At 37.3% G+C, this 72,089-nt stretch overlaps 3 protein-coding genes across 5 annotated transcripts; 2 read left to right on the forward strand and 1 right to left on the reverse strand.

Moving 5' to 3' along the window:
- The first annotated feature begins 10,039 nt into the window (after positions 1-10,039).
- On the forward strand, positions 10,040-41,907 carry LOC105033286 (probable histidine kinase 6). Of its 3 annotated transcripts, none has more exons than XM_019846605.3 (12): positions 10,040-10,990; positions 11,072-11,510; positions 12,051-12,284; positions 12,361-12,530; positions 18,152-18,370; positions 18,459-18,645; positions 18,730-18,781; positions 18,871-19,100; positions 19,307-19,405; positions 21,511-22,226; positions 22,606-23,088; positions 41,138-41,907. In XM_019846605.3, exons 2-12 carry the CDS (start codon positions 11,226-11,228, stop codon positions 41,394-41,396), a joined length of 2,934 nt encoding a protein of 977 aa, XP_019702164.1. In that variant the 5' UTR covers positions 10,040-10,990; positions 11,072-11,225; the 3' UTR covers positions 41,397-41,907. The 3 variants fall into 3 exon arrangements, with proteins under 3 accessions (XP_019702164.1, XP_019702163.1, XP_019702165.1); XM_019846604.3 differs by having other exon boundaries at positions 11,075-11,510; XM_019846606.3 differs by having other exon boundaries at positions 11,087-11,510.
- Positions 41,908-56,948: 15,041 nt separating this feature from the next.
- Positions 56,949-60,265, forward strand: LOC105033285 (probable xyloglucan endotransglucosylase/hydrolase protein 28). The gene is given in 5 exon segments (XM_010908020.4): positions 56,949-57,276; positions 57,385-57,485; positions 58,213-58,336; positions 58,339-58,420; positions 59,455-60,265. Coding segments are annotated over 5 exon segments (1,008 nt in total). The 5' UTR covers positions 56,949-57,074; the 3' UTR covers positions 59,954-60,265.
- Positions 60,266-63,055: 2,790 nt separating this feature from the next.
- On the reverse strand, positions 63,056-71,640 carry LOC105033284 (anthranilate synthase beta subunit 2, chloroplastic). Its single transcript, XM_010908019.3, is given in 9 exon segments — positions 63,056-63,310; positions 67,158-67,293; positions 68,732-68,831; positions 68,918-69,013; positions 69,016-69,027; positions 69,107-69,144; positions 69,287-69,357; positions 71,131-71,297; positions 71,382-71,640. Coding segments are annotated over 9 exon segments (852 nt in total). The 5' UTR covers positions 71,503-71,640; the 3' UTR covers positions 63,056-63,199.
- Between the last annotated feature and the right edge of the window lie 449 nt (positions 71,641-72,089).

A 72,089-nucleotide genomic window follows, 5' to 3' on the forward strand; every position in this document is an offset into this window, starting at 1 on the left:
AGTCCATATGTTAATAGTAATTTCTTATGATATTTCATGTATCAATCTCTTTTCATCTTAGGACAACCATACCACATAATGACTCTCATTATGTCAGGACAACCTTATATCAGGATAATCTAAGATTGATTTGTAAAATCTATGTTTGATCAAATTACTCTAATTTAAAAATATCCATATCATCACAAATCACATCAAGATGAATCTCTATCTATGAACATCATTTCATGCATGAACATATAATAAAGATAAATTTAGATCTAACAGAATTCATATCACATAAAAATTAGATACCAAATTTATGGATGCATGAACATAAAAAATCAGATTTTTAGATCTTAAAATAATTTTTAGATCTTGAAATCAATACATGAATATAAAACAATCTAAATTTCAGATGTAAAAATAAATTTTCAGATCATGAAATCTATCGCAAGAATTTCAATCATTCAAATTTTTAGATCTGAAAGTAATTTTTAGATCTTGAACTCCACCTCCTTTCCATAATTATTTATAATTTTAGATTTAAAAATAATTTTTAAATCTAAAATTTAATATTAATCTTGCAATATGAGATAGCTCTGATATCACTATTAGGAAATGCTATTACATGGCATTTCAACATGCATGTAGAGATTTCAAAAATTTTTAAATACGCAGTGGAAAGAAATTTCAAAAATTATTCAACATCATGATAGGACAATCATGCAACATAATGTACCAATATTATGCTAGGACAATCTTATATCAGAATGATGTTAAAATGAATCTTTAATTAGATCTAATCTAATCAAGCATGCATATAAAGATCATATCTCAACATAACCCAGACATCATCATATGTATAAGATTAAGATACAAGCAAAAATAAAAATCTAATTTTTTATCTTTGTGCGGACAGATCTTCACCATGATATGATAATCCATGGATATCTTTATGGTTCGTTGAATCCGTAATCTGATGATTTAAGGATGTCTTTGTTGGGGATGTCTGGCTAGGACACCACCACCATAAGATCTATTCGATACCACTCGATCAAAGTAGAAAGAAAGAAAAAAATAATATAGACACAATCAGGTACGTGGAATAGTCCAAGCACTATCTCCACGGTGCATGTAAGCTTCACTAGAAAAAAGAATACAAGTACAAGAGGAGAACACCCACTCTCAACTCTTTGTATACAACTTTCTCAACTAGAAGCTATCCTCATAAAAGCTCTCTCAAAATCTCTCAAGAAGATCCTCTCACAGGCCTGCCCATACCAGGATCCTTGACATCCCTGGACACTTCCTGTGAAGCAAGTCACTATATCGTGCCTCTTCGCAGCTGCTCTATCTGACGCTCTATTCTACCTTCGATCTTTTGTCAGTACTCTACAGGGTTTGCTCTACCTGTTGTGCACACTTAGAGCTCTATTGGACTCCTTCCAGCGACTGCACGAGCCTCACTCATACTGATGCCTTCGCTCATGGCTCTCTACCACTCTTTCTGTGTGTTTCTGATTTTGTTTGCCCATAGGACCTCTTAAAGGCCCTAAAATCCAAACTATATTGAAATCATACTCTTGATCGGACTCCTGTAGCTCCTCAGCCATCTGATCAAGTTCAGATCGAAAACTAGCTGTTGGATCGCACCCCATCGTGACCCTGCATGTCCTCTGATTATCTGAAATGGCTCACAGCCATTGGATCTTGGCCGCAAGCCCTACCGGCCATCCGATCGTGCCTTCATCCACGAGAGTCACTGTGAGCCATGAGAAACTAGTCCAAAATGCCCGTCAATCCACCATACACCATGTGAAACATAATGTGAAACACTGTCGGTCCATGCATGGGGCGTGGACTGCGTGAAGACGCTGGGCTGTGCCCGCGTATCCGTTGGGCTATGCCCTGCGCCCATGCTGGGCCGCGTGCTTGTGGCCGGCCCACGTGCACCGGTGTGCTTGGCCTAGGCTGAGCCCATGCACCTATGGGCCTGCCAACCCTGTGGGCCCATCTGTCGCCTGTGGGCCCTACCAGCCCACCTTCTTATCTTCTTTCATGCGTATCTTCTCCATCTGGACTCTGTTTGGACTGTTCTTGAGCTCGTTGGACTCTGTTCGTCATCTTGGATCTCATTTTGAGCTTCTTATGGATCGAATCTCGAGGTATATTTTCTAACAATCTCCACTTCGACTCGATATTCGATCTCCACTTGACTTTGAGAGCTTTGGATCTTCTCGCCCCCATATCCTGGGAAAATCACTTGCTACTCATGGATGGGCAAACATGGAAGTTGAGTCAAGCCGCTCGATCCTATTTCCATCATATGCTGTACGCACCTCACAGCATCTCCTAACCTGAGATCTGCTCAGGATAGCCTCTGCACGACGTCACTCATCCTCTCGAGTCTCTGGTCCCATGCCCGATCCATCTTCATTTGAAGCTCCACCTCACACTGAGCTTCCACTGGCATCCTCCATGTAAACTACTCCCCCTTGCACAAGAGGGTATCGATCAATCCTCTACAGTCGATCTCCACTTTGATTGCACCTATCTTTTCCATTTTCAATCTTACTCATTACTGCTGCAACCTCACACTGGTACTGCCTCGCTTAATACTAATTATTGGAGATGTCTGGCCAGGACACCACCACCATAAGATCTTTTCGATACCAATCAGTCACAGCAGAAAAAAAGAAGAAAATAATACAAATATAATCAAGTATATGAAATAGCCCAAGTGCTGCCTCCACGAGGCATGCAAGCTTCACAAGGAAAGAGAACACAAGTATAAGAGGAGAACACTCACTCTTAACTCTCCGTACACAACTCTCTCAACTAGAAGCTACCCTTACAAAAGCTCTCTCAAAATCTTCCAAGAAGATTCTCTCATGGGCCTGCTAGTACCAGGGTTCTCGATGCCCCTGGATGCTTCTTATGGAGTGAATCGCTACATTGTGCCTCTTCACAGCTACTCTGTCTGATGCTCTATTCTACCTTCGATCCCCTGTTGGTGCTCTATAGGGTTTGCTCTGCCCACTGCACACTCGGAGCTCTGCTGGACTCCTCCCAATGGCTGCATGAGCCTCCCTTGCACTGATGCCTCTGCTCACGGGTCTCTACCACACTCTCTGTGTATTCCCGATTCTATTCACCCACAGGACCTCTTAAAGGTCCTAAAATCCAAACTGTATCGAAATCAGACTCTTATAGCTTCTCGACCATTCGATCGAGCCTTAGATCGAAAACTGACCGTTGGATCATGTCCCATCGCGACCTTGCATGTCCTCTGATCAACTAGAATGGCTCACAGCCATTGCATCTTGACCGCAAGCCCTGCAGGCCGTCCAATTGCACCTTGGTCCATGAGAGCCATCATGAACCATGAGAAACCAACCCAAAATGCCCGTCGGTCAACCATACACTGCGTGAAATATCGTTTGAAATGCTGTCGGTTCACGCATGGGGCATGGATCGCGTGATGACGCTAGGCTGCACCCGCGCATCTGCTGGGCCAGGGTCGTGCATGCCCGCACTGGGCCGCACACTCACGGTCGCCCTGCGCATGCTCGTGCGCTGGGCCTGGGCCTGGCCCGCACGCCTATGGGCCCACCGGCCCTGTGGGCTCATCTACCTCTGTGAGCCTTACCAGCCCACCTTCTCACCTTCTTTCACGTGTATCTTCTCTATCTGAATTCTATTTGGGCTGTTCTTGAGCTCGTTGGACTTCATTCGTCATCCTGGATCTCATTTTGGATTTTTTGTGGATCAAATCTTAAGACATTTTTTAATAATCTTCAAGATCTTTTTAAAGTCGCACAAGTATCCGACCTTTATAGGTATCCACATGAGGCTAATCTGATCAGAAAATCTCGATCTCACTAGGGTGCTAGCTCTCTTGTAAAGATTGCTCCTTGGATTATCGAATCTTTGATCTCTTTTCATTCTCTTCTTAAGAGAATCAAAGAGATCTATAGAAGGATCAAAAAATCAGATCTAATCTAATTTCTTTTCTTTTTTTCTTCTCAAGAGAAAGAAGAAGATCTAAAGAAAAGAAGAATACGAGATCCCATCTCTTTTCTTTTCTTTTCTTTTCATCCAACTTTTGGACCGATCATGGAGGAGTAGACATGTCTAACTCTTAGACATCTATGGAGGAGAAGACATGTCCAACTCTTAGATAAAAAGAAAGAGAAAATCATATCCAACTCTTGAATAAGAGAGAGAGGATGAGACCTTAACAACCAATCTCCTTTGGTAGTAAGAGGGAAAGGATGAGCTCCAACCAACTTCATGCCTCCCCATGCTGCATGCCCCATTTTTTTTTCTCTTTCTTCATGCCAAAAGCTCTCCAAAATCCCCATGAGATCTGATGTGAGGCACCTCTTTAAACCATATCAGATAAGGTTTGTTAGGGTTTAGTTTGTTAGGAGTCTTATCTACAGAAGGACTCCTTATTGTCGCCTACACCTTTATTGGTGCCTCTCCTTTTTGCGCCCCATATTTCTCCATGCAAAAGCTGGTTGGGCGTCCTCTCTTGGGTATGGATAAGGTGAGAGAGTCCTAATCTGATGGGACTCTAATTTTCTAACAAAATTTCAATCCGATTTGAATCCAATTTGAGTCAAACTCAATTAGGCATTAAGTCCAAATCCTATTTAGACTAGAAAGCATAGATTAAACCAAATCCAATTAGATCCAATATGATTTAATTCAGTCCATATTTGATCAAATCAAATAATTAGCAATATCTGCAATTTGATAGAGCTTCAGTCCAGTGGGACTCTTTTCGATCCTCCTATAACTTACTAACTCTTAGCAAATCTTTCATGTAACTTTTACATGTAAGTTCAATCATCAATCAAATTAATAATTAGATCCTATTGTGATTCAAAATTGCTATTCAACGTCCAAATCAATCAGGATCCCTTTTGTATATGACTCTATAAGTTCTATTCTATCTGATAGTGAGATATATTTTGATCTCTATCAAAATATCATTGAAACTCCTTTCAATGAATTGGAATAATTCCAACTCTGCCCATTAAGAGATCGATTATTAAGACGATACTCGATGAGTCTCACGATCCATCAGTGACACTTAACAGTATATAGTGGTAACCTAGTAGAATGGAAGTAATAAATCTCTAGGTGTAGTTATCGTGTGATTCAGTTCTGCTATCGTGAGTTCCGACAAGATGAAGATATAAAAACTCATCAAATCCCATCATCTATTATATGCAAGATTGGCTCGACTCGAGTTCACTTATGAATTTTTATGAAAATTTCTTTCCAGTATTTACACTTGCTTTGGTCAAAAACTTTCTGAACTCAATTTCGCGAATCGCATAGAGCTTTTATTTTTCTACTAAGTCGATAGATCCCATCTAGATGCATACTCTATTCCTACAATAAATTTACTGCAGTCAACATACACCTCAAAGTTTCATATCGCTAGGAGACTGAGTTATGATGTAGTCAAACTACAACAATCTCATTGTGAACAGTCGAGACATCGCAAGTCAAAGAACTATTCATACTACTACAGCATCGAAAATATCACTGACGAGTGAGTAGGCATCCAAGTGACTTCTTGTATTGGTCACACTCAGCACCCTTATTCCCTAATAAGTACTTGCACTCTCGCTCAGTGTCTCCATATTATAGACTCGAGATTCATTTGTCCATAAGAAAGCGATCCATGCACCAACCTATCTGGATCGATCACCATCTCCGTGATGATCCTATGATTAGGAGTAGTTTATGAATTAACCACTAATGACATATGTCTCAAATTCTCAACTCTTGAAAATATATGTCATCATCTTGTTAATTCATTGGATGATTCATGGATACATACACTATATGAATGTAATTAACTATCCTAAATAATTAGGTCAAATACAAAATTATGTCGTAGAAAGTATTTATGTGTCAGTCTGATTGACTTTAGGGCATACATCTAATAATTTATGCCATATAGTAGATATGGCATGAGCACATGGTATATCCATAAGATTCCATTCATTATATACATAATTTCTATCAACCAAGCTCACTTCATATGACTGCCATTTATATGTAACTTCATATTTTCTATCACCATTATAAATTACCTCACACCATCTACTCTCGACCTTATTTCTCTTAATCTTCTCTTAGATTCATAGGCAATTTTTATGTCACTTCTCTACGTCTTCCCTTTTTTTTGCCATCCATACCATTAATGCCCTCCATATATCTTCAAGCATCTCAATCAGTGGTTTCTCTCTTGCTTGAAGTATGCAACCATTGAAGGTCTCAAATATGTTATTATCAATGACATCGCATTTTGGGAATGGATTGAAAAAGGCCTTGATGAATTTCCTTGGGTTTGCATTTGTGAAGTCTTTCCATGTTTCTTCAGATAGTCTTTTAGCTCATCCATGACATCTACATAGTCCCTCTCTATTGAATACTTAGCAGTTTTGAAGAAGGTTGATTAAAAATAACTTCATCCTTATGCTTTTTCTTCCAATTTTTATATACATGTCTTAAACAATGCCTGTACTCAATATGCGGTAGTAAATCACTGATTGATTGAATCAATCCCTACATAGAGCATGTACCAAAAGTTAACTGTAATGATAAAAAATAAGCAAAATTTTTGAATAAATGTTAATCTTTTGTTGATCAGTGATAACAATCCAACCGAGACCATCTCCAAGCCCTAGATCTTCAGCTAAGAGATTAATAAACCAACTTCAAGAATCCTTACATTCTAACTCAACTACAGTCCATACAATTGGAAACATTTGATTGTTGACATCTTTACCGATGGTAGCTAAAAGCTCACCCTTACAAACCCATTTCAAACAAGCCTAAATATGGGTCTGCAAGCTGCCAAAAAGTCTTTTTTAAGAGCTTCAAAACCAACATACAACCTCTAAAACTCTAACCCATCGGTAGACCTCTCAACCTTCATGATTATTGTTGTGCTCTTGTTGCTCCTTCGAATCTCTTTACAGTAATCAGGTAGTTTGCTATAATGTTTGTTATGAGACCCTCTAAAGGTCTCCAAAGCTATTTATCTTATCCTCCAATATTATCCTAATGTCATGCTTGATCTCCTTAAACTTATAACTAAGACATATCCAAAGTTTTTCTTGAAATTCTTTTGCAATCCACCTAGCTATCGTTTGTCTGTTCTTATGAGTTCTTACACATCTATGGTCAATAATATAAGTCTTATTTTAAAATTTATCAATACTTTTCTGATATGAACACCATATATTGAATAGACAGCTATTGAATGTATATTTTACCTCTACTCCATTAACCTCGTTCTTGATAAATCTCACATCATACCTCTGTACTACACTATACTTGATTATAACATCTTTAAACTATTTTATGGTATTAAATATTATACCTTTAGAAAAACTAGCATCTTGTATGTTAGTTTTAGGATTGAAAAAAATCCACCTCTTCCTCCTCATAGGCTCACCAATCTGATGGTCAGACTTGATTCAGGTGTTTCAAATTCAAATGAATAATAGCAGTCACAATTGTACCCAGCCTACTCTTCAACTTCATCCAATGGAGTACCAAAGCTTGGTCCTATAATTTGATTTTGAGATAGTGATTGCTTCCTCAGCATCTCATCATCCTTTCTTTTATTTTCTTTCCTTACTTCAATTTATCCCTCATAGCTATCAACTCCCCATCATTAGTTAATAGCTCATCAACTGTATCATAACTGTCATCACTTTTTTCCTCTTCACTGTTACTATATAGGGTGTACTCTTCATCCTTAGAAAATTTCTCAACAATCCTTTGATCCCTAAGTCTGTCGAGTACTTTTTATTTTTCTTTACTTATCACCATTTGCTGACTTTGCTCAGCAAGAACTTTCTTGCCTTTGTCCCTTACTACCTGCATGCTAATTCCTTTGCTTGTCGCTGGTTCTAAGCTTTTTGTCTCACCAATCTTTTTAGCAAAACTTCTAGTCCTTGGTCTCTTTATAACTACTTTATTGATTGATTCTTTGTGCAACATAAACCCCACAAAATAATCTTGCAATCTTATCTATATACAGCTTCTCTACCATATCTTGTAACTTCTCATGGCATAAGCTTTCTGTATCATGAATATCATAATAAGCCACATTTCCTCCAATATGTCCCGTGCATCCACTCTTGTTGATAAATTTGCCATCATAATACGTAACAATTGTTATACAATCTATTCTACATAATATGTAAAAAAGATTATAATTGAAATAGAATTATTATTAAGAAAAAAATCATGACAAAAATCTATAAAGTAGTTATATAGTTTTTTTTTTAAAATGGATTAGACATTAATAGAGGGTCTATTAACAGTAAAATTCTATATCTATGAAGTAAGATGATAGTTACATTGCTTATTTTGTTTCACTATGGCTCACTATCTTGCTGCAATAAGGTATCCTCTCTTTTTGTAGCAAGATATATGGTGGAAAATGATATGAATTCCTCCCTTATTTTCAGAAAGATAGATGCCTTAGCAAGACAAATAGAGAGACAATAATGATAACTATTAAATAACAAAATTTTATCAAAGATGTGTGACTACATGAAGACGACAAAGTGACACCATATTTTGCCAAATCCCAAAGCTTTAATAAAGCTTTTAGATAATATAGAGATAACTTGAGACCACATTATGCTTCATAAAAAAAATTAATAAAACTTTGAAACTAGAAAATATCTTGGAACCGCATTCCATATTAGATAACAAAACTCCAACAATACACTTTTTTGTGTTACTTTTTATTGAAAATCACTGGCAACATTTGATGTTAAGTCAATTTTTATGATTTTTTTCTAGGATAAAAGAATTATAGATTACAAAATAAATCTAAAACTAAACTTTAATAAGTGAAATCCTAATGTAAGATGAGAAATTATCTATTTTGCAGAAATAGAGGATTAGTCACCGTACAACGTTGCTTTTCACCAACTGACAGACCACTATTCTACAAGGGTCATCAGTATTCAGTCACAGAAAAGAGACATCCGAAACGAAGAAATGCATAAATAGGTTAAAAAACCCTTGTTCAGATAAGTCCTTTCTGCCACATAAGCCTATCATGTTACCTCATGTGAGTAGTGAGTAAATATTTGTTGCAATAGTGATATCACGTTAAATTTGTGATAAGCTAATCAAAAATCGAAAATAGATCAGATAATATGGGATATTATCGTGAGAATCAATGAAATATATGATAATCAATGAAATGCAAGTATTAGTTTGTTATAAATTTAACGTGGTATCGCTATTGTAACGGATATTTACTCGGTAAGGACCTAGATCATCGTGGGAATGGTAAGGTTCGCGATAACGAGGGTGACGAGCTTGCTGTCGGCACAGAGGCAGGTGAGGGCATAGCGGTGGCAATCCGGGTGCGAAGGGAGGTCGCATCATCACGAAAAGGGCCGTCTAGCCGCAAGACACCGACCCCCTCGATGGCGAGCGAGATTGGCACGGGAGGTCGCAGGCTTGGCGTGGCTGGAGAGGCGGTAGCCCGCCATGGATGGCAGTGATTGTAGGATCAGATCAAGAAGAGGATGACCGGTGGATGCGAGTCTCTTTTCTCCTTTAACACATGTGGCACGTCTGGCTACGTGGCCAGATCTCATTGGCACGGTGCTCGCTCATGAGCAGATGTTTATTACACTTGGAGCGATTTCCCAGCACGCTTTACCTTAATGACAGATCAGTCCCACTTTATTACTCGTCACCCCAACGCGACCTCGTAACCCGAACAGCGTCGGACCACGCTGGCGTCCGGCCCTAGGACCCCAACGCCCTTGTAATAATGTTCGAGGGCAATTTCGTTATTCTAACTTGCCCCCGGGACAACGCGCTCCACTCCCCCACTCCACCTAACTCAGCAGGGTGAACCCCTCATCTCCACATTGACCAAAATACCCTGCCTCAGCAGAGCCAAGACAAGTTGGAGTGGGAGAATTTTGGTAATTTCGACCTCCGGAGCTCACGTGACCGTCCCTTACCTTTCTTCCCCACTGTCAGGCGTCGCTGTCGTGGAGATCTCCAACCGATTCTTTTGGGCTCTTCTGGTCGCGGGCAAAAGAAGTGAAGAACCCTAACTCGATGTGTATAAAAACCCCTAAACCTAGCTCTGGCGCTCCCTCGATCCCTCCCGCCATTAAAGCTGGGCAGAGTACGGACCGAAGCATCTCCTCTTTTTGACCGTAGTGCAGCATCCGAGTTGGAGAGCAGAAGGGAGTACTCAAGCTCCAAACTCCGCCTTGTGATCTCTCCGTAGGAGAAAGAGAGCAGAGAAGGGGTCGGAAGAGCTGCAACAACGGGGGACAATGCGAAGAAAACGAGGCTCTGAAGACGGACTGGCTCGAAGTATCTCCCAACTTGACTCCGAGGCCTCGGCAACCAGCGGCATTTGAAAGCGGACCCGAGATTGCTTCAAAAAAACGTTGAAAGCCGGCGTCTTTGCAGTCCATCCGAGCTCGGAAGAGACGAGAACCCCAAAGAAGTGTGCTTTTCTTCTGTTCGGTCGGTGGGAGCGAGAAGAGCAAGAGGAAGCGAGAAGGGAAAGGAAAGTATGATATTAGAGCAAGAGGAAGCAATTTTTTCTTAATAATTGCAGCGTATCTGGAGATACTAATGAATTCTATTCAGCTGGTTGCCTGCTTCGGAAAGGCGCGATGTCTCGAATATTTGCTCCCCTCCATACGCTGCAATCCAATGAGGAGAGAGATTTCTATGCTATATTCTCTCTCTCGTCGCACCCCCTCGGCTTTGCTCCCTTGGTCTTTTTTTTAATCGGAGAGCTGGAGAGCGTGCTCTGGTTTTGTCCCCAATCCCCCACGGCAGCGCGGTTCCCAACCGGACATGCCCGAGCTCGGCCGAGTTTTTTAATCCAAGGGACAGAAGAGAAGAACGGGGGTCTCTCATTCCCTTCTCTTCTTTTGAGAAGGTCTCAGACCACGCCTTCGAGCCAGGAGTAAGAATCCCAGTCCACCATCTTTTCTTCTTTAATTTCCTTTATCGCAGAGCTCGCAGATCAATGACCGAATGATAGCAGTAGTTGTGGTAGCAGTAACAGGAGCATAGAATGCTACGAGTCTCCCTTCGGTGCAGTGGAAAGGAGTGAAGGCTCTTAAAAGGTCGGATTTCTCTGTCGGACGAGGTTGATTTGAGAGGAAGGAGGAAGAGGGTGAAGCTGGGACTGGGTTGAGATGGTTGCGGGAGCGGCGGCGGCTGGGGGGAGGAGGAGGTGGTGGCTGAACCGGACGGCGATGGTGGTGGTGTGGGTGGTGGTCTCGGTGGGGATCTGGGTGGGGCTCCATTGGTACATCCGGACGGTGAGCATGAGGAAGGCTGAGGAGGCGCTGGAGAGCATGTGTGAAGAGCGGGCAAGGATGCTGCAAGACCAGTTCGCCGTGAGCGTCAACCATGTCCATGCTCTCGCGATCCTTGTCTCCACCTTCCACTACCGGAAGCAGCCATCTGCAATTGATCAGGTTTACTTCATGTATTCTCTCTATATTTTCTATTATTATATAGGGTTGTTTGAGTTTGTTTTCTTCATTTTTGAATTAGTCAGGGATGATATAAAGATTTCTTCTGCTGCTGCTGTTCTTGTACTAGTACTTTCCTGGTCTGGTTTTTCCTTAGAAATTTATATATAGAAGTTAATAGCATTACTTATGGATATTTTTCATTGTGGAGGTCTCTTATTTTTGAGTTTGCATTCTTTCTTCACATTTTGAAATTGTCAGGGGGGTGGGAATATGAAGATTTTTTCTTCTTTTTTTTTTTTTCTTCTTTTTCTGGTTGTCTGGGTGCAATTTTCGTAGAGGTTTCTTTGATTTCCTGGGAAATCTAAAGGTTGATATTGATTGGACCTGCGAGTTTTATTGTTATCCATGTTAGTTGCTTATAGACTTCGAGGGAACTTATCTGATTTGGATTTTATTCATTTGCAGATAATCTAAAATGCATGCAGTTGGATTATTTTGTCTGTTGGGTTGATCTTTCTTAATTTTGAATTTTGATTTTAGGAGACATTTGCCTATTACACGGCCAAGACAGCGTTTGAGCGGCCGTTGTTGAATGGGGTGGCATATGCCCAGCGGGTTGTTCATGCTGAAAGAGGGAAGTTTGAGAGTCAGCAAGGGTGGACGATCAAGACAATGAAACAGGAGCCATCACCAGTGCAAGATGAGTATGCCCCTGTGATATTCTCTCAGAAGACTGTCTCCTATATTGAGGCCCTCGATATGATGTCTGGAGAGGTTTGTGTTACTTCTCAAGCTGCTCTTGTTGTTTTATTGGCTATCGACTGTCAATGTCCTTCTGTTTTCTGTATAGGAGGACCGAGAAAATATCCTACGGGCTAGGGCTACTGGCAAGGCTGTTCTTACGAACCCATTTAGGCTGCTTGGGTCCAACCATCTGGGTGTGGTTCTCACATTTCCTGTGTACCGTGCGGGTCTTCCTGCAGATGCAACTGTAGCACAACGTGTAGAAGCAACTGCAGGGTGGGATAAATTGCTGAAATTTGGTTTTTTATTGTTTACCTGCCCTTTTAATACCATTTATCTTCTTCAGGTGTTTTGACTAGATCTTCACTTCAGCAGTTAATAAGATGGTTCTAGGTGAGGGCAATATTTAGATAGCTAGCTGATTGTGGACTTGGGATATATATAATAAGATGGAATGTAAGTATGCTGATGTAGTAATGAACCATAAAGTTGTCAACAGTTGCTTCATTGCTCTTCTCAACTTTTACTTGGCTTTGTTTAATGTCCTTTCCATTTTATTGTAAGCTGCAGTTCCGCTGCAGTTCATCCATTTAGGATGAACAATTGTTCACCTATTATGGTACCAATTGTCAAAGGGGATAAATTCAGTTTGAATCAATGCCCCCAGAATATATTGGAATGAGAACAGATGAAAAACATCTCTTGTGCTTCTATAGTAGGAAGTTTTATGTATACACTAGTTTGCACTAGACCTGATATTGGATATGTGGTAGGAATGTTGGGTAGATATCAAAATAATCCAGATATGGACCATTGAAAAGCTATCAAAGGGTTATGAAGTACTTATAAGGAACTAAGGACTTCAAGCTTACATACAGGCATTCTGACCATCTGGAAGTAGTTGGATATTCGGACTCGGATTTTGCTAGATGAACAGATACAAGAAAGTCTACTTCAGGATACATCTTTCTACTTGCCGAAGGAGTTGTATCTTGGAGAAGCATAAAGTAAACTATTGTTGCATCATCCATTATGGAGAATTTATTGAATGATATGAAGCTACATCACAGGCATTATGGTTGAAAAATTTTATATCTGACCTAAAGGTTGTCAATTCTATTGCGAGGCCATTGAGGATTTTTGGTGATAATTCGGCTGCAGTTTTCTTCTCTAAAAATAACAAAGGTGGAAACCGAAGTAAGCATGTCGACGTAAAGTATTTGGTTGTTAGAGAAAATATTAAAAGGCAATAAGTGGCTATTCAGCAAATAAGTACTGAGTTAATGATAGCCGATCCTATGACTAAAGGTTTGCCACCTAAGTTATTCTGGGATCATGTATGCTATATGGGGCTTGTTGGCTTATTTTGAGCTATTGTTTTAATTCAAAGATTATGTTTATAAACATATTTGGTTATTTAATAGTATGATGTTTATTAATGCTCATAAAGTAATTTATCATATACAAAATTATAGTCCATTGGGATCAATAAGTTGGATCTTGAATAACTTATAAGAAGATCATTCATAAAGTATCATGAGGTACTCAATTAGAAAGGATCATACATTATAATACATGGAAGGAAGTACTCGGTTAAGGAGCGTGACCGTTATGATTTGTATATAGAGAATTTCTATTTGAGTAACAATTGCATAACTAGTTGATTAGTTGAGTGACAATAAAGCGATTAGGGCCATATTATTATGTTAACTATCACTTATAAGGATTAGCTGATAGCATTATGCGGGCCAAGTGGGAGAATATTAGATATATCTTTATATGTGGCCCACATAGATGATTTGATGGTTAGATAACTTTTGGTTGTACATAACTATCAATTATTGCTAGTTATGCTAAGGTAGTTTCTTTGATGGAAGGAAACCGTCGATTTTTCGGTTATTTGATAAGATTCCCTAGCCTAGTCTATTCAAGCTTGTAAGATCCATTGGTGAATGGCTAATACGGAGGCATAAGTTAGAAAACTTCTTCTCCTTCAAGTTTCTTTGTGGATAAACTCTATTCAAATAGTTAAACAATAATTGCTAAAGGTATGCATCACTAACACTTCTACTGCATAAAATTATTTTATTTTAGATATTTTCTCACATCATTTAGTCTTTTCCTAATACTTGCATCATAAAACCAGTGTTTGCTAAACTAGTACTGGGTCTCATACTAGCCAACGACCAGTTCAGTATAGGTCCATACCATGCCATTCCAGAATATACTAAAACAGGAAGAGGGATGTGGAGAAGTAGGAGAGAGAGGAAGAGAGAAAGGGAGGGAGGGAGCACAGGGGTGGGGGGTGAGCTTACTGGCAAAGGTTGGTAGGCGATGAGGATGGCAATGAAGATAGTGAGCCTTTCGATGATGGCGATCTCCATTCGAGAGGGAACCTTTCAAGAAGGGGGAGCCTTTCGTTGGCGACTTGGGGCAATAAGCACCACTAGAGGGAGCTGCTAGAGATGAGAGAGCGATGAGAAATTCTAGGACTTCGCTCTTATTCTCCTTAGCTTTGAGGTTAAGGAGAGGAAAAGATGGCAAGGGGAGAGAGAGAGGGGGGGGGAGGCTTACCAGTAAAATTCGGCATCAATAAGGGGGGAGTGAGTGCCATCTGGCAGCGAAGCAATGAAAGAGCCCTCGAAGGCTCTTGAGCCACCGAGTGTAGTAAGTGGGGGGATTTATAATCAAATAGATCCTGCTTGCTGAACCATTCTGACTTGGTGTTAGTTCAGTTCCATATAGGCCAAACTGCTGGGTTTGGGTTGGTTTGGCGATTGTTGTATAAAATATTTGTAGAATTTGTTTCCTTCAAGAAGAATGTGGTTTATGTAGAGTATATGCAGCTAAAACCCTCTTATACACAACTTTATGCACAGTTAGCTGGATTAATATGATCATTATGGATGGATGAAGGATCCTACCAATTTTTGGAAACATTATCATTTTTTCTTGGATTTTTAAGTGGCAGTAGAGAGCAATTTTACATCTATAACATCCTTGATAATATATACTACTCTCTAATACATCCAAAGAACATGTTTAATTATTACTTAAAAATTTTTGCAGTATAGCTACTTCATCAAATACAACAGATAGAATGAAAAGATTGAAAAGTCAACATGATGACGATACCAAAAGCACAAAAAGGCATTGCATATTTTGGAAATATTAGGGACCATAATTCTGAAATGAATGTTCATCACTTCATTAACTGCAGTTATTTGGGTTCAAAAATGCAATGGCCAAAGAAAAAGAAATTAAGACATTCGTAGGAATATACTGGACATGAGTTGATCTCTGCACTTTATGTTTTGTTAATATGACCCATTTTACTTTCTCTAAAATTCGACAAATGTCATATTTTGCAATTTTTTATAGCTTGCCTTTACATTTTTTGAGACTGCATATATGCAGAATGTCAGATTCCTAGGATATGCTGTTTCTTACATCCACTTTATTATTCAGGCTTCCTAATTGCACATTACTTGAGATTGTCTGCAATTTTTGTATTATTGATTAAGTGCTGTTATTATGGTGAAAAGTTTTAAGTTTCAATAGTTCTAGGTAAATAGTTCCTTTGTAAAGGTTGTTATATATGTTTCTCTGGTTTGATTTTTCTAATATCAGTTAGTGGATGTTACTTTTCAAGAATTGTTTCCTTATTTGTTATGTCCTGGTATAAATCATGGGTTCCCCTGTATGTTGTGGTACTAATTCTAATCCATATCTATCTTTGATCCAGATAAAGAAGTAATTGGACTCTAGGAAAGCTTCTTATTTTCAAGTTTTTGCCTGTGCTGGTGGAGTAGTATTTAATGAACAGGGTAGAATTTAATTAACACAAGTCAAAGAAAGAACTTTCTATCAGCCTCTTGCTATAATTCAATTATTGTTCCAAGAGAATCTGCTTGCATGTATGGCTGCAAGTTCATGTTCTATATGATGCTACAGATGATACATGATCTTTCCCTCTTCCACTTTTTGAATCATATTTCTTTTGTCTTCCCCTTGTATCTGCCATTTGTCACAAGAATCTGTAGGTTGCACTTTCTTGTCATTCCATCTCATCACTCTTTCTCTTGGCATTTTATGGCCTTTTGGGAGCACAGATGCTGTTCTGTTGTGTGAAGGTGATTGAAGAAAGCAGCTCATCGCACAAGATTTGGCAGATGCTTGTGAGCTAGAAAATTGTTGTTAAATAAAGGTGTTTTTTTGATATATTGAAAGAGGATATTAAGACAAAGCTTGTGATTCTGTAGTTTGATACGTGGGGCGGTGGTTGGTGGTCTGAGGTTGCTTCACATTGTCATTTAACACGTAGGTCATTAATTGGAAAAGGAATTGGAGGAAGGAAAAGGCAAGCATTAAGGGAGGAGGAAAAAAGAATAAAATATTATTGATGTTTATTTTTTGGCAGCTATAATATTTTCTTGGGTTATTGTAAGTATTGTTATTGATGTTTATTGAATAGCTATAACCAAGGATTGTTGCGCCACTACCATGGTCTATACTGGTTGCCTGATGGTATGATTCAGTATGCTCCTGTGCCTTTCATACTGGATCCGTACTGACACAGCAAAGAGGGTGGGGGAGAGAGGAAACGAGAGAGAGGGAGGAAGGGAGAGGGAAGGCTGGTGGAGGCCAGCAGAGCATGACTTGACATGATAGAGAGGGTGGGGGAGGGGGAGAACAGGAGAGAGGAAAAGATAGAGAGAGAGAGAGGGATAAGAAGAGAGACGGCGGGTGTGGACAACCGGTGGAGGGTTAGGGAGGGGTGCGAAGGGGTGGAGAAGGGGCTTTGCCCTCTAGTTCTCCTGTTTTGTTTGAAACAGGGTTCCTGGAGAGGGGTCCCTTTCTTATTTCAAAGAATTTAAGTGAAGTTGGCAGCTCTTTTTTATTTTCAAAAGCATTTAGTGAAGTCAGCAAGCGGGTTACTGCCTGCACTTAAAGTCTTTGAAATTAAAAAGGGTCCCACTCTGGGACCTTTATTTCGAATGAAATAGAGAAACTGAGGGTGGAGCCCTTCCTCCGCCCCTCTGTGCCCCTCTTTGGCCCTTCATTGGCCTTCCACCACTCTCTCTCTCTTTCTCTCTCCCTCCCTCCCTCCCCCTCTCTCTTTTTCCCTCTCTTTCCTTCTCCCTCTCCCCCTCCTTTGCTGGTTTCTCGATCTGAAGGCCACAATCTCTGCAGATACAACTCGATATGTCCCGAAAAAGGTGGTTTCGCGCAGTTCCACCAATGCTGCTTATAATATAGTTTTGGTTTTTAATTGTATTTAACTCAAAATATTCTCTTTGTTTGTAGAAGGTTTAATTAAAATTATTGACATGATTAATGAACATGTAATTTGATGTTGAAACACAGAAGATTGAGTAATGGATTGACATCATCCTTACATTATGGAATGACATAGTATATTTGTAAAGATGTTTTATATTGCTCCCCATGGAACTGATTTTTGTAAAAAGAATGAGTAAAAAAGAAAAGTCTTTAATTTATATTGTGACAATTAGAAATCTGCAGTAAAAAAGATCTGTTTGAAAGTTATGTGCAGGTGATACTAGTCTTCATCTATTAATTCTTTTGTTTCTTTTCTTTCCGTAGGTGCTTTACTAATTTCAATAAGGGAGAGGCTTTGTAGTTGTTTCTATTTTGAGAATGCTAAATTTTAGTAATTTAAATGTAAAATTCTATGTTGTTTAATTCACATTCTGCCAGGAGATGTACAAGAAACAAAAGGATCATTCCCTTGTACTCCCTTTAGTGTGCTCTTGGCTAAATGTGTACTGCAAAAAGAATTTTCTTACACTAATTCCTTTGTTGAGTATATCTGTATGTTCAGCTAGTATTTTCTTTTCCTTCTTTTATTAGCTTAATATATTGATGCTTAGCAGATATCTTGGTGGCGCCTTTGATGTTGAGTCACTTGTGGAAAATTTGCTGAGGCAACTTGCTGGTAATCAAGATATAATGGTGAATGTGTATGATGTCACTAACACATCAGAGCCCTTGATTATGTATGGGCCCCAAAATCCGGATGGATATATGCCACTTTCACATGTCAGCATGCTTGATTTTGGAGATCCATTCAGGAAGCATCAAATGATGTGCAGGTAAGCGGATGAAAATAATTAATTCTTTCTGTCTGCAACATTTTTATATGATTAATTTGCATTTTAACTACTTGATGGTCATGAACAGGTACAGTCAGAAGCCTCCCATTCCATTGTCAGCCATTACTACCCCATCTGGTGTCTTTGTAATCTGTATGCTAGCAGGGTATATATTATATGCTGCTTGGAATCGCTATGACAATGTCAAGGAGGATTGTCGAAAGATGGAAGAGCTAAAAGTCCAAGCAGAGGCTGCCGATGTGGCTAAATCTCAGGTCTGGAATCCCATCTAAGTGCACACTTACCAGGGCTGGTCTTATGTTTTTGACTTGAATGTTCTCTTGTTTCTTTCTTGGCAGTTTCTTGCTACTGTTTCACATGAGATAAGAACACCCATGAATGGCGTCCTTGGTATCCTTAACTCTCTGTTTATAATTATTTCACTGTCATTTATAATTGAGATCGGGTCTAAACAATACTTTGCCATTTGTCTATGCTAGGAATGCTGGACATGCTTTTAGACACAGACCTGAATTTAACTCAAAAGGATTATGCCCAAACTGCTCAAATATGTGGAAAGGCATTGATAGCATTGATTAATGAAGTGCTTGACCGAGCGAAAATTGAAGCTGGGAAGTTAGAGATTGAGGCAGTGCCATTTGAACTGCGGTCCATCCTAGATGATGTTCTCTCTTTATTTTCTTCAAAGTCAAGAGAGAAGGGTATTGAGGTGAGTTTCACTTTGCATTAGCACTTATCAAACTGTGAGTTGATCAGCCGAAAAGTTCTCCAATTTATTATACTTTACAGTTTTTGATTCTTTGCCTTACTGCTTTATGAGATACTGATGTACATCCTATACCTTAATGCTCTAGCTGACTATGCTTTCATGCACTTCAACCTTCTCATTGTGACTTCTGTGCTGGCAAATTACAGCTTGCTGTCTTTGTATCACATAAAGTTCCGGAAATTGTCACAGGTGATCCAGGGAGATTTAGACAGATAATTACCAATCTTGTTGGAAATTCAGTTAAAGTAAGTAGCCTCTTTGAAGTCTTGTTGGAAATTCAGTTAAATAGTACCTTTGGCTCAGTGACATTGTTTGCTGCTATTTTGCCACTTCCCTTCTAAAATCTTTTGTTGTATATCAAGATCTGTATTGTTGTGTTGGATGCTTTGGATATAGGAATTCAACTTGAAATAGATAAAAAACTGGAGTAGATGTGTTGGTGATGTAGTATTCAAGGGGTTAAAATAGTTTAAAGCTAATTTCAATGAAGATCTAATTTAATATCTTGCAGAAAATAAATATATAATGTCAACAATTTAGTGAAAAAGAAGAATAGCAGCAGAAATAAGAGAGAATAGTAGAAAGTAGAGAAGAAATAAAATGATAAAAGAAGAGGAAGAAGAAAGAAACAGAAAAGAGGAGGGGGGGGGGGAGAGAGAGAGAGAGGGGTCAAACCTCACCTAGAGAAATCCTTTCACTCATGCAAAACAAATCACATTCACTACTTTCTCATCGAACCTAATGGACCCTTTTATATACCAAACTAGAACTTTTGATAGGCAAGTAACCATCAGGGTATTGTAGGGCACAAGTCTTTGCCGCTATGGGGCCTAGGGAGGGTCAAATGTACATGGTCTTAGCCTTGCATGTGCAGAGACTGTTCCATGCTTTGAACTCATGACATCCGGGTCTCAAGGGGGCAATCTTACCATTGCACCAAGGCTCGCCCTCTTTTGATAGCAAACAAATAATCTGCAAAATATTTCCTAAAAACAAAAGTCGAATAGCACATCACCCCATGTAGAAAGATGCCTAAACCAACCAAATATCAAACCCTAATGATTTCATGACTTATCCAACCCAGCATGTACCTAATATAAGACATTTTTATGCCAATTTATCTTGAAATAAGACTCCAAATCAATTCTAAATGTAACCTGAATAAAAGCTTTGAAAAATAAAAACTTGAACTACACTTTTTTTATTCGTCATTTCCTTCCACTGCAGGATCATTACCTTGAAATCTTCAAGATGTCACTCATAAGCTCGATCCACCATTCATTGGCTGGTCTTGTGTCCATTTCTTGACAATTAACGAGCTTTGGATCATAGTTTTGATGGCGATCATCATTGAGTCCTACAAATCAGTAAGGAATGGATCTTCATATTGTTCTATCTCCATCATTGCCATTAGGATTGTGACTTGATCTCGTCATGAGTGCTCCTCATACAAATCTTCATCATTGTAATCTTCTACCTTCAAAATACCAAATAGATAATCATTTGGAGCATTTCTCAATTAAAGGATCCTCAATTGCATTATCTTTGTGTGATGGAAGTTTAGTCATATGCTTTTTACATTGAGAAGCATTGATTATAAGCTTTTTCATTCTCCTGACTCTTGATCTGTAGTTCATCCCGAGAGAGCTTTTCAACGCCAAAAGCTGTTGTAGTTTTTCATAGTAAAGCAGTCATTGACATCATATCATTATTGATATATGTCAATCTATTATCCATTCGGCAAAAGATCTTCTCATATTTGACATGCTTTTGAAGATCATCAATTTTGAAACTCAACTCCTCATTTTATAACACAATAAAAGGGAACAGAATAGAAGAAAATAGAAACAGTTCAAGAAAAAGGACTAGAAGAATGAAGTAGGACCCTTTAGCTCTAATACCAAATTGACACAGAACAACAAAGGGTTAAGATAATTTATTCTAGCATAGCATAGATCTGATTTAGTATCCCATGGAAAATCAATCTGCATTGCCAACAACTAGTGAAGAAGAAGAAGAGCAGAAAAAATAAAAGATAATAGTAGGAGGGAAAAAATAAAGTGAAGTAATAAGAAAAGAAGAATTATAAAGAAATAGAAAACAGAATATCGATAGAAAGAGAAAAATATAAGAAGGCCTAATCTACCCTAATGAAAAATCACGAATTTCACTTAAAATAGTATTCTAGATCCAATTCTAAAAATTGCCTAAATAAAAGTTTTGAAAAATAACAAATAACTGAACTATACCTTTTTACTTGGCATCAGTTAGCCATCAAGGAAAGAAATGTCATGTGATCAATTCTTTCAACCAATTGTACACTTATTCATTCATTGGTAACTTGTCACAGTTTACTGAACGTGGCCACATTTTTGTTCAAGTTCATTTGATTGAGAATGCAAATAAGGTGATGGATGCAAAAGTTGATACAGATTTGAATGGATGTTTAAGTGATATGATGGTTCCATCTGATGGCACATTCAACACTTTAAGTGGTCTAGAAGCTGCTGATAGAAGGAACAGTTGGGAAAATTTTAAGCTGCTAGTTTCCAATGAGATGCCCCAGTCAGACAAATGCAAAAATGGGATGCCCTGCGGTATGAATTCTGGTAATGTAACTCTGATGGTAAGTGTTGAGGATACTGGGATTGGCATCCCACTACAAGCCCAGGATCGGGTTTTCACACCTTTTATGCAGGCTGACAGTTCAACATCTAGGAATTATGGTGGAACAGGTATCGGCTTGAGTATCAGTAAATGTCTGGTTGAACTGATGGGTGGGCAGATAAACTTCATTAGCCGCCCTAATGTTGGAAGCACATTCACATTTACTGCCATATTCCAACGATGCAAGAAAAGTGCAGGAGGTGATCCAAAGAGAACTCTTTCTGAGTCCTTACCTACTGGTTTCAAAGGAATGAAAGCATTTCTAGTTGATGCTAGACCAGTCAGAAGCGCTGTAACAAAATACCATCTACAGAGGTTAGGAATAACTGTTGAAGTTGCAAGTACAATCAAGATGGCACTTAATGCATTATCTGGACAAAATGGCTGTTTAAGATCTGGGTAAGCATTCTGATATGTGTTTATGATCATTTGCTTTGCATCTCACAAGTTCTCTAAGATAATGTTGAGAATTGTCAGTTCCATTCTTTGCTATGGACTTTGTTTATATGCCACCATTTTTTAATAAAATTGTGACCTTGAAACAATTGAGCCAGTAGTTCTTGCATCTATATCAAGGATTACATGTTCATTTTTATTACTTAAACCAAAAAAGGCCTAATATTTCATAAATGATTTTTAACATGCACATATCGAACTGAGCAGCTCCCTGTTCTTTTATCCAATCCAACATTTCGAATATTCCTTAGGGCTGTTGGGAAATTTTTTAGTACCATTCTTATTTTACTGTGTATATATAATTTTGTAATTTCATGTACAGAAAGCGTCCATACATACTGTTAATTGAGAAAGACTCCTGGACTCCTGGAATGGACGTCTACTTACATGATCAGCTACTGGAGTGGAAACAGTGTGGTCAGATACCTGAAGTGCCCAAGGTCATCCTTTTGGTGACCTCTGAATCTGATAAGGCAAAGGCTGGGTCCTTTGTTGATACAGTGATCATGAAGCCCCTACGAGCAAGCACCGTGGCAGCATGCCTTCAACATGCACTGGGAATGGGGAAGCAACAGAGGAAAGAAATGCCCAATGGATCAGCTTTTCTTCACAGCCTACTAGCTGGGAAAAACATACTGGTGGTTGATGATAACAAAGTAAATCTTAGAGTTGCTGCAGGTGCTCTCAAAAAGTATGGGGCAAAGGTGGAATGTGCTGAAAGTGGGAAAGATGCTCTTTCCCTCCTCCAACTGCCACACAACTTTGATGCCTGCTTCATGGATGTTCAGATGCCAGAAATGGATGGGTATGTATGATAACGTTATTTTGCTATTGAGATGAATTATATTTTGCTGGTTTTTTATGTAGATTGTGCTGCAATGTACGTAAATCTGTTCAGCATGTTTAACGGATCAGGTTTCCTCAGCTTCAAAAAATTTTAGCTGCTCCTTTTGCTGTTTAAACAGCCGGTATACTAGTATTCAGAAAAGCATTTCTTAATGCAATTGTGTGAAGATTTAAACCATGTTAATGCTCTAGAGCATAATTATTGAGTTGATTTAAAATCAGAGTTGAAGTGAATAGGTTCAGGGATATTTTGTTAGGCTGATTGTACAGTTATTTGAGTAAACTTGTTAAAAAAAATACCTTCATTAGCTTTTCACTTTCCACCACGCACATTTTGGATTTCCTTCAGGAGTTCAATGATGAGGTGAACAGATACCACCTAATTGCTTGGGTCGGATGCCTGAAGCAATGACAAAGTGACCTGGATGTCAGAGAATCAGGGGCTATATAATGACAAACATAACAAAAACACTTAGGAATGCTGTATCTTCATACATTACTTGACTCATAAAACTTTATTAACAATATTGGTTCTTTGACTCTTTGTAGGTTCTTTAGTTTCATGGTAGACCTTTTAACATTAGTGCACAATCCTTGTGCTTCTTCAGTAAAGGCAGATATTTGGGTTTTGAACAACCAGTTCAAAGAATGTTCTTTTTCATGAAAACTTCATAACACAGGTAGAAGTTGACTTTATGTAGAGTTAAATTCTATAGGATGGTCTTGCAGAAGCTCAATGACATACAGGAAGAATGATTTTCTTTTACTATTCTTTTCTAGAAGATAAAGCAGCAAAAGACATACAGCAAAGCATGCAGCTAAAAGAACAGCACATGTTTTAACTACAATGGAACGACATTGTTAAACTCATAGGAAATCTTTATTTTCTTCATGGCATTCATTGTTTGGCGTGGGAGCGGAAGGTTCATGTGTGGGTGCATAAAAGTGGGTCTCTTAATCTTTTTTTTACAAAAAAAGAAATTAGGGAAGTGGGTGAGGGGACCAATTTTCAGGAAGGTTCCGAAGTGGGTGTTGCACCTTAAGTAGAAGGCTCCTGCTGAGCTTGAGCTTACCCTGAATAACATCAAGGCCCAAGACTGAATTGTGATCAAGACAGCAGATGATAGGGGCTTAAAAATAAGCATGATGCCAGTTTGGTGGTCCTAGGAGGATGACTGCAGTGAGACAAGGCCCAGGAGTGTTAGGCAAGGGTTCTACATAAAGGAGGATAAGGAAATATGGGTAAGGTTTGGTTGATTAGAAAGGGACTGACGAACATACTTGCAATTATGTAGATAAGCTTTCCTTGTTTTGTTTTCCCATCAATGTAAAAGGTTCTTTCTTAAGGCCGTAATGCAATCCATATGACCAATCCTATGATGTTTGGCAATGTAATGGTGGACAAAAGAGTGGTTAAGAGGAGCATATCATATGATTGCTATGCGTTTAAATAGTGTATAAGAATATGAGATAAACATAGCAAGTGGATTGTGTTTTTGAATGATGATTCTTCTCTATAAAGTCAGAGTCAAGCATTCTATTATTGCTTTACATTTTCCACATACTGACTCTCTGTTCGCTCACTTTTAGGATACAGTTGCCTAAATCTGGGATTTATTTACGTTTTCCACATATTGACTCTCTGCTAACTCACTTTTAGCGTATAGTTGCCTTGACATCTGTGATTTATGTCACTAGAGGAATTATTATTCCTTACAGTTTTATATTTGATTCTGGGAGGCTTATGATGGATGATTAAGGAGAGGAGGAACATGATGTCGGACAAAAATAGGATGCTTGGCCATATTGAACTTGAAGAGGTTGATGTTTTGTAAGATTAAAGTTCAAACGGGCTTGGTGCATGCATTTTGAGGGAAATACGAACGTACAAACAAAATTTCACATGCAAACTATAAGCATCATAAGTAACCATCAGTGCATATTAATAACCCCTGTTGGTCGAATTGCTGCTCATCATGTTTCTGCTGGTTATAGGCTCACATGGTATGTTGTGATAACCTTTGGTATAACTCCCGTAGCAGATGAGGATCATCTTACGTGGACTTGGGTGTTAATCCAAAAAATGAAAAAAAGATGCGGAAGCAAACAATGGAGACACGAGGAGATGCTAGGGCTTTGGTGTTAGAACCAGAGAGAAAGAGAGAGAGTTAGGGAGAAAAGATCAATTGGATTTTATTGTATTAAATCCTAATACAATCTATGTATATATATACATAGTAAATATGGTCTGACCAAAAAACTTTCTTGGCTAACTGATACATGAAAGCACTCATCGAACCTATGTACATCCATGTCTCACATGCTCTCATTCCATGGACTTAATCCCAATCCAAACCCTGAGTTAGCTTCCTTAAGATCTCTCAAACCAGGTCTTAAGATCCTTAGGATCAAACTCGATTCTAAATCCACATAAAAATCCCGTGCAACTCTGTCCGCGACACTGAGTCGATCCAGTCTCAAACTAATCGACTCAGACTGAGACTGAGTCGACTCACCTGCTTGCCATGTCAGAAATTTCGAGATGCTGTCTTCTGTCTGGCACTTCTTTTAAGACATGGCCGATCTAGTCTCAGTCTGAATCGACCCAGATCCTTGAAATTGCTTCTCTGCAGTTTTCAGTCTTGGCTCTGGTTTCTTGCTCCACTTTGTCCCCAAGTCTCTGGAGCACCAAGTTCCTCAAGGCCCTCAACATTTGGACCTCAAGCTTGTGGATGCCTCCACCCTAGGACCACTCATGTCCTATTTCTAGGATCACACTTGTCCTAGTTTCTTGGAGCCAACATCCCGACTCCTGTGGCCTCCCAAGACTTGGGAGCACCACATCAACTCCTACAATCTTCACCTTGATGCTCTCAAGCCTTGGCACACCTGATAATGTTCTCCTACACGATTCCACTATCTCTGCATGTCCTGAGAGTCCTTTGTGCAAACATCCTTGCCACCGTCAATCCTCTTTAGCTTCTGCGTGCCCTTGAGACCTCTGAGATGACCACCTCCACCGTTGAAGACCTTTGCTTGCTCTTCGATACCACTGTGGAATTTGTAGGCTTTCTTCTGCTTGGCAGCTGCACCATTTGCCTTGAACTTTTCTGGAGAAACCGCAACGTTCTTAAACTGGTACTCGTTGCAACTGATGCTCCATCTGATACGGTCTCCTCAGAGCCACATCTCTCCGCCTACACAATCCGCTCCACCTGGCTATGTGCAACTCTAGCATTGGTGCTAGGATGTAGGTCCTCCCTTTGCACCCCTTCGCTCTGAACTCGTGTCACATCTCCCTCCATCTTTGAAGCCATCTCTATCCGGTGCTCCACCTGAACATGAAGTCCTTCTGATGCCGCAGAAGTCAACTCTGTACCCAAGTCACCCGAGGCCAATCACTCAATGCTGTCTTGTTGAGCCGGCCACTGTACTTTGATCACCGTCGCTACTCCGGACCCTCCGTACTTCGCGAACCTCTTCGAAGCTGTCTCGGGCTCTTTGCTGATAGAAAACAAAACAGGATAGGCAGTATGTGTAGATTTTAAAATTTTGAAAACATACAGCGAAAAATAAATCGGGTTAAACCCTTTAACTCCACATGCAAGATACCAGATCTAAATCTATTCAAGTCTAGAAGAAAGCACATATAACTAATCTGGAATTTAAGAAAAATATGAGATCATATCTCATTACTTTTGCGCGGGTAGAAATTCACCACTTCAGATGATCTCGGATTCGTAGAAGATGGAGCCGCACATGTGTCCGATCTTTACGGGTATCCACCGGGATCAATCTTAAACTTTTCTCAAGAAGAATCTTGGCCTTGAGGACTCTGATTGACTCTTTTGATCTTAACTGAGAGATCAACTTCTTGATCTACAACCTTCTTCTTCTTCTCGATCCTTGATCTCTAATTCACCAGAACTCCTTCTAGGTGTGTGGAAGAGAGAACACCCAACCTTTGGGCATGGAAAGGAAGAATATGAGAGAGAGGAGGCGTGGAGATTTAGAGAGGGAAGGTTTTCTTGATGAAAAATCAATACTAAGAAATCTTAGAGATCTTCCTTTAAATAGACATAAGTCCTGACAAATATTAGAACCCTGTCATCTTAAAAAGGTAGATCCTTATCTCATAAGAATCTTTTACTTTTTAAATATGCTTTATGCCAAATAAAATCAGATATAAAAGGTAATTAATTAGCACTTTTAAGCATGTACAATAGCCATTCATGGAATACATGTCAGGTGGTTGGAACGCCAACTCTTGACGTCCCACAAAGGGATCTCCAACCATAAGAGATGGGGCATGGACCCCACCCTCTCTCCTTCACGCCATGACACATAAGAGAGGGTGGGCCCTTCTAGGATACGACGCTCAATAATTTTCAAAAAAAAAATTACACCACTCATTCTTCCATCTATTCCACATGCATACTTAGAGATAATTAGGAGATATGGAAGAGAGAATGTTAGGATAATTATGCCAACTAATTGACTTAATTAAATTCTCTTGGATTTATAATTAAGAGTCCAATTAAATCCAAATGAATTTAGGTTAGGTTCAAGGCTATGGACTTGATCAAATCAAAGTCTCGAGAAGAAATAGGTTTAACCATGTGCTAGCATGATTCTCATAAATCTAATAGAGTTTCAAATAAAACTTAACCCAATTGGAACTTCATAAGTCCAATTGGCAAATTTGAGATTAAATTTCTTAATGTGTGACCTCATAGGTTTCATTCTATCTGGTAGTGAGATATATTGTGATCTCTATCACAATATCATCGAAACTCTTTTCGATGGATTGGAATATTTTCAATTCTACCCTTCGAGGGCCATCGATCATCAAGACGACGTCCAATGAGTCTCACAATCCATTAGTGACATCTAGCAGTATGTAGTGGTGATCCAGTAGAATGAAAATATGAATCCCTAGGTGCAGTAATTGTATAGTTTAGTCCTTCTATCGTGAGTCCCGACTGGACGGAGATCATGAAGAACTCGTCAAACTCCATCGTCAGTCTTATGTAAGATTGACTCGACTTGAGTTCATTTGTGAATCTCATGAAATTTTTTTTCAGTATTCATACTTTGGCCAAAGACTTTCTGAACTCAATTTCGTAAATCACATAGGACTTCTCCTTGTCTATCAAGGTCGATAAATTCCATCTAGGTGCATCCTACTCCAAACAGCGAATTTGAACTTACTGAAGCTAACATACACAGCAAGGATCCGAATGGCTGGGGATCAAGGGAACGCGCAGTCAAACTCAGTAGTCTCGTTGCGAATAGTCAATATCATCGCAGGTCAAAGGACCACTCATACCACTGCAGCATCGAGAAAATCACTGACGAGTGAGTAGACATTCATGTGGTTCTCGTGTTGGTCACGCTCAGTGCAAGTTGTTCTCTAACAACTACCTGCACCTTCACCTTAGTGTTTCTACATTGCAGACTCAAGACTCATCTGTCCGCAAGAGGTGAACCGTGCATCGATCTCAAATGGATTAATCACTATCCTCCATGATGATCTCTTGATCGGAAGCATTTAGAAATTAACCACTAATTAATGTATGTCTCAAATTCTTAACTTTTTAAGAATATACAAAAATCATCTTTGTTAATTTTTTGGACAAATGGATACATAAGCATGATTGGAAAGAAAAAGTCCTTTATTTATAATGAAAGTATTACAAGTACAAATTTAGGCCTTGAAAATACATAATGTGTCAGCCAACAATTGGCTTCTAGGGCACAAATTCAATAAACTTCCACTTGACCTAAAGCCAATTGGTCATATACCTTAGATCCATCTTCTCAAGGTAAGCTTCGATCTTCTGTTGGCTGAGAGGCTTGGTTAGCAGGTCCGTTACATTTAGCGCGGAGTCAACTCTTTGCACATCGACGAACTTCTCGAGGTATTCACATATGATGTGAAATTATCGCTCTGTATTTGGACTTCTGATGAGATCTGGGCTCCTTAGCAAGGGCTATGGCATCGTTGTTGTCACAGTACAATGCAATGGCATCTGATGGCATCATATCCAACTCTGCAACGAACTTTTTAAACCAAAAGGCTTCCTTAACAGCTTCAGAGGCGGCAATGTACTCGACTTTCATGGTCAAATCTGCAATGATTGGTTGTTTAGAACTCTTTTAGCTAACTGCACCATCATTACACAACAAGATACATCCCGATGTAGACTTTCTATCATCGACATCAGCTATAAAGTTTGAATCAGTGTATCCATCAACTTTCAGCTTTGATCCTTCACCAAAGATCAACATTAAATCTTTAGTCCTTCTCAAGTACTTAAGGATATTTTTAACAGCAATCCAGTGTTCTTCATCTGGATTTGTCTGATATCTGCTCATGACACTCATGGTAAGTGCTATATCAGGATGTGTACATAACATGGTATACATGAGGCTTTCTATTGCCGAAGCATAGGGATCTTGCTCATGCGCTGGATCTCCTCAGGTGTGTCTGGACATATCTTTTTGGAGAGATGAATGTCATATCTAAGGGGCAAAAGATCTCTCTTAGAGTTTTTCATACTGAATCTCTTCAGCACCTCCTCTGTGTATATATGCTATGAGAGTCCTATCATTCTCTTAGATCTATCTCTATAGATTTTTATACCAAGAATGTAGGAAGCTTCTACTAGATCTTTCATGGCGAACTTTTTCGACAATCATACTTTGATCGATGTCAGCATGGAAATATCATTTCCAATCAGGAGGATGTCATCCACGTATAATACGAGGAATGTGACAGCACTCCCATTGATCTTTTTATACACACATGGCTCCTCATTTTTGATGAAATCAAACGTTTTGATCACATCATTGAAGCGAGTGTTTCAACTTCGAGATGCTTGCTTGAGTCCATATATGGACCTTTGCAGTTTGCAGACCTTGTGATCACTATCAATAGACATAAAACTCAGAGGCTACTCCATATAGATATCTTCCTCAAGATATTCATTTAGGAAAACAGTTTTCACATCCATCTTTCAAATTTCATAATCATGAAATGCTGCTATAGCAAGCAGAGTACGGATGGATTTCAGCATGGCTACGGGAGAAAAAGTTTCATGATAGTCGATGCCTTCGCATGGACTATAACCTTTCGCAACTAGTCTTGTCTTATAGGTCTCTACCTTACCATCCGATCCGATTTTCTTTTTGTAAATTCATTTACACTCAATAGGTACAATACCTTCAGGTGGATCTAAGGATCAAACCTGGTTGGAATACATGGAGTCAATTTCTAACTTCATTGCTTCCATCTATTTCTCGGAGTCTACATCTAATATTTTCTCATCGTAGGTTTTGGGATCATTCCTAATGTCCCTATCTCCCACAAAGAACGTTTCTTCTAAATTCTCTGAAAGAGTACCTATTTTTCAATAGGACGGGAGATCCTACTTGATCTACGAGGTGAAGGCATCATATCTACTGGCTCGTTATTGGGTTCAGGTTCTCGGACTCGATGCTCTTCAGAGATTCTCTTCGAGGTTAATCTTCCTCCTTCCTCCATTTTGGATAAACTCTTTTTTCAGAAATACGACATGACGGCTCACAATCACATTGTGATCCTCAGGATTGTAGAAATAGTATCTCATGGTTTTTTTAGGATATCCTATAAAATGAGCCCTAAAGAACCTAGCTTCTAACTTGTCCGCCTGCTGTCTCTTGATATGGGTCGGATATCCTCAAATCTTGAGGTACCCAAGAGTTAATTTCTTACCATGCCATAACTCATATGGTGTGGTAGGAATAAATTTAGAGGGAACTCGATTCAAGAGATGAATTGCAGACAGCAAAGCATATCCCCAAAGAAAGTCAGGAAGATCTGTGAAACTCATCATGGACCGAACCATATTCAATAGGATTCGATTCCTCCTCTCGGATATCCCATTGAGTTGAGGTGTCCCTAGAGGTGTCCATTGTGAGACTGCCATTTTTCTTGAAATAGGTTCGAAATTCTTCACTAAGATATTTTTCTCTTCGATCTGATCGAAGAACCTTTATGGATTTTTTGGTCTGTTTTCTACTTCATGTCTGAATTCTATGAACTTTTCAAAGGCTTCAGACTTTCGGTGCATCAGATACACAAAATCATATCATGAATAATCATCAGTAAATGTTATGAAGTAGATATAGCCACCTTTGGCTTCTATATCAAATGGACCATACACATCAGTGTGTACCAGGGCTAATATCTCGATGGTCCTTTTTCCTTGTCCCACAAAAGGCAGCTTGGCCATTTTTCCTTGAAGACATGATTCACAGACTGGATAAGATTCGAAAGTCAATGGTCCAAGAAGACCATCTTTCTCCAATTTGTTGAGTCTGTCCTCTCCAATATGGCCTAGCCTAAGGTGCCACAGATACTTTTGGCTGATCTTATCTCTAGATCTCTTAGACTCTATGGCATTCGCAATTTGCTCGTTAATGTTTACACTTGCATCGGTATGCAAATAGTAAAGACAGTCGATCAAGAAAGCACGTGTCATAAGTTTATTTTCAAAATAAATAGAACACATGTTTTTATTGAAATAGAAATTGTAATTATCCTGTGCCAGCACAGAGATAGAAATCAAATTTTTACTGACTACAGGTACAAAGTAACAGTCTTTAAAAAACAAACTAAATCTTAACGGTAGTCGCAAAGGATAGGTTTCAACGGCCACAGCAGCAACCCTTGCTCCATTGCCGACTCGGAGAGTGATCTCGCCTTCTCTCAGCCCCCTAACTTCTTCAAGATCCTGCATTGAAGTGCACAAATGAGCACTTGAACCAGAATCAAGAACCCAACTAGAAGAAGAGAAAATCGTTAGGTTAGTTTCTATAACAAGCAACTCAGATGTACTTTTAGAAGGTCCATCTTTCTTCCTGTTCTTGACAGTTGTCAGGTAGGCCGGACAGTTCCTTCTTCAGTGGCCTTCGACATTGTAATAGAAACATTTTCCTTTATCGTCGGCCTTCTTCAGAACCTGTTTCTTGGGCTTGGCCTCATTTTTTTGCTTCTTTGTGGATTTTTTCTTCTTGAAAGAAGACTTTCTTTTGGAAGAAGTCCGCTCCACAGCCAGAATGTGCCCTTTGAATTTTTCAAGGTGCCCTTTACAGTCACCAGCATATTCAATAATTTTGACAAAATAGCATCAATCTTATTCATATGGTAGTTCATAATGAACTTCCATATGAGTCAGAAAGAGACTGGAGGATCAGATCCACCTGTAATTCCTTGTCCATGTTCATATCGAGCTTCTGAAGCTCCTTTATGTCTTTGATTATTGTCAAACAATGATCACTGACGGCCTGCCCATCACGCATCTTTTCTCTGAAAAGTCTCTGGGAGACTTCAAAACGAGCTATGCGACTTTGTTCATCATACAACTCTTGCAGGTGAACTAGTATTTCTTTGGCAGTCCTCATGTCTTCGTGCTGTTGCTGAAGATCATTGAACATGGACGTTAAGATGTAGCATTTTGCTTTGTTATCTTCGTCCATCTACTTTTTAAGTATAGCTCGTTGATCAGCGGATGGGCGAGCAGGTAACTTAGGTGCTTCCTGGTCGAAGATATGGGTGAGCTTTTTGGAATTGAGAACGATTTTCAAATTCTGGAGCCAGTTTTTATAATTGGTGCCGATCAACCTATTTGTATCGAGGATTCGGACTAAAGGGTTTGAACTCGACATGGCTATCTGCAGAGAGAATAGTTTCTAATTAGATTTTGTACTTATAATATTGTTTGTTTTAGGGATTTTAAAAATAAATAAAAAAAAATTTCATTATTTTCTCGAATCTCTAACACTCAGATGGAGAAACGAAAATCTATACGCGATCGGTTTCAAGTGGGTACTGCGGTCTCATTAATCTATACATACTTCACCTAACAGTTATTGGTGAGTACAGATCGATGAGTGGATAACACTTTATCCATTGCTTCACTAAGCAAGATGCAGCGGACTAGATCTCTAAGTCTTGTGGCTTTACCTAACAGTTATTGGCACATTCCTTAGTTAAGTTAAACCTATCGTTCATCAGTTGGTGCAAAGCTGTCATTGGGATCCTCACCTAACAGTTATTGGACCCAATCCCATCTCTACCCCGAGACATCACATGTTAATAGAGTGGTTGTACCTTCCCGATGCAATCGAACCACTGTAACCAGTCGAGAACGATCAACATCAGGAAGGCATCCGCATCTCTACAACGATGGAAGACCGTAGACTTAATATTTAATGAGGAGATTTGGGTTTAGATTTCTTCTAAATCAGCAGATTTGACATCCGACTGATTAAATTAGATAGCACATCAATATGTCTAACCAGCCTAGCTGGCATGGGTGAACTCGAGTTAACAAGTAACTTAACATGAAACTAAATCTCTCAATATGGTCAGGTAAGTTAAGATGCGTGGGGGTCCTCCCATTGTTTTTCTTAGACACCAATCAAAATTGATCAGGTCAGACAACGGAACTAATTAAATAACCACCATCTAAATACTTGTCTTAAACACCAAATTGGTCGATTAGAATCGATTAGATTAATCTATTGAAACGGGTCCGAGCCATTGAGCCAAATTTTGATCTTGATCAATCAACTCACATCAAAATGTGAATCGATGCGACCAACTACAACTAAAATCGATTTTGAACCTCTTTGATCTAATTCTAATCATCCATCGATTAGGTTCAATCGACTGCTCAAAATCGAAAAATAGATTTTAGTTTGATCTAATCAATTAGATCCTAATTGTAGTTTGATCACTTAGATCTAATTTGTTCAACCCATACCCACATGCAACAATTTAATTTTAGATCTAAAAATAATTTTAGATTATATTTCATTGCATGCTATTAATGGCTTATGATCTCGAAATTGTTTCAGATCTAAACCTAGTTTCATATATCGAATATATATAGTTTCAGATCTAAATTAAATATGCATCACAAATACATTAATTTCAGATTTAAAACTAAATTTACACATATCAAATATGTATAAAATCAGATCTAAAATAATGATTAAAATATTTTGAAAGCATCTTTTCAAAAATTGATTCATATCAAACTAGGACAACCTTTACAATATAGAGGGTAAATCCTATATTAGGACAACTTTATACCAGTTTGATGTGAATTTTTAATCATTCTAATTTCAGATCTAAATAAAAAATAAACATATCATATATGTTTTCAGATCTAAAAGATTTGATTTAATTATTTTAAAAATAATTTTCAAAATCAATCAATCCCGTACTAGGACAACTTTTGCAGTATAGAGGGTAAATCTTATATCAGGATAACCTTATATCAGCACAAAATTAATTTTAAATCATTAAAACTTTCAGATCTAATCTAAAAATTAGATCATGTGTTTTCAAAAAATCTGGCTCTGATACCACTGATAGAGAATAGGGTAGGCAGCATGTGTAGATTTTAAAATTTTGAAAACATGCAGCGAAAAATAAATCGGGTTAAATCCTTTAACCCCACATGCAAGATACCAGATCTAAATCTATCCAAGCCCAGAAGAAAGCACATATAATTAATCTGAAATTTAAGAAAAATATGAGATCATATCTCATTACCTTTGCGCGGGTAGAAATTCACCGCTTTAGATGATCTCGGATTCGTAGAAGATGGAGCCGCATGCGTGTCCGACCTCTACGGATATCCACCGGGATCAATTCGAACTTTTCTTCTCGTAGAAGATTTTTCTCAAGAAAAATCTTGGTCTTGAGAACTCTGATCAACTCTTTTGATCTTAACTGAGAAATCAACTCATTGATCTGCAACCTTCTTCTTCTCCTCGATCTTTGATCTCTAAGTCACCAGAACTCTTTCTAGGCGTGTGGAAGAGAGAACACCCAATCTTTGGGCATGGAAAGGAAGAATATGAGAGAGAGGAGGCGTGAAGATTTAGAAAGGGAAGATTTTCTTGATGAAAAATCAATTAGAAATTTAGAAAGGGAAGATTAAGAAATCCTAGAGACCTCTTTTTAAATAGACATAAGTCCTGACACATATTAGGAGCCCTGTCATCTTAAAAAGGTAGATTCTTATTTCATAAGAATCCTCTACCTTTTAAATATGATTTATGCCAAATAAAATCAGATATAAAAGGTAATTAATCAGCTCTTTTAAGCATGTACAATAGCCATCTATGGAATACATGTCAGGTGGTTGGGACGCCAACTTTTAACACCCCACAAAGGGATCTCCAGTCATAAGAGATGGGGCATGGACCCTACCCTCTCTCCTTCACGCCATGACACATAAGAGTGGGTGGGCCCTTCTAGGATATGATGCTTAATAATTTTCAAAAAAGAAAAATTACACCACCCATTCTTTCATCTATTCCACATGCATACTTAGAGATAATTAGGAGATATGGAAAAGATAATGTTAGGATAATTATGCCAACTAATTGACTTAATTAAATCCTCTTGGACTTATAATTAAGAGTCCAATTAAATCCAAATGAATTTAGGTTAGGTTCAAGGCTATGGACTTGATCAAATCAAAGTTCCGAGAAGAATTAGGTTTAATCATGTGCTAGCATGATTCTTATAAATCTAATAGAGTTTCAAATAAACTTTAACCCAATTGAAACTTCATAAGCCCAATAGGCAAATTCGAAATTAAATCTCTTAATGTGTGATCCCATAGATTTCATTCTATCTGGTAGTGAGATATATTGTGATCTTTATCACAATATCATCGAAATTCTTTTCGATGGATTGGAACATTTTCAATTTTACCCTTCAAGGGCCATCGATCATCAAGATGACGTCCGATGAGTCTCACAATCCATCAGTGACACCTAGCAGTATATAGTGGCGATCCAGTAGAATAAAAATATGAACCCTTAGGTGCAGTGATCGTATGATTTAGTCCTTCTATCGTGAGTCCCGACTTGACGGAGGTCATGGAGAATTCGTCAAACTCCATCATCAATTTTATGTAAGATTGGCTAGACTCGAGTTCATTTGTGAATCTTATGGAAACTCTTTTCCAGTATTCATACTTGTTTTGACCAAAGATTTTCTGAACTCAATCTCGCAAATCACATAGGACTTCTTCTTTTCTACCAAGGTCAATAAATTCCATCTAGGTGCATCCTACTTCAAACCGCGAATCTGAACCTATTGAAGCCAACATACACAGCAAGGATCCGAATGGCTAGGGATCAAGAGAACGTACAGTCAAACTCAATAGCCAATATCACCGCAGGTCAAAGGATCACTTATATCACTGCAGCATCGAGAAGACCACTGATGAGTGAGTAGACATCCATGTGGTTCTCATGTTGGTCACGTTCAGTGCAAGTTGTTCTCTAACAACCACCTACACCTTCACTCCAGTGTCTCTACACTGCAGACCCAAGATTCATCTGTCCACAAAAGAGGTGAACCGTGCACCGATCTCAAATGGATTGATCACTCTCCTCCGTGATGATCCTTTGATTGGGAGCATTTAGAAATTAACCTCTAATTAATGTATGTCTCAAATTCTTAACTCTTTAAGAATATACAAAAAATCATGTTTATTAATTTTTAGGATAAATCATGGACATATAAGCATGATTGAAAAGAAAAAACTCTTTATTTATAATGAAAGTATTATAAGTATAAATTTAGGTCTTGGAAATATATAATGTGTCAGCCAAAAATTGGTTTCTAGGGCACAAATCCAACATCTGCACCCTGTAGGCTCCTCTAAAACCGCTAAAAGATCATCCAACTTAGCGATTGAATCAATGGAATTCGAGCTGTTTCTTTCTCCTTGCACTTCTTTCAAAGCGGATACTTCCGCTTAAAGTACCCTGCTTTACCACACTTGAAGCATTTTCTAGTCTCCTTGCTGTCCTTCTTGGACTGTCTTCACCCCACCTGCTCGCTGTTTTTCTTCCCTTTCCTGGACGTCTCTGAAAATGCAAGACCCTCCTAGAAGATCTCCCCCTTCGTCATCCTCTCCCACTGCTCATTGGACCTGAGCACTGATATGATTTCCTTGTACGACAGTGTCTCCTTATCATACAGCAACGTTGTCATCAACGGATTGAAGCTCCTGGATAGCGAACGTAGCAGCAATAGGCTCTTATCTTCCTCTTCGAGCTCCACCCCAATGTTGAGTAAGTCCATGCTCATCCAATCAAACCGCTGAATGTGTACCGCAACATCCTTGCCTTCCTACATCTGAAGGCTATACAGTTGCTTTTTCAGCATCAACTTGGTGTGCATGTTCTTTTCCATGTACAATTGGTGCCGCCTCGACCACAAAAAATTCTTGGGTGTTCTCTCCTTCGACATGCCATATAAAATCTTATTCACTAGACAAGTCCTAATCGTGGCATATGTCCTTTTCTCCAAGGTTATCCACTGCTTGTCATCCATCTCCTCTGACCTATCCTCCAAGGCTGAGTCCAGCCTTATCTGAACCAACAGATCCTCCACTCTAACCTTCCACATAGTGAAACTCCTCTTTCCGTCAAATTTCTCAAATTCCACTTTTACCCTGCTGCCATCCATGATCACACTGAATCAAAATAGCATAAGATATAAATCTGAAAAAAATACCTAGCTAAGGAGGGTGGACAGCAACCCCAGATCTCTTCCTTCCTCACAAAATCTGGAGAAACCTTTAGATATGAACTTCTACTGATCCTTTTGTTAAAAACCTGATCTTCTTCTTCCTCCATGCTCAAGCTGCTGCATTGCTCTGATACCAATTGTTGTGATAACCTCTGGTACAACTTCCGTACCAGATGAGGATCATTTGCATGGACCTGGGTGTTAATCCAAAAAATAAAGAAGAAATGCAGAAGCAAACGATGGAGACACAAGGAGGACACAAGGAGGCACTAGAGTTTTGATGTTGGAACTAGAGAGAAAGAGAGAGTTAAAGAGAGAAGATCAATTGGATTCCACTGTATTAAACCCTAATACAATCTATGTATATATATACATAGCCAATATGGTCTGACAAAAAAACTTCCTTGGCTAACCCATATATGAAAGCACTCATCGAGTCCATGTACACCTATGTCTGACATGCTCTCATTTTATGGACTTAATTTCAGTCCAAACTCTGGTTTAGCCTCCTTAAGACCTCTCAAATCAGGCCTTAAGATCCTTAGGATCAAACCCGATCCTAGATCCATGTAAAAATTCATGCAACTCTCCCCGCGACACTAAGTCAAGCCAGTCTGGAATTGAGTTGATTCAATCTTGGACTGAGTCGACTCACCTACGTACCATGCCAGAAATCTCAAGATCCTGTCTTCTGTCTGGCATTTTCTCTGAGACATGGTCGATCCAGTCTCAACCCAGACCTGTGAAACTGCTTTTTCTCTGCAGTTTTCAGCCTTGGTTTTGGTTCTTTGCTCCATCTTGTGTTCCCAAGTCTCCAGAGCATCAACTAAGTCCCTCAAGGCCCTCAACTCCTAGACCTCAAGCCCGTGGATGTCTCCACCCTAGACCACTCTTGTTCTAGCCCTGGGACCACACCTGTCCTAGTCTTCCGAAGCCAATATGTTGACTCCTCCTGCGGCCTCCCAAGGCTTGTGAGCACCACACCAACTCTTACATGGTATGCATATCATATCATGATGACACTTGCACACATTGCAATGGAAGTATATGAAAGGATTCATAACTTGTTAAACACTGATTGGTTATGATTGTTTGGTACTCTTATATGGACATTTTGAATAAATACAATTTAAACTAATTTATAGAAATCTAGGATCAGAAGTCACCATATGTGCTGATTGTTGCTTACCATACGCATTCTATAAATTCAAACATTTTCAATTAAAAGTAACTCTGTACAATTATTTTGCATGTGTGACAAATAGACTAAAAATTCATGATAAAAATTATAGGAGAACAAGTAACTACTTCGACATGTTAATAACTTAGGTATTTTAGACATGTTGGTGCTGTCAGGAAGCTCAAATTCTATTTACAATATGAATAACTTCTAAGCTATTGTCATTTCTAACCTTTACTTCAATTATCTATGACGACTCCTTATCATTATTATGTACGGTTGGTCATTATCATCTATGTGCTTGAATTATCATGTACGGTTGGCTTTCACATCTTTGTGAACAGAGAAAAGGAAAATCCAATAGGAAGAGCTTGTGACGACCTAGGATAGAAATGAAGTTGCCATGATGGTTAGGTGCATGTTTAAAATAAGAATCTAAGTACTGATATGTATCAGCTAATCTCAATTCTTATTAGAAGTGATAACCTAATTATTAGGGGCCATTTGGTTGCCTGCAGTATAACAGCATGCAGCTCAGGCTACAATTCCATCGCTTGCAATGGGAATTGTAGTTGTAGAAAGGCACCTTATTTGGTTGTCTGTAATTGAAAAATTGCAAATACTTGTACAACTGTTAGGTTGTTTGATGTGGAAAGAAATATGGTAACATTAACTTGTTGAATTTTCTATTAGAGTATAGTATTTATTATATTATTTGTAATTATAGAAAAAATAGTATTGCTGGTAGATTATCATTGGATCAATATAAGAATAATTACTATAAAATATTTTGATTTTATAATAGTTAGACATACTATTTACCATATGCGCTGTAATAACTTCTAATTATTATGTATTATATATTAGATGCAATTATGATTATTATTATATTATTATATAAAGATTGTAATATTATAATCTTATTATAATATTATATTAATATTATTACTTATAATAATATTGTAGTATTCTAATAATAATAGCATTTACATAATAATAACATAATATTCTAATAATATAAAATGTAATGTATTATACTGTTATTATAAGAATAATGTAATATTATTATAACAATATTTTGTTATAATAATTTCTTATTATCATAATATTATGATACATTATAATATGTTAATATTATTATTATTACTATAATATAGTATAATACAATATGACTATTATTATAATGCTATTATGACATTTATAATAATGGAATACTCATAATATAATATTCTAATTATATTTTAATATTATTATAAAGCTATAATATTCTTGTAACATTGCTATGTATAATAATATTATTATAATATTATAAAATTAATTTAGTTTACAAGGACATCATGGAGTAGAAGGGAATAGTTAGAGTAGCATATAGCCCCTTCGAAAGGGCTTTCTCTATTATAAGATTCCTTGTAGTTGAAACCGCAGCCAATTTTGGCTACAACTCGTACAAGTTTTGAGGCCTTTTTTATAATTGCACTGTAGCCTGAAGTTGCAATTGCAGGCATCCAAACACTTGATTTGGATGCCTGTAATTCAATTTCTGCCAACTGCAACTGCAACCTGCCAATTGCAGGCAACAAAACAGCCCCATTGTACATACATAGACTAGCACACAAGGTGCAATGCTGTGTACCCTGTACCTACAAGTAATCATTGATAATTTGTATTTAGGTGCGGATATTGGCCACTAGCCAAAACCAACGTGAAGCCAACATGTGTCGGTGACACCCTCACAGCAAGCTTTGCACATATTATAGAGGATGAGTTTCAATCAGGTGCCAAATAGCTAGCCTTTTTCATGGGAAACAGATGGTGAGATGAGTAATACTTGGTTATTTGACGACTTGTAGGCTTAGCCGATAAGGCTTCTAAATGAAAACTTAAATGATTGGACATATTGGCAGAACATTATGGTCTAAATTCTGATAGAGTTTTGCAAAACACCTTCTGGAATTTGCTTATAAGATTTTTCTTTAAGTGACTCTGTATGTCACCTTTTTTGTTAACCAGTCAACTAGTGTACTTTTTTCATCTGTTGCTGACAATTCCTTAAAGAGAAGACATTAATATTGATTGAGCTCACTGATTGACTGATTCTGTTCTTTTTAAGTTGCTAATGTTCGACAAAACATCAAAATATTTGGATAAAATACAAGCATGATATGCAGATTAGAAAGGAAGAGCAAAAATTACAAGATTTCTCCTTTGTCACAGATTTGAAGCAACTCGACAAATTCGCCTAATGGAGAGCAAAGCAAATGAGGAAGTTAAATGTGGAGAAACTTATGAAGGTTCTGAAAGGGCTGAGTGGCACCTGCCAATTCTGGCTATGACTGCTGATGTCATTCAGGCAACATATGAAGAATGCATGAAATGTGGAATGGATGGTTATGTCTCCAAGCCCTTTGAAGAACAGCAACTTTATCAGGCAGTTGCCAAGTTCTTGGTATCCAAACCCAATTCAGACTTATGAATATGTACCATTGTAAAGACAGGTGGAATATCCTGCATGTTGCAACTCAATATTACTGCTACCGAAGTGAAGGGTGATGGTCCAGCCCTGCTGATGCTTTCTGCTTATGGCTTCTATCTTAATGACTGGTGATTTATCTGAGCAAATTCAGTCAGACCTAACATGATGTTCTTCGGTTTGCATTTTGCACGCTTGCCTTTCTGCAGTAGCTGAGTCTCCTGAAGTTTCGGCAAAAGATGCTTGGGACCTTTGTACATTATTGACTTTGATGAAATACAAGGATCTGTAGCGTAAGAAGGGTCTGGAGATATATTGGTTAGGTGGAAAGCTTCTGTTGTCTGAAAGGATGGTGTATACTGTATATTTCTCTGATTTTATTCTTTAAAGTCTCTCTGAAGCATGTATCTTGTCCCTTTTTTTCTGTATCTTTTTGACTCTCCATAATTTTTGCGACATACTTGGAAAGTATGTTATGACAACTACACCGATAAAGGCTTCTGGCCTTCCCTTATTGTCTGATCTACTCTAGTTTACTAAAGCTGCAGTGAGCACTTTTGAAACTGTCAAATTTTCAGAAATTAGTTGTCTACTGATCTAGCAACTGATAAGTTACAAAGATAGTGGTCAGTTATGAGGTATCACAGATAAGATACCATATCTCTGATAAAGTTAATGTTGTTAGTTCTTTAAACACGCACAAGTGATGAACTATTTAACATAGTTTGCGACAAGTGATATTCAAATTAGAGAATTCTAGTTCTATTTATGAGTTCTTTTGTCCTGTGTTGATGACTTGGTGGAGTCTGCTCTGCAACCACAACAAACCTTGGAAGCTGCATGATGCCAGAGTCCTGCTGACCCTGCTCTCTGGTAAGACTTTGTATTCTCTTTCGAATCATGGGTTGGTTATTCAAAGTGATTCTGGGGTGAATTTAAAGTACATTGGTCACTCTGACTGGGCACCTGATTGAGGCTATCACCTGGACTTTTCAATTATGGATACATTGCTAACTTAGGAGTTTCCTCAGCAGAACTTCGGCCTGAAAGCCGATAGCGTTGCTGTGTTTTTCTCATTTGAGCTGATTATCCCTTGCTCATATGCGTTGGATTTTTGGATTCACATACATTGAAGCTGCTGTAAATCGACTTGGATCAAATTTTCTTCTGGCTGATGAGATGGCTAGCAATGCACTGTATAAAATCTTTTTTTTTTTTTTTTGGTTTTCTAGATTCAGATTGCTCAGATAACTGCCATCTTACCACCATATTATGATTGATCTTGGAGGCATCTGATGATTTCATGGAACAAGGCTTAACGCATGGGTTTGACAAACTGGTAGTCCTATTGGTCTCTCTCTCTCTCTCTCTCTCTTTTGAGGCCAGATGGTGATATGGTCCTTCGATTGCAATAATGCTTATTCCTTTGTTTGCTTTATGGCTGCCATTTACTGCTCGGTCCCCAACTTTATCAGTATGGTGGGGACTTGTATGATGATTTTGAGTTCATCGTTCTGTAAAAAGGTGTCGGAGAATAGATCATGTGGCGCAAAAATTGCAGTCTTTCACTATATCTTGTGGGGATCATATCTGCCATTGGTCCCAACAATTCATCAGGATCTGCTCATCCTGTGGCTTGCTCCGTGGATATGCAAATGGGTGGGGCCTGGGCTTTGGATATACTGAAATTTCCCTATGGCTGGTCCATTTGCTTCCATATTCTCCTAAGGTCTGAAACATTGAACAACAGAATCATGAATCTGAATGCTAGCCACTTGAATCAGTCTCAATAAATGGTTTTGAGAAATCTGCAAAAACCCTATCACAAGAGCTTCCTGGTTGCACTGCTAGTTTTGAAAAATTTAGGAGATGAGATCCTGGGAAGATAACTATCTGGCTTTTGATGCAGACAGACAGACATGAAATCCAGAACTTGTATACATGCGTCTTTGTTTACAGTACAATTGGAATATATTTTGCTGGTATCAATTGATCAATTTTTTTCTATTAACTGGGAATAAATACTCTGTGACTATGGTGAGAAGCTTGGAAATTATCAATATGGTGTATGGAAATTCCCCATGAAGTTGGAGATTCTCAGCAATGCTATCAGGTGCAGTAAATTAGAGAACTTAAGCTCTGCAACAGTGTCTTTAGCATTTCCACACCTAAACAAGTCTATGCTTTGATTGTTTAAAGCAAATTACTCTAGTCCTAACAAGCTAAAAGTAACATTTACACCTAATTCTATGACAGCGGTAGTTTGTCGGAACTGATGGACTTTCCGGTATGCAGTTAAACCATGATGTATAATTAACATATGCTAACAATTAAGTTCTTAGGTTAGGCTCAAAAGGAGAAAAAAAGGAGACATGTTAGCTCCAGTTTGCTTGGAGAACAACAATTGCATCATTCGAGGGCTATAAACTGTAGGCAGCAAAGGCCTAAAGGGAGGTGTATGGTGCTTTGTGTCAACGTATATTAATGGTTTACTTCTTGGCACCAGCTGCTAGGATCCTCCATGATGCATTAATTATACTTCAATATGAAAGCCAACCAGGGATCAATTTTTACAACATTTCAGCAGCATCACTATGTTCTCGTATTATCACTACTGGAAGGGCCCTGGTGCCAACCCATTCTCCCCTTTGCACAGTGCCGCCGAAGCTAGTGGTTAGCTGTGAGCTGGAGGCACATAGTCCACAGAGACAATTTTTATACCATATGTTGGGCCATTTGACAGGCTAGATGAGTGTCTTATTAATGCTCGCACCATGAGAGAGGTGGAATTCTTTCATAGAATATGGAATCATGAATCAAAGTCATACATGTAGAGGTTTTAAAAACACTAGCTACCAAGAAACTCGAGCATAATGACATTCTTTGATGCTTGTTAGTGCAATGCATTTTCATATAATGTGTCTAATGTCTATGTATATTGACTTGATTATGCTCGAGTTGATCTCCACTTGGATTTAATCAGATTTTGATTTGAAAATGAAGGTTTTACATTAATAATCTAAGCCATCAGATATGATCTATTATCTCTAAAATATTCGCATACTGTCCAGCTAAAAGTGAATGATAAACCCATGCCATCCACCTTGGAATAGAATTACCGCTAATATTTCTCTCCCTCTTTCTCCTTCTCTCTACTTGTATGTCGGTCATGTCCCATTTATAAGCAAAATATATGCATGCTTCCTTGGGCGTCACAGAATACCTAGAGAATACTATCGAAAAAATAATGCAAGTAATCATATTCTTTATGCTTTCTTCTTTGCTTTAGTGTAGGCTAAAAATGGAAGATGTCATCCATTGGTCACCCCTCTTAGCCACAACATCAATTTGGTCATTCACCTATCACGGCGTGATAAAGAAGTATCAGTGGACTTCTTAGCCTACACCAAGAAGGATGGAAACCAGCTTACAAGTCATCTATATTGAGTAGACCATAGTGTGGCGTGAACTAAATCTAAAGTCACCAGTAATTGATGGCACTTATAGAATCATCATTAATGATCATAATCACAAGTATGGGACGTCCAAGAACCAATCAATATCTCGATCTTCTCAACATGTATTAATCTACCTCCCTTTTTAAAGATAAAACCAATAAAATCTGATGATAACAAGGAACTTCAAAGGGACCACATCAAATTTGCAATACCTTTTAGTCTCTTTCACCCCAATGCTATTAGCACTCCCCACATTGTTCCCTCTCGCTTTCTCTCCACCTATACATCTATTTAAAGAGATGGAATAATTGCAAATATATATCAGAAAATGATAGGAGGAAAAAAAGAGAGAAATAAAGCAGTGGTGTCAGATGGGGACCGTCCTTGAGAGAAATAGTTGTAACCGTGTCATCATGGGATTAAGCAAAGGCCCAGGGTGGCACCCAAAACCTAATCATAACGTAGCAACGTGCATGGGTCCCACAAGGTGGAAGGCTCGACCCTGTCATCCAATATGAAAACGAGGCCAAATGGGGTCGACTCGTGATGCCGTTTTGCTACTTTCCCTTCGGAAACAACAACAATAACCGGCCGAACGAGCTCTCGAGCATCACAAGGTTTTGCTACTCTTCCTTCGCTTGCAGGGTTGTTCCAGTGCCAAGGATTTTCGTCTGTTGAAGCCATCAATTTTAAGGTGGCATAAGCTTCTGTAGGCTTTTCCACATGCATCACCCTTGGTAAGAAAGATTATGAAGAGAGAGTATTTACAAAAAATAATTTCTTAGCTTAAAAGCGTAATTACTTTTTGTGATTAACTTATAGAGGATGTTGCACATATAAGAGAGGGTTATCCATGAAGAAAACAAATTGATGGTCACTACAGCTCAGAGGAAATTATTACTTAAAACACCATGATAGACAAAGGCATTTAGAGGTCTCATCTTGTTTCTGTTCGTGAAGAATAAAGGGAACAGAGAATAGGTTCAAACACTTTTTTATCGCAGGAACCAAGTTGAATGAACAGGAAACCCATTAATGATACATCTACATTTTATTCAAAGATCGGATCGATTTCGATTGATGTCCATGACGATAGTTTAATAGTTTGATTAGACAATACAATACTTATAGGAGTCTTAGGTAGTAGTCAATGAATTAGATTTGTTATTAACATAATAAGCACATTAGTTTAGTCTGAAATAATAAAAACTGACCATGCAAAGAACTTGTCACAATTTTTTTCGAAGAATAATAATAAATACACCATCAATTAGTTCTATTATATCTGTAAAGTGATGTGAGAATTGCCGAGATGAACATCTTTGAGGAAGCATCTCTCAAGTTTTGAGACATTAGGAACTCTCTACAATAGACATTTCAACATTAATGTAAATAAATAACAAAGTGGGAGTAGCAGAACTGAGAAGCTATTGTTTCTCTTCAATTGAAGCTCTCCATATAGTATATCCATCTTACTAAAAAAAATGCTCTGCTTTAAAATGGAAGGTTGAGAAGCATGCATGGTATGCTAATTTACTTAGAATTATTTTTTTCTGCCTGCCTCAAAGTTCTACCTTCCATGCACAGGTTCAAGAGGGAAGAAGAAAGTTGAGCCCAGCTGCACTCATCATATACAATTGTATCCAAAGTACAAAATATCATAATCAAAAGCATATATTTATACACCCATGTGTCTCTCTGTCATGATGGTCACTCAATTGATACCTGTCATATGGTATTGTGGGCATCTGTATATCATCATGTGCACTCAATTCATGCATGTCCTCAATAAGATAGGGCCATCAATGGGAGATTGGATGTATGGGCAAGAGAAAAGGAATTCAAAAAGGGTGGTTGTTGCACTCCAAAATGGAAGCAAGAAAGCAAGCTTAGGTGAGCAAAGGCGCATGGAGATTATTATATGGATGGCCTCAAGTTCTTTGGTATTGTCAAGTGAACAAAAGTCATGGGCGTTCAATTAATTATGCGTACGACTAACTTGAATGTTCCCCTCTACATAATTTTTCGTGCGTTTATGTAATAATATGTCATAGATGGAACACGTGGATTGACTGTGACATTGAAATGTTTCATTACTAACATCATTAATCTTGGTAGAAAGGTCGGTCTTCTGTTGGCCAACTCATTTGATTCAAAGAGAAATCACAAACTCATTTAAGGAGATCCATTGTGTTGGAATTTTTTATTTGTTTCCGATTATAGTTAAATTTCGACTCAAGTTTATTACTTTTTGGTTTTAAATCTTTTTTGTTTTCTATATATTGAGCAAATATGTCCATTCAAAAAGTGGGCTATTGTTCTACTTTTTTTTTTTTTTTGAGAAAAAAAAAAAAGAAGTAAAGGATGGGTTACTCCCTACTTGTAATGTGGGAGGTACTTGGACTATTTTGGATATCTCATCAACCAAAATTGTTAGTTTTGTTGTTTTTTCGCATGAGAGTTCCAATTGTGCTCTGGCGCTAATAAGCGTTCTACTCTTTCTCCCCAAAATAATATGAAAACTTGCTGCAAGAGCCCATGCAAAGTCTTGGCGTTTGAGCTAAAATACACAAAGCCGTTTCCTTGAAAGCCTAGAGCCTCGATCACTTGGCCGGCTACTTCAGATTGGCCGATTAAAGATCTCGAATACTTCACAATTTTATTTTATAATTCAATATGATCTTTAAATTAAGATTCATCATTTCGGTATTAGACCTCATATTGGTATTATACTGACGTGTTATCAATACTCTCCCATGTTTGGGACTGATTCGATGTACTGAGATTTGGCACGTCTTTATATCAATTCAATACCAATATGATATGGTATATCAAGTATGGGATAGCATGCACAAATATGAAAAATCTTGCTTCACATTTATATCGATTCGGTTTACCAAGATTTGGTATGCTTTTGTATCGAGTCTTAGTTCACCATCAATATGGTATGGTCCATCCGGTAGAGGATGGTACGCACCAATATCAAAAATCCTGCTTCAAATTTATGAGCTTCTATATAGTATTTCGTCAATTGAATAAAATAGTGGGTACAAGTACTGGGTTGATCAAAACATGACCCAGTCCATTATTGGTATGTGAAATTGGGTCCAAATTTGAAGAATTTAGTCTCTGTGAGGACACCACTAAAATATTGGACTTTGATCCAGAATATGCTTGACCAAATTCAATGCGAATATAGGTTCAAGTCAAGTAAACTTTCCTCGTTTTAAATTGAACATAACTAATGAGACTTATTGTTGGAATTATTAGGTTGTAAGCCCAGCACCGGAGGTGATGGAACCATACAATCTGATTAGTTTAGTTTTCTAAGCTCTTCCTCATCACTTGCTGCAAGCCTGGCTGAAATATTAAGATCTACCTGGACTCATCATCCAATAATAAATAAATTAAGTAATTTACTTTCTAAACTAAAGAAAAAGCTTGTTTTAATGCTGAATGAAAGCTCTACAAAGCTTAGACTGAATCTAGCCAGTGGTTTCAGTGGATCCATATCAAGTCAGGGCAATATTCTAGACCTCATTCTAGATGGTCCCAGCAACTGGTGCAACTTACCCAAGACCCAAAACAATACTCTAAACCATATATATTGGACACTTTGGACGCATGACAAAGACTGCTCACTTTTCTTATTTTTCTTTGCTCATGCCATAATTTGCTCCTCTATTTCGTCCAAAAGAAGTCTGGACCTAAGACCAGGGGGAATTGCTGGTAAGGTTATCCCTATGGACAAAAGTCTGGGTTCCATATATTTTTGACTCCATGACCTTGGAACCAGATAATATGATGCCAAGGCTACTTTAAAGCAGACCTCAGCATTCCGTCAAAATAATCAATCAATAAATAAAAGGCTAAAAATTCAATAGAGCTTTACGTGCTAGAGACTGCTACATCATGAGATGGTATGCTATTCTGGCAATTTTATTTTCAGCATAAAGGCTAGCTGTTTTGTGGAAGGCACACACATTTGAAACTTCACTTGTCTCTACGGCTCAATGCTAGTTTAAAAAAAAAAAAACAATATCAGCTAAGGATCCATCTGGACATGTAGGGTGAATTTTGTTACATTATTTTATTGATCAATTGAATAAGTCTATTATTAGCAATTGTTTAGTAAAAGAATATGATGTAACATTTGTCTTAGATATTTAAATCGAGCACCAGATAAGCATTTTGTGTCTAGATTTGCTGTTTAAATTTTGATGGCTGAAGGGGTGGGTATGTCATCTCAAACCATTGGCTTGCCCTTCACAAGTCAAAGCATATATGCCATGGTTGAAGCCAATTGGATCTACTGTTTATATTAATCGATTATGACCATATTGGAGATTTATTAGAAGGAGGACCATTTAAAATATATAAGCTAATATGAAATATTAAATATAAAATTTCATTTGAAAGATAAAAGCTTAAATTAATAAAAAACAACATAGAGAAAATTGAAAATTTGAAAATGAACTAACTATTGAGAGTATAAGAATGAAGAATATAAGATATGAAACAAAAGAAGCCAACTAGAATGAAACAAGAAATACAAAATAAAATATGAAATGTTGTAGAAGCAAAATGGGATAAAATTTAAATATAGAAATAAAAATAAAAAATTAAACATTTTATATGAGCATGTGAATTGCAAAATCTAAGAATAGCTAGAACAATATAATTATAAATGAAATAAGAAAATAAATAAATTAAAAATAAAAAATTAAGAATATTACAACATATCATGTCATGAAGAAGACCTTTGCTCTCTCCAATTGTTATATACTTATTTAGTGCATTACTAAATTTTGGGTCCAATATACTAAGGAGGGAGATGTTTTATTAAAATTTTAACAAAGGAGATGAGGAGAGATTGAGTAGTTATGATATAATGAAATAATGGGGAGAGAAAATGGGAGGTTGGGTGATGCAAACTAGAGACCTTGAAAGTTCCAGAATTCTGCTGTGGGAGGTAAGTGTAAGTACACAAAAACAAAAGATTAATCTATCTGATAATATGGAAGTTTTAGGTTAAAGATATCAACGAGAAAGAAACAAACTAAAATACAGATAACTAAGATAACCTGGAAGCACTTGAAGAAGATCTCCCAACTCTGGAAAGGAACTGAGATTTTCTAGTAATTAAAATATAAAATAATAATTTTTTATTTTTTATTATTATGATATAAAGAAGAGAAAATTAATAAACTACTATGCAAGCAAGGAGATAAATTGAAGGTAACTGAGTTAAAAACACTAGTAAAATTATTATCATCTACTTTTTGTATCTTTATTGATATTACATCAATTTTACATAGGACTTTCCATGCTCATACCAAAAGGTCCTTTGAGTCACACAATTGTTACATAATTATACTACAGCCACTAGGCAAAGTCACACTACCAAGAACATTCACAAAAAGTATTTAAAAAAATTTAAGTGTTATTTATTATGTTATAGCTATTATTATTTTTGATAGTTTGTAATACTAATGTTGGAAAGACAAGTGAATAATTCTATATGAAAAGATTATAAGAAAGGAAAGTACTTTTTGTACATTTAAACGAGTCTTGTATTTGAAAATATGTCGTGAAAATTTTGAAGAAAAATTCAAATTTTTTTCTAAAACTCATTGAAATAGTATACACACACATACATAAGATTGTTAAATTGAATAAATATAACTTTTAATGTTAAAGGAGATGGGGAGAGATTGAGTAGTTATGATATAATGAAATAATGGGGAGGGAAAGTAGGAGGTTGGGTGATGCAAACTAGAGACCCTGAGAGTCCCGAAATTCTACCATGGGAGGTAAGTGTAAGTACACAAAAATAAAAGATTAATTCATCTGATATTACGGAAGTCTTAGGCTAAAGATATCAATGAGAAAGAAAAAAACTAGAATATAGATAATTAAGATAACCTGGAAGCACTTGAACAAGATCCCCCAACCCTAGAAAGGAACTAAGACTTTCTAATAATTAAAAAATAAAATAATAATTTTTTATTTTTTATTATTATGATATAAAATAAAGAAAACTAATAAATTACAAAGCAAGAAAGGAGATAAACTGAGTTAAGAACACTAGTAAAATTATCATTATCCACTTCCTGTATCTCTATTGACATTACATCAATTTCACATCGGACTTTCCATACTCATACCAAAAGAAGGTCCTTTGAGTCACACAATTGTTACGAAATTATACTACAGCCATTAGGCGGAGTCTACCAAGAACATTCACACAAAGTACTTAAAAAACTTTAAGTGTTATTCATTATGTTATAGCTATTATTATTTTTGGTAGTTTGTAATACTAATGTTGGAAAGATAAGTGAATAATTCTATACGAAAAGATTACAAGAAAAGAAGGTACTTTGTATACACTTAAACTAGTCTTGTATTTGAAAAGATGTGGTGGGAATTTTGAAGAAAAATTTAAATTTTTTCTTTCTAAAATTCATTGAAATATTATATATATATGATTGTTAAATTGAATAAATGTAATTTTTAAAGTTAATAGATACGATCTATTTTTATATATAGTGCCATTTATAGATGATAAAATATGAATTAAGTTTCTATTCTTTCTCTCAATTTATCTTTTATCAAATCACATAAATATAGAAAATTAAGAAGTTTTGAAAAGAAATCTTTAGAAGTTGCTCTCTGCAGATTTTTAGAATTTTGTTGTATCCTAAAAATGATTTGCCATCAATCTTGTAGTAATTATACTAGAAGCAAATATCACTTTAAGGACAGTGATAGTCTATGCCTCAAAGCCTTCAAATTCTTATTAAGACCCCCTTAATCATTAACACATTATGATGCAAAGAAGAATAATATATGGTGTTTTGAGACCCATATGCTTCCTAATCCATGAGTATAAATTAATCTAAGGAAAATAGTTTTTTGAGTCTCATAAGACTTTATGATCTCCGTAACAATTATTTCTAGAAGAAATGAATAAGAAAAATTGAGGGAAAATTTTAAAAGAATCTTCATTTTGATGGCCATAAAATGGTATTCTTGTAATGACGAGTCTTCTAAAACTTCTTTGTCCGATCAATTGACATGATTCAGATAGTCTTGGAAAGCTTGCTGGGCCAGTAGTTTCATTTTGAAATTCTGTTTGTGCTTTTTTGGTAAAATTTTGAAAGTTACTAGTATCTCGATACTGGCAAAACTTTAGCTCTCTGGTATTTTTGAATCAGATTCCATCACATGATCATACCTTTTTTTTTTTCTTTTTTATGAAGATCACATGATCATACTCGACCTTCGATTGAGGCACCCTACAGGCTTACCCATGGTGCTTCAAAATTTGCTCGATTGTCCCTGACAAGAATTCTGATGAAGCATTAGTCTTCGATCTTATTCTATCATATTTTCTACTGCAGCCACATTATCTTCTTTACTCTCGATGAATTGAACCATTGCCGGTGTTGAAGGAGTTCCGGCACATTCTATCAAGTCGAGTTGGAATTGAAGTCTTTCAATAGTTTTATTGGCCTCTATTGCTTCTTAATTTGAGCAAATCCACTGCAGCTCTACTATTAGCTCTGTATCAGGAAAAGCTCCTTACTTTGTTTCTTCCAAACTTAGTTTCTTCACATGCCTCCAATAACATCTGCTAAATGGACCATCGACAACTTACAAGCTCATTATTGGAACATCAAGCAATGACTGTTAATTTGGCTCCTGGGCGGCCTGCTGGAAGTTCCCTGACAGTAGTTGCCACTTTAAAGAGTTGAGAATGTTATGACGATGTAGTACTTTACACATTGGTCTGCCAAGTAGAGATTGAATTTGCTTCTGATCATCTGACCGGTGACTCATTGGCAACCCATTTCGGATCTGATGACTAAGAGATAACCAAGCTAGTTAGAGTGTCACCAGATAGGTATTGAGAAAAATTTAGATTAAAAAAATTATATCCTACATCATGCACCATATGTTGTGTATGCAATCAATTATAACTGTTTATTTTTATTATAATATATTTAGATAGATGCTCGGTGAATTAAATTTATAAAAAAATAATTATAATTGATGATATACACAATTATATCGTACACACCATGACCACCCTGATTAGCCATTTACAAAGGCATGACGTGTCATGTTTCCTCCGCCTGCTTCTTGTAACTTTGAAAGCATGCTACTTGCGAAGCCACATGGGAGGAGGTATCCAAATGTCATTTGCCAAACCATCTTAGAAACATGTTTCTCGATTCCCTCGCCATCGTACTCCCCCCCCTCCTCGTTCATCGTATCCGATTCTGGCAACCCCGTCGCTGGAGCAGGATAAAAGTCCGAGACGTCTGCATGCAGTTCATACGCTCGAACTAAAAAATTATATATAAAGCCATGTAGACATTTCCGGGAATCTCAGAAGGACCATCTAACGGAACGTGGTCGAAAGTAACGGAGCCACCGTTAGCTCGAGAACTGCTTGCCTCTCCTCCTACGTACCTCCCGTTAGCTCGCTGGATCGAGGTGTCGAGCGAGCCCGTGAACTTTGTCCCGTTTATACATGCAATGGAAAAGACTCACGGGTACACGATCCTCCACCTTCCGTAAAAGTAGTAAAAATGTATATATAATTATTCAGCTAAGTCTTACCGTCTGATGTAGATCAGACGGACGATGGTGATTTGGACCATCTTATCTCTTTATTCTGGGAACATCTGACCTTTGATGAGTATACGGCCATTTAATTGCCCCCGTCGTGGCCTGGGCTGGTTTTGTCCTGTCCGTGGATCCGCTACTGCTCTCTGAACAGCAAAGACTCTCTTCTGCCTATCACAGCGGTCAATCCCATTTCGTCGGAGGCACGGGCTGTATCTTTCTTGCGGAAGAAGGTGAAGCGAATCTACCGTTGGATCTCTTCGACAACCGTGCAGCCGCAGGACTAAGGATTTCTGGGTGCTTTCATAGTTGTGCAAGGCGAGATCTAACGGTCGACGGTCCGAAATGGATCGATCATGCTTCCGTGACCCACGACTTAATTGTTGTTCAGAGCTTAACAGCGGATCCATGGATTTTGGAGTGCAACGGCTAGTTCTGACGTGTATTTAAAAGGTCCACGTCAGCTTTCCGGGGCCCGTGGCGGCCTGTGGTCCGTGATCTTTTTTAAAAAACAATTTAACGAACTTGGTCTCCTGGGTTTAAGAGGAGGGCGGATCGGCGCTTAATTGGCGATCTTTTCGCGGGGGCCGGCAGCTCGGCTGGATACGCGTGGGGCTGCCCGCGCGCCGATTAAATCTTCGGCTCCGTTGATCGCGGTTGGCGTGAGCATGCTGGTCTTCCGATTAACTGCCCCTGGATCCTTCATTAATTACGAGGAGAAGACTGTCCTCCGGTTGAATTGTAAAATGACTAAGATAACCACATGAGCCATTTAAAAATATTTTATTAAAAAAATCTAATTTTAATATTAACCTTGCCGTTTAAACAATTGAACTGGCATAATTAAGTGAGCCATAGAACAAACTACCACTCATCTAAGATATTACATCCTCTCTTAAATATAGTACTAAATATATTATTTGTAACACTTTGCTGGAAGTATCTTCTTATAATATTCAGAAGTTTTGCTTGTGAAAAAGTTGAGATGGACCAACTCACATACTGCACCTTGTTGAATCCTAAAATTAAAAAATATTTTTTGTATTTCATATTTATATTGTAAATATCAAAAAAAATTATAAAAGTTATAAATATTTAAGATTCATTTTTTGACAGATAAATATTATAAAAAAATTTCTTAATTTTTTTATTAATCAACTTATCCATATTCTTGTGCTTTTCAAGATGTATAAGTTACCTTCATATAGACAGCATTAATCTATAAAATAAAAAAAATCTTATATAAAAAAAAATTTATTTATTTGAGAATCTATATTTATCTAGATAAATATTTTTTAAATAATATTTATATAGAAAAATAATTTATCTATATTCTTTTATATATAAGAAAGTGGCTTCAAAAATTGTTACCTTGCATTAATATTTTATGGATAAGTTGCTAAAATTTATCTATATTCTCTATAATATCTTTTATTCCTTTTAAGTTTAGAAAAAGTAGATAACTTAGTTATTAGACATTGAATGATGGAGATATTGAAATGAGCATGAGATGAATTAGAAATAAAATTAAATATTTATTTAATTAATTAATAAAAAAATAATTTAATCATCTCTTAAATGGATAAGATTTTTTTTCATTTTATAGATAAATACTATCCATGAAAAAGTAACTATCCATCTTGAAAAGTATGAGAATATGAATAAGTAGGTCAATAGAAAAGCTGATCAATTTTTTCATGATGCTTATCCATAAAAAAATAGATTCTTAGGAGGTGACTAAATTATATTTTTATCAATCAATAAAATAAATATTTAATTTTATTTTCAAATAATCTCCTTCTTATTTTTGATACCTCTACCGTTAACGCCTCTGTTTTTTCTAAATCTTGGTCTCCATTCTTCTTCTTCTTCTCACTGACTTTCTGATCGTCTTCACCCTCTCTTTCCTTCACAGGTCCTATTCCTCTGAATCCTCAAAGGTGTACAATATTATCTTATCAATATTTTTTTTTATTTATAGATGTCCACTATGATTTTATGCTATAGAATGGAGTCACGGAATGACGCAAGTCATAATTTCATCCTCAGACTTTTTTCTATCTTTAGGTGTTTTTTTCACCCATCTTGGAGTCAAGGATCACGCAGGCGCGGGTCCTGGGAAAGGATGTGTATAGATAACGAATATCCCGGTAAGTTTAAGCAGTTATCTGAGATATATGTCATAATCTTTGTCATTATTTAGACTATGTCACAAATAAATATTTTATCAATTTTAAAAATATAAAAATAACAAAAATATTATTTTTCTCTTCAGAGATATTCGATAAAATTGGAACAAAAATATTATCATACACATGTTCCGGTTCTTTTTTAAGATAATGTTCTACAAATTTTGATATCTTTGAATGTAACAACCAATTTAGTCGATAGAGATTTTCATACATATATTTGGAAAACAATTTAAGTTGAAATTAACTGGTTCCTGCGTTATAGCTCAAATAAATATTTGTGAATTCTTTCCTAGATAAATGAAAAGGTGACTTTTTGACTATGTAATTTGGATTTATCTTACTAAATTGGTGTAATAAAAATAGGGTTAAATATTTACAAAATTTAATGCATCTACAAGGCAAAGCATATAGAATAGACATTAAGAATAATAGCGAACATTGAAATTGCCTCACCATACAATTTTAGAGGAGAGTAAAATTTAAAATAAATAAATAAATAAGAACATAGCATAGCTTCACTTGATTTTCATCTAGATTTCCTCCCATTTCAATTTTCATTGAAAAGGGAGAAAAAAATGGTTAACGAGTGATATTCAATTGATGCCCCCTTGGCCACACATTTTTTTCAAAAAAAGAAAAAAATAAAATTAAATTTCGATAGAATACCTAGCAGATGAACTATTAACAATACTAAACTGATGCCTATCTTTAGACCTGCAATTTTATAAAAGAACTTTAGCTTTCTATCAAAAAGGAGCTGACTGCAGGCAGCATGCATCTTATGGTTTGTCTGCCACTTTTTGGTTAGCTCTAACACTACAAATAAGTTGGTAGAGTAGAAAATTATGCATCCCATGCGATTTACAATGCAAAAATATTTAAAAAATTAAATATAATTAATAAAGGTCCTCTGTGTCAACCAAGAGAATACGAATGCCAACCCATTGCATAGGATGGGGCGGCTCCTTGGGCGGTTCCCTCGTCCGCACTCCTTCCGATACCCATCCGTTCTCCCCTTCACGCCATAATATATTCCCCAAGTCTTGCCCAAATTTAATTAAAAAAAAAAAATCTCATAACATATCACCCCAAAATCACCACTTGCATTTATTAATAAATACTCTCATTATTAATCCCATTTCCATTCTAAAAAAAAATGTCTTTTTCTAATACATAGAGGCCAACAAAAATATATAAAAAAATTAAAAATCCTCACTTCACTCAAGCATCCCAAGCTCTTGCTTGCCAAATAAAAGGCAGCCTCTGCTGCCCTTTTTTTCCCCCAAGACCTTCCTTTCCTCCCCTCTCAAGAAAACAGAGAAAGAGTGGGAGAGAAAGAAAGGAGCCTCCTTTTTTAGTTGTTCTTTGAACTATAAACAGAGACGAGAGCAGAGAAGATGGGCTCTTCGGCTCCTTTCGTTCTCTTCTTCTTCATTGCCTCTCCTCTGTTTCTCTTCTCCTCCTCTGCTGCAATTAGTGTAATAGAGAGCTCTTCAACCGTGTCCTTCGAGGAGGGGTACACCCAAACCTTCGGCGATGGCAACCTGATGCTCCTCCGCCATGGGAAGACAGTTCACATCGCCCTTGACGAGAGAACAGGTCCCTCTCTCTCTCTCTCTCTCTCTCTCTGTTCTTCTCTTCTCTTCTAAGGCTTCTCTGGCTGCTTATTATTGGGTATGTTTCTAATCGAATGAGTTGGATTCTTAGGTGCTGGATTTGCTTCCCAGGATCTTTACCTCCATGGATTCTTCGGCGCTTCCATTAAGCTTCCCTCGGATTACGCCGCCGGTGTTGTCGTCGCCTTCTATGTTCGTTTCTTCTCCTTGCCTTGCTCTGTGCTGTTTTTAATTATTTTGAGGTCCTTTGCCTGTCTTTCTAATCATCTAATTAACCAAGAGGTTTTTTTGTGTATAGTTCTTTTAATTCCTTTCATTTGTGATGATGGGCTTTTGATTTGATGATCTCTGTTATTGATGCCAAAGGCCTTCAGTTAAGCATCAAAAATGGCATTTTTTTTTCCACCCGTTCAATCCATTCTAAGCATGAGCATTTGATTTTCCTTTTCTTTCTTTTCTTCCTCTCTTCCCAATGTTCCATTCATTACAGAATCTTTATTAGATTTCTTATTTTATTTTTGTCTTGAAAAGAAAAAGCCTTGTGCTTTACTGTGTTAATTTGTTAAGCTTTCTGCTATCCTTTCTGAGATTTATGTAACCATTCTCTGTAGTTTTTGTTGAATCAGTTTGTGATATCATAGTTCGTTAACTTAAGAATCAGAATGGATTTCTCTTTTCCTGCAAGCATTAATCTGAAGGAGTGATTTTGTTTTCCTTAGCTTGTTCTTTATTCCTCTATTTCCAGTCTTTAATTTGCTATAGATTTGAATTGCATTTCCCAATTTCTTTCATTTGAAAACAATCTATCGCAAACCCATTTAAATTTCTTTTCTTCTCCTTCTTTTTCCTGTTCCCATTGCTGTGATCTCTATATCTAGGCACTAAATTGCTATTATTATTATTTTTTCCATTGATGTAGATGTCGAATGGTGATGTATTTGAGAAGACCCATGATGAATTGGACTTTGAGTTCTTGGGGAACATAAGAGGGAGGGAGTGGAGAGTCCAGACCAATGTCTATGGAAATGGAAGCACTGCCATTGGAAGGAAGAGAGATATGACCTCTGGTTCGATCCCACAGAGGATTTCCATCAGTACTCCATCCTATGGAGCCATGATCGGATTATGTAAGATTATGAAATTGATGCAGGATTGTTAGAGACTATAGCAAAAGGAGAAATGCTTAAAAATTGTTTTTTTTTTTTGGCTCCATTCCTTTTCATTTAAAAAAAAAAATGTTCTACATTTCTTGTCTCTTTGGTTCTTTGTTTGTTTTTGGGTGTTCTATGCCTTTTCCCTTTTTTTTCTATTTTCTTTTTCTAAAGGTTGGAAATGTGGAACAGTTTGGAGTAATAGGGTAAATGTTCTCTTTTGGTATAGTTTCTTTGTTTAACCTTTAATATTGTTTTTTCATCTTTTAATTATACTTCCTTATGCTGGAGACACAATGAATCTCTTGAATACTTAATTAGAGGTTCAAACTAGAAATGAAAATGTGATGAAAAGTTTTATTATTTTTATGTCAAAAGATTTCCTCCTTTTCCTCTAAGATTTTGGAATATCTATCCCTAATTTTTATGTACATTTCTCCCTTTTGTGTGTGATATTTTATCAATTTAAACCAAGTTTTCTTTCCAAAAAGGGGTACTTAGGTGCAGAATAAAGACACCAGTCTCATTCACCACCGCTTTTGTGATGTAAACAAAAAAGTTCCGTAATTTCCTATAAATGAAAGGAACCTATAACATATCCTATTTTTATAAATTTAGATGCTAAGTTTCAAAGAATTCCTTTATTATATAGGTAGGATGTTTTCCTATTCTTACAAGAACACTTCAAAACATTTTTTAAGCTCAAGCACATTGTCACCTTCATAAATTATTTTTTTATGATTCAAACCAAGTTACCTTCAACAAGAAACAAAAGCTATGTTACTTTCTGTAAAAGAGGTAATCAAGTGCAGAATGATGAACACCTAAACCCATTCCTTACACCCTTTTATTTCCCTTGATTATAAATCTATGTTAGCATGTTTTCACAACTGTTTTATATTTGCATATGATTTATAGAACCCCTCTATCCCACCAGCAATGTTGGATTCTAAGATTCAAAACATTCCATTTTCATATATGGGGTTGTCTAACTAATGTTTGTTTTGCAGATTTTATATTGATAACATTCCAATTAGAGAGATAGTGAGGACTGAGTCCATGGGAGGGCAGTTCCCCTCCAAGCCCATGTCCCTCTATGCCACCATATGGGATGGCTCCAATTGGGCCACCTCCGGTGGTCGCTACAAGGTCAACTACAAATATGCTCCTTACATTGCTGAATTTGCTGATCTCATCCTCAATGGCTGCACTGTGAACCCCATGGACCATTCATCAGCTTGCGAAGGGAGTGACTCTGCTCGCTATGACTCGGTGACAATGTCATCAGACCGAAGGGCACAAATGGAGAGTTTCAGGAAGAAACATATGACCTATTTCTATTGCTATGATCGGAATCGATACACGAATCCTCCATCAGAATGCAACATCGACCGGGAAGCCCGGCGTTCTTATGGGGCAGATGGTGCAAGGCTCGGGAACCACCACCACCGCCGTGGTAGGAGCCACCATCACCGGAGCCCAGCGGGGCTAGCTGATGCTAGTTTCTGAATGTATCTGGTTACCCTTTTCCAGGTGTAACCTTATTCTTGTTGTGTAGCGGAAGAATTATTAGAGGTGGTTAGATTTCGGTAAAGCTTCAGATCAAATACATGTGCATTGGGGCTGTATTATTGGTGCCATTGTTCTGTAGGAGGAGGCTATTGTTGTTTTGGTGCCATTGTCTTTCTTCTAATTGGCTTTTTGTACTTGTTCCTTCTCACATGCTAACGTTATTATTCAAAGTCCATCCATCTGAAATAAATATAGGAGGAAAATGAAAGCAGTGAATAATTTAAAAGGTGGCGGACTTTTCTCCTGCTAGCTTTTGTTGTTTGGTGTTGCTTGTAGGCCATACTTCACTCATGGAACATGCAGGTGGGGGTCATTCTCCTGGCTATCTTTTGTTTGTGAGTGCAACTTGTAGGCCATGCCTTCTCATGGAACACGCAGGGAAGTCATAGTGAGGTTTGTTTTGTTGTTTGGGGTCGTAGTCCTCTCTCAGAAACAGGTTGCTGAAATGATGCAGTAAATATGGACGTGTCCCTTCTTTCTCAAGGTAAAATATGATGACGCTGCCATTCGTTTGCACTGAAAGACAGGCCCTATGAGGATTTTTAAGGGTTACAGAAGCAGTTGGAGGGCAAATTATACACTTCACTGCATGCGCCAATGTGGTGGTGTGCAGCATCAATCAGATCGTCTCATTCCTATGGGCTAATCATCAAGATGAGCCATGGTGAATGGGTTTACAGGAATGAGACAACCTAGTTGGCATGGTGCATGGCCACAATGGTGAATGTGGGATAGGATATAATCTCTCCAGTTGGTGAGGTAGCATCTCTCTACATGAACCTAACCCCATTTAGATATGAAAGTAAAATTTAATAGACAATATGGAGCAAGTTAAATGGCATCTGCATTGCAACAGTGTTGTTACCACCCTGCCAAAATGCACCTTGCTATCTTAGGGCTGGCTCTAATTATGAACATGTGTTATCCTGAAACCAAACAATCAAAATAAGATGTTTTGGCAGTTGGAGCTGACATGAAGATGGCTAGGTGCAATTCATGATCCAGGCTGCACTTAAACCTCACAGACCAACACGGACATAAGCTAAATATCATCGGAAAATCTACGACACAATTTAATCTTGTAAAGGAAAAGGATCAGAGGAGATGTAACCTCTAATGATCCTCTATTAACTTTCTTTTCTACGATATCCAATTGGAACTACTGCTTTGTTGGCCTTTAGGTAACGGCTCAAGCCCCTAATAAAGTTACAGTTGCCAACTCCTGACCCCATAGCTGTAGTGTGTATGATTCAGATTTTGTGATTCCTTCATACTACACTGCCCTAACTCCACCTCAGAGACTGAAAATGCTCTTTGGGAGCATTTCAGTGAGCCTGCTGCCCTCTTCAAGATTTCATGCTCATTCTTTAAGATAAGAAGTTTGTCGGATTCCAATTGATGAAGGTATAGATATTTTAGTTTCGAGCATGTAACTCCTATAGCAAATATCATGGTCAAAACTAGTCATAATAAAAGTATCATATCTGAAATGGCCACATGCGAAGGTAAGGCAACAAGGAGAGGGGTAAAAAAGAGTGGGGGATGAAGGGCATCACACTTGGCATGTGTCAATTTGGGGTAAAATAATTGCTCTAGGTTTCCCATACGATCGTGAAAACTCATGAACAAATGTACGATAGAATATAAAATTTCTTCTGGAATTGCAAAGGAGCAATATCCAAATCTTGCTTAAATAACCCAAGCAAGTTCTACAATTATTTTCAGAATCTTAGAAAAAAGTGACCCAACTAGCTCGTCATATAGCATGGAAATATGCATGTTGCCAGTTTCTTTATCTTATTATCTAGGTGTGAATGGTCATGTCATTGAATGGCGACAGCAAGAACAACTGGTGGCCAGAAGAATAGCACATCAAAAAATTGATAGGCTCTTACCGCATCAGGTCAAAGGTGCTAGCTAGCACAGAAGAGTGAGAATATAAGAATCCATGTGGCACATGCACCTGCACATGATGCTTTCACTTCAGTGGGTGACATCTTGGACTTCCTTTTTGGTGGTCTTATGCATTCCATTTTCCATGGATAAATTAATTGACACTCTTATTGGCTGCTGCCCAAGAAAAAAAAAAATTAAAGAAAAATGATTGCATCTCACAATGTGAGTGTATGGGTGTTCCACAGCAAATGCAGAAAACTAAAAAGACAATATTAGTATCTGTTATCTAAGAAAGGATGCATCATACATGGTAGACTTCTCTTTTGGTTGTCATATGGATTCCCACTTCCATATATAAACTAATTGACAATCTTATTAACTGCTGTCCAAAGAAAAAAAAAACACACAAAGGATTGTATCTGAACATGAGTCTTCTGGTGTTCCACATCAAATGGAGAATTAAAGACATTCTAATTGGCTGCTCTTTGAGAAGACAATTAAACAAAAGGTATTGCATTTGATAACATAAGTCTATCTGTGTTCTACATCAAATAGAAAAACTAAAAGTTTGATGAACATGGAGGTATGTTCTACTCATTTCCCACGAGTGCCAGGTGGAAATATTCTGTAGAGGTCAAGCGTGGAAAAATGTGGGCCCTCTGATTGGTATTGAAGGGACAAATCTGAAGGAAATCTTGCCCTCATTGTGTCTCGACATCAAGCAGGGAGACTTCTCTAAAAGTTGAGACCACACAATCTCACCACGGCTCATCTAAGAATTGTGGTATGAAGTAGAAGAAAGCAAGCATTGGACAACTAAGAAACTATAAAGACATGCAACCAAAGGCCGCCATTCTATGCTCACAAGAATATACAATGCCGGATTCTGATAAAATTTTGGCATCCAAACAATCTCCTGCAGGGTTACTGTACCACTATATAGAACAATATTCTAGGATCAAGGCACCATTACTTCAGATTTCAGACAAACTTCACTGAAGTAGAGGATGAGCAGGAATTTAAGGGGGATATAGAAGAAGGAATTGAATCGAAATGGGTATCAATATAAATGCCATACAAGCCATTTTTGTTTATTTGCTCCAAATCTTAATAAAAAATAATTTGTCTCCCACCTAATACATTTTTTGATCAAAAAATCAATCTGGTTGATTTTGCAACCTTAGCTCGATGAGAAAATGGGTCAGATTCTACATGACCAAATGTGAACTCACAACCATTTATTCATTGGAGAAATCGAGCATCTATCTAGTGGCATTCAGACTCAAATTATTCCTTTCGAAGTGGCTCTGAATCCAGCTTATTGATCAGCTTCATGAAATTGAGAACCATCGTTTTACCTTCAGAAGTAATGATGCTTTCAGGATGGAACTGAACTCCCTGCAGCTCAAAAAGTAAATACAAATTAGGAAAGATCACAACAGTCATTCATAGGCAACATCAAAGAAAAAAGCACTGACAGATACAGGAACAGATATTGCTGCATGACTAGCATTGGAAGGGCCAATTGATCAGAACAATGAGAATATTAGGTAAGTTTCACTACTCCGGAAAATCGAATGGCACCCACACTGCAAATCCTGGATACATCCTTGATCCTAACTCACAGAGGTGCCCCATTAGATATATCTAGGGGTGGCAATTGAGTCGGGTTAGGTCAATGCAAGTTGGGTTAGAAAATCGTCGACCCAAACCCGACCTGTTTATTAAACAGGTCAAAAATTCAGACCTAAATCTAACCTATTTATTAAACAGATAATCCAATCTGACCCACTTAATTCGTTTATTAAATAGATCAAATTAGGTTAAATGGATTAAATAGATCGGGTTAAATGGGTTAGAAACAGGTTAAGCAAGTGTTAAACAGGTTAAATAGATCTTAAACGGATTAAATAGGTTAAATGGGGTCAATAGGTTATCTGATTCAATCCGACCTAAATATTAAATGGATTAAATAGGTTAAATGGGTCAGATATCTGAAATCCAAATCCGATCTAAACATCAAACAGGTTAAACGGATTGATCTGTTTATGACCCAACCCGTTTAGCCTAAATCCAAATCTCTTTATGGTAGGTCGAACACGGGTCAGGTTAGTGGGTCGGATCATATTTTGCCGGCCTTAGATATATCCTCAAGATTCAAGCACTATGGGTATGGTTCATTCAGTCAAGTTACACTGATAACTTGACACTTCTCACCAAGACAAACAAAGATGATATTGACCTAATGCAAAAGAATGTTCTTCAAATAGAAATGATCCTCAAATCACCAGAATAGAGAAATGATCCTCAAATCACCAGAACAAAAAGCAGAAGGGAGATAAGCACCAGAGAAAACAAAAATGGTACAAATTAAGGCTTTCAATGCATTATTTGGGATTGCTTGGAAGTCAGAAGTCCTTATCCATGCAACAATGTACTGTCAGCCAGGATTTACATTAAAAAGAGGTGTTCAAAAAGAGTGAGAGAGAATTTAGGTGGAACTTGGATTCAAGATCCCTATTTTTCGGGGACAATGCAAATCACGTTGGAGCAGGAATTCCTAGTCCTGAAAAAGTTGGTACAGAAGGAAACAAATGAGCAGGATGTATATCGCTAACTCCTAATTTGTATGTCTTATTTGAACTGCAGCTCTCCCTCACCCAAATAGAGCCACCAATGCAAAGACAGAATGAAATTCAATCATGTCTGACTGCACTTAAATCGATACATGGATACTTACGCCAATGCAATATTTGGCGTATTTATGGGTCTCATATTTTTGTTTATTTTGCTTAAAAACAAGAATACAAATAACTGGGGAAAATATAATTCAACTTTATTGACTATTGTCATTTTCACACAAAGTATTACAGAGCTTTTTGCCTTAGTTTTGAATTTGGAACTCCTTGTGTAGCTTAAGTATATAAATGTCCAATTTTAAATATCAGTTGGCATATTAAAAAGTGCAATTTTAAGTGACTTTAAGTTCCAAGATTTTAGGTGCCTTTATACATTGGGATCCCTAATTTCTGATTGTGTGATAGTTTTATACATTGGTTACTATGTGGATCATAGTTTTCTGGGTTCTTTCCTTTTTTTATATTTGTGAGTTACTTTTCTCTAATAGTGAAAATATATTTTATTTAGCAGAAAGAATTAGTAGGTCATGTTTTAAGCAACAAAAGATCCTTTGACTCTTAAGGAGGAGGGTTTTTTTTTTTTTTTTTTTTTCATTTTGATGTCTTCATACCAATAAAGCAATAAGAACACCCAAAGGTCAACAAAAAGGGTAATTATCCACAAAAACTAGAATTTTTATCCTTTTTAAGGCAATAAAGCAAGAGCTGATAAAGCATACTTGTGTAGATATACATCCTCTACAAAGGACTGATAATACATACGTTTGTAAATGCTGATAGCCTGAGACCTTAATGTTATACTATGTATATTGTTTTTGCTTCTTTCGGTCTTTAACTACATTCTTTTATACTGCATAGCTGATATCTTGCATCTTCTACATTCCAGCATAGGTTAATTCTGCAAAATGTCATTTCACACAACCACCTTTTCTCAAAATTATGTGATACAAGCCTATCATACTGCAGATCAAACACATTATTGTCAACCATTGGTGAACATATAGTCATTAAAAAGTCAATATTAAGTACTATATCTGAACAAAACAAGTCAATTTGTTTTAGGGGTGTTGGTAGCTAATGGTAATAATGGGATTGCAAGATTAAATCTGAAAAGAATGATTTAGAAAGAAATGGAGAAGGATTACTACGTGAATGATAATGAATGACTGCCAGATGGTCTAGCTGAATCAAAATGGTTACTGCAAAATCCATAAGAAGTAAGCTAACCAAATGACAATAATTAAGACTATGATTTACAACCAATGACCAGAACCAACATTGGTCAAAAGTGCTAGGATAGCCCAGCAACATGTTAGTTACAAAGAAGCTTTAGAGGGTTTCAACTGACAATGTAAAGAATGCAATGAAAATAAAATCAACTAATGTGCATGACAAAAATAGAACATCACAAACAAAAAAATATTAAAAGGCGAAGAAGGTTCACATTGAGAAATATTTGTCTCATATTTTCAAATGCTTCTCTATCTTCCTCCTTATTCACCAATCATTAAAAATATCATTTAACAAGCAACAGGCTTAAATAGCCCAGAAGCATGTGAAGCATGCATGTTGGCAGCAAAACTCATAACATATGCTTCACTACATTTGAGCCTCTACATTTAACCACTTACATGGATCACAGTACAATATGTGATTATTTCTTTTCTTTCAACCATTTGAGAATATGATCTCAATCCTATGCACCTTCGAATCTGTGTCATTTCTCCAAGCATGAGGATCAAGCAACTCTTTAACACTATATCACTATAATAAGGAGGCTATTCTGATGTCTTGTCAAGAGCACAGCTGGTCCTGCCTATTTTCAGGTAGTCCATATCTCAGTTGAAGTGAAGAATGAAAGTCAAGTTGAATAGAACTTATTAGGTATTTGGTAGTCAATCATTGATCTTTATAAAACCTGCTTTCCTACAATCTGAAATCAGATTATGAAAAGTGTTTTTGGCAACTTTTAGTTAGTTGTGTGGCATTGTGACTGATGACAGCCATCTACATAAGTAGCATACTACTGCACTTCTCAGCAATAAGATGAAAATGAACATGAAATTCATGTTTATGTTAAACTTTGACGAGTGGTGGATTACACTCAAACTAACCTTCTTCACTTTCTCCTATTCTCCTTCATCTTCATCTACTATAGCCTTCAACTTCTTCCTCTTGTGGTCTCACTCTTAGAGTCAAATGGTGGATGTGGATTTAAGATACAAAATTATATTTAATGTGATTATATGAAATTAGAGGAGGAAGAAAGAGACTGGGAGAGGGAAAAAGATTGGCAGTCCTTTTCTTTGCAATCTGTTTCTCATTTGCAATATTTTGTCCCCGTTCTCCCAACTAACAAATACAAGAAGACTGCAAAAGAATAGGAAAGTAGATCCTAGCATTTTTCTTTGGCAAGTATTTTTCATATATTCACTTCACTTACAACCAGAGACAGAGGGGAAAAAAGGGAAGAAGATAAATAAAATAGTTTCCTGAGTTGATTATTATTCAATGAAATGACATCGAAGATCCAGTTCCTACTTATTATTTTGCTGTAGAACATGAAGATGGAACCCAAAAAAAAAAACTAGTACTAGCCAGCGCACCTGGATATGTCTATACTTTTTGTGGCGAGCTGCCATTATCAGTCCATCTTCTGTCCATGCCGTAATCTCAAGTATATCACCAGGGAAACTATCATTATCAATCACAAGGCTATGGTATCTACCAGCAGTGAAAGGGCTGCATTGCAATGGTAAAAAAGTCAAAAATATGAATGATATCATCTTAAATTGTTGATGCAACTAACATAAAGTACAAATTGATTTGCACGAGATAATAGGCTCTAAGATCTTGCAGCCTTTATTTTCAAGGCTTCTAATGTGCATAGGTAACGACAAATGTTTCACCACCTTAACAGGCAGGGAAGAACGATAGTCTCTTGCCAGGACAACACCCAATTAATACCCATCAAACATGTGCTGTAATGTTGCTGAAGACCCAATACTCACAATTCGATTGTGTCCCTCCCCCCTCCAGAAAAAGAACATATGAACTAACCCAAAGATATAATATGCAAAATGACACACATAAACCATGTGCTTCACTCAAAATGGAGACAATAGTAAAAGTAGTCAAAATAGCAATGCCAAGAATACTGGACTCAAACTTGCCTTAGGTCAGAATCTGATTCCTAAAAGTGTTCAGCAAAAAAATTCAATGGACAATCATTTTTTAAATAACTCACTAACTTCAAAAGAAAAGAAGAGTAAATTCCAGCAAATATAAAAGATTATGACAAGTTCTCAAACTAAGAAAATAAAATTAAACAATAATGCTCCCACATATCATTGTTGTTAGAAATTTGTCCATGATACTCATCCTTTATCCTGATTGATAACCAGAGGAGTTTTCCCAGAAAAGGTCTTAAACTACGATTTAGAGGGAAGAAAAAGAAATCCTTGTGAAAGTACAAAATTAAAGAAAAAATTCTACTTTTCAATAACTAAATAATGTATATAAGCTATTAGTTAGCAAAAGGATCCAAGGCCCTCCCAGATAAGTTACTATTCTAATCTTGCATTTAGGGCTGTTCAGCTTCCTAAAGCATCATACGGTCAATGCCCCATTAAACATGCTGATCGACAGTCCAAATTAAAGAAACAGACAGTAGAAAAGGTAAGAGTATCTAACAGAGTTCAATTTAGATAGCAAAATTGATTGTAACCAGAAATTTAAGAACAGCATGGTCAATGAAATTCTAGAATTTGGCCTTACACATGACTTAACATCTAAATAACATAATCAAAATGGATCTAATCCAAAGGTATAATTCATCATATGGATCTAAATCTTATGATTCTAAATTGGTCTCGATCCAAGGATGGGAACCAGATCGTTTAGGGCCATTTGGTCCAGATCATAAGATCTGGATAGTGAATCGTAAGATTTAACAACAATGTTCACAACTTTATCATCACCTTTGTCACTCCAGTTTGCCTATCTTCAAACCCCAACCCCCCCCCCCCCCACTCGCTCTCTCTCTCCTCTCTCTCTCTCTCTCCGAAAACAGCTGAGGAAATCTATGCTTACTTTCCAAATGTAAGCTACTCTAAGCTCAGCAAATAGCATAAAAAAGAAAGCAAAATTTATTGCCAAAAAAAATCAATACAAGGCTCACTTCGGCAAGCCATAAAATAAATTATCTTCTTGATTTTCATCGTAATATACAAGAGAGCTCTTCCCATGCATTACACCATAAGGAGATCGCACAATTTTTCCTGAAATAAATAGTAAGGAATTAAACTTGGCAATATACATTACAAATTAAATATTTCTGCTGGCATGCAATTATAACCATCCAAACCTCCAAATGCCTCTCCTATGCATTGTAAGCCCATACAAACTCCAAACAAAGGTATTGAAGGCCCAAGTTCTAAAACAGTTTGCAATGATATCCCGAATCTTGAGGTGACCCTATACATGGAAGACATGGGGTGTTTACTCTTCTGATCAAATGACAACATAATGACAACTTTTAGCAAAAAATACTCACCAGGCCCTGGAGAAATAAGTATCCCTCTTGGATTTTTCCTAAAAGTACAAAATTGGATTTGAATTTTCAATGAAACATAAAAAATTCAGTTCAGTGCTACTTGGGCTGTAATTTCGATATATAAACAAAAAAAAAAAAATCGACTGAATTAAATGTTATGATATCAGAAACAAACTGTACCTTTTTATATCATTCACAGTGATTTCGTCATTACGATATACCTCAAAATTAGCTCCCAGCTCTCCCATATACTTCAGCACCAAATGAATAAGTTAGATTTTTCTGTTTTTTCTTTTTTCAAATGAGCCACAATATTCACTATATTGATATATCAACATAAACTAGGAGTGATTTCCATAGTTTCTGTCATGCTCTAAAACATTGAAGACAACCCTTCATTTTTTTTTCCTGATTTAGAACAAACAGAAGCTCTCTTCTATTTCTTCCAGAGGTTTCCAAATAGATGTGGCAAAACATTTGGTTTATGTTACAGATTTCCTTTTCCAAATATGGCTGCAAACAACTTTGATATCAACTTGATGACATGACTTTTCCACTCACTATTCAAGACTTAAGTGCATCTCCTTATAGCAAACTACACTTCCTATGGTTTTAGAGCAAAGATCATGCATCATTCTTATCAATATTATGTTGACTGGAAGTAGATTAGGTGTATCGGGAAGCATAAATTTCCAAACTTGTAAATTTGATTCAATGAACTAGCAACGCATGCATGAAATTGAAAGTAAAGAATGAAATGAAGAATGAAAAAGCTCTACCAGAAATTTGTACAGTAGAATGCAGAAGTGAAACTCAGAGATATAAATTTCAGCAAAACCAAATAAAAGATGCAAGTAAACCTCAAGATAATCCTCAAATTATCTAAGATACTTTTTTTAACAAAACAAAAGTTACCATAGACACTATAATCTATGCTCTCACTGGCACAGTCCAATTTTTGCATATATTAAAAATCGCATTAATGATCCCAACAATGATGCCCTTTCATCAATGGTCAAATGTAGTTAAATCTATCTTAATCTGTCAAGCCCCTTAAAATTACATCTTAGCCACCTCATATGTAGACATCCTTTGACCAGATACAATAATCATGCTATTCCTATAAGGTCAGCATATCTGTTGTGTTCTGTATCATAATATGGTGATTAGAACAATATATTGCTCTATGTAAGGATCGCATAACACACAGGTCTAATGTGTTCTCTATAACTATTTCATTTCTTTTTTAAGAGTACATATGGGACTTCATACTATAAAACCTATAATGTTTCTATCCCTTAGTATTGGTCTTGCTCATAGAATAAGCCCATTGCACTTGAATGCATATGGCTTCTTGCATTGGATATAAAGTAGTAGATATTATCTGTTTCATGATCCATTTGGTTACTGGAAGGGCAATTATGATGTTCTGCTAGCTTTGCTGTCTACTGAAACATTATTAGAAGAAAGACTAACAAAAGAATTATTGTACAACATTCATATATTATAACTCACCTACTTTTACAAAACTTTAGGTTTATTCCTTTCCATTTATATTAATGTGATATCACCATCAAAATGCAAAAAGTTCCTTCTTGTATATTTACAAGCTTAAGAATAAAAAATGCATGCTTTACATTACAAGCCTAAGAATAAAAAATGCACGCTTTAGCACTCAGGTTTAACTATATTTATATTAAAGCATGCAGTACCAATTGTAATAGAAAGTCCCTTTTCCAAATTAAATTAAGAAACAGAGTACAGACAGACTGTCACTATATCAAGACCCCATACTGGAAGGAAAACAGATTCCTTCATTTGCTCTCGTTTGTTCCAAATTAACTCATATCATCCCCCTTTCTCCGACACATCACAGGTTCCTACGGCAAATTTCACCCATTCAATCAACAAAAATAGTATGAGTTTCACATACGGTATACGGTTAAAATCAAAACCGATGATTAAAAATTGAATCTTGGTATGCAAAAAAGACAAGAATGAGCAACCAATTTTAATCGAAATACCTGGCATAGATTGTAAGTAAAGCTGTCGTAATTATCGATAACAATGATCGGCTTCTCTTCGCTCCTATTCACAGCCAAAACCCTATCATTCTCAATTCCAGACACCGCTGCGGCTCCGGGAACAATCGATCGGTTCCTCCCAAGAGCCAGCCCACCACGCCCGACTCCTGAAACAGCAGAGAAGAGATCAGTAAACTAGAAAAGAGGAACCAAGTCAAGCAGTTCCACTGAATGTGAGGGAGAGATCATACTCGGTGGACGGAAAAGAGGAGAGGCAGCAGTCCGGAATAGAGGGAGGGGGAGAGGCCTGGCTAATTTTTGTGGGGCGAGAAAGGGTTTTGGAGCAAGGGAGAGCGGAGCGGGCGACGCCATGAGAGGAGGTGGAAGAGGAGGAGAGAGAATGGGCGGAATGAAAGGGAGGCGAGGGGGAGTGAATGTATAAAATCGATGGCTTCAGGGGGGTTTTCCGCATTCATTGCTTTCTTCTTCCTGCCAACCGCGTTGCCCGCTAGATTCTGTTTGATCTTAGCTAGCCACAAGGTCGAGAAAGGTATTCGCCCGCTAGAATCTAGACTGGATATCCTGCTTGTTTTTTTTTTTTTTTGGGTTACATATCCCGCTTCTTTTAGAGGGCTCGGGTTGTACTTTTCGCGCGAAAGGGCGATTGATCTTTTTCTTTTCACAATATAAAGATCATGTTTCGCACGCATTTCAAAGCACTTGAACCATACATTTCATCTGGTTGCGGCTTTTGCCTGCCGGGGAAAAAAGAAGCGCTGGAACCATATATTTTATCTGCATGCATAAATCTTGTAGTGGCTTTTACCTATTGAGTATATTGAGATTAAAATAAAATTTATACTTGCAGTTTCGGATCAGATTGTTCCACCGGGTAATTCTAGTTGCAATCACAAATGAAAAACAACTTTTGCATAGAGAGTTTTCTAGAAGAAGTTTTT

The sequence above is a fragment of the Elaeis guineensis genome, chromosome 3 (assembly GCF_000442705.2).
Source record: "Elaeis guineensis isolate ETL-2024a chromosome 3, EG11, whole genome shotgun sequence".
Lineage (NCBI taxonomy): Eukaryota > Viridiplantae > Streptophyta > Magnoliopsida > Arecales > Arecaceae > Elaeis > Elaeis guineensis.

Bases quoted from the DNA above. Each gene is read 5' to 3' on its own strand.
- LOC105033286 (XM_019846605.3), top strand. From the start codon at position 11,226: ATGGTTGCGGGAGCGGCGGCGGCTGGGGGGAGGAGGAGGTGGTGGCTG. The intron at 18,646-18,729 runs GTCTGGAATCCC...CTTTCTTGGCAG, and splicing joins CCGATGTGGCTAAATCTCAG to TTTCTTGCTACTGTTTCACA. The intron at 19,406-21,510 runs GTAAGTAGCCTC...AACTTGTCACAG, and splicing joins TTGTTGGAAATTCAGTTAAA to TTTACTGAACGTGGCCACAT.